The sequence below is a fragment of the Phyllostomus hastatus genome, unplaced genomic scaffold (assembly GCF_019186645.2).
Source record: "Phyllostomus hastatus isolate PE091 unplaced genomic scaffold, TTU_PhHast_1.1 phas_contig_37, whole genome shotgun sequence".
Lineage (NCBI taxonomy): Eukaryota > Metazoa > Chordata > Mammalia > Chiroptera > Phyllostomidae > Phyllostomus > Phyllostomus hastatus.
This window is the reverse complement of record NW_025333867.1, coordinates 3,963,812-4,035,900: the sequence shown is the minus strand read 5'-3', so window position 1 is coordinate 4,035,900 and position 72,089 is coordinate 3,963,812. Positions and strand designations below refer to the sequence as shown.

Here is a 72,089-nt window from a genome sequence, read left to right as displayed (position 1 = left end):
TCAACCAGCTACATAGTTTGAGGTTCCCACAACCTCTGCAGGACAAGCAATTTACTAGAATGACTCAGAGCTAACTTATAACTTTACTTCTGAGTACAATTTATTATAAAATATTCAACTAAGGAACAGCCAAATGGAGAGGAGCACAGGAAATAGAGGGAATAGAGAACTTGCATGCCTTCCCCTCATGGAATCTGGATTCTGCCACCTCACAGAGCACACTACCAAATCTCAGTATCCAGATTTTACTGGGGTTTCACTGCATCAGCATGACTGAATAAATCATTGGCAGTATGTTTGAACTCCATCTCCAGTCCCGCTCCATTCATGGAGGTCAGGCTGGCCCAAAGTTCCAACCATCTAATCACACAGCTGGTCTTTTGGGAGCCAGCACCAATCCCTTCCCCCAGCATCCTGAAGCTATCCAGGGGCCCACCTGGAGTCACTTCATTAGTGTAATGGTCACTCAGGAAATTCCAAGGATTTCTGGAGCTCTGTGCCAGGAACTGAGGATAAAAACCAGATATAGCCTTTATTATACCACATAAACAAAACCACATTATCATTTTTTTCACACTCTGTTAATTCTACAGTATTTCTAATCAGTAATAATGACTGTTTCCCTGATAGGACTATGCACCCAAGATTTATATTATCGAGAAGGGTCTTGGACATTCTCTGTTTTCAGACATTCCCTGTTTTTACAGATAAAGAAAGACTCATGGAAGTTACATTATTTGCCTAAAGCCCCAGCTAGTTAGTTAAAGAATTGGGGTAACATCCCAAGTCTGCTCTTTGACTTGTACATTTTATAGTACACTACAACATCTCTTAATACTGTATAGCTAACACTCAGTTTTGGAGAAGGTTGACTCCCCCCATTCAGAGTTTCCAGCCACCCCACCCCCAGGTCCCAAAGCTAAGCTTCTCTTGGTTACCTCCCGTACCAACTGCCTCCCCTTGCCCCTACCCCATTCACCAGACCCGTTTGGCCTGTAAACCAAAAACCTGGCACAATCTCCACCCTCAGGCATAGGATAAGGAGACGATTCAGGCTCAGCTTCCGGGATGATAGAAGGCTGACCTCACCATGGGCTCTTAGAGCCTAGGAATCATGAAGGAAGGAGGGGACCCTCCATGCTCAGACAAGGCAAGCTTTGGGTCCTGCTGCCTCTGAGAAGAGCTCTCTACTTCTTGATGCTCCTGCAGCTAAGTCAGCCCCCAACTTCCAGCCTAGTGCTTTCACAGAAATGGGCTGATGATTGAGAGAAGACAATGAGGCAGGAGACAGTCAGGAAAGAGGAAACTCTGGAGGTGCCCCAGGGCTAAGATAAAGGACATCCATACAGGACTGAGACCCTGTTCTAAGACCGTTTGTTCTCTCTTTCTGGAAAAGCACTGAATCATGGTGACTCATGAATATACCTGCACAGAAGATGCTACCTGACCCCTGCTTCATTATAATAGCATTATAAAGAAAATCACGGGAGACCACATGTGCAATAATAGCTTTAAAGCAATACGACTACTTGTACTTGAGCAATAAAAGCCCACCAAAACTATCCAGGAGGGATCCACCCTGTAAGAATAGAATCCCTCCAGCCCCTGAGGTCAATCTCTGCTCAGAGTTGGCCTGCTCCCATGTTCTGTGGAGTGTACTATTGCTTAATAAATCTGCTGTCTCTCCCTCTTTATGCTATAAACTCTGTGTATTCAGTTCAATTCTTTGTCAGCGATCACCAAGAACTTGGTTACCTGTGCCCACCTGTGACAAAACTGCAGTACCCCTTCAATTCCTAGATACTCGCAGAATGACTAAAGCAGGCTTAGAGCCAGCCTAGGCAAGGGTAGGATGATTACTGATATCAGAACCCTCCCCCTCAAAACTTACTCTACCATCATTGGCATTTTAGATTTTCAGTTATTTAAGGTAAATAACTTCTTCCCTTTTATGATGATAGATATGTTTCAAAGTTTAAAAACCCAACATTCATGCAAACTTTCACTGGAGTGTGAATGACTGCCATCCAATTATGAGATTTGGTTTCCATTTCCTCTTACAGTCAGTAAGCATTAACAACAACAAGGACACTGAATACATTAAGTGCATCTCAAAATTATGCCCTGAGCTGATCACAGCAACAATGAATTTGCTTGTGTTTCATTTCTAATCCCCTGCTCCTACTTATGATGGAGATGTTAATGAGAGTAAACCAGGCAGTGGGAGGAGAGACAGGAAATGTAAACTGACTGTAAAATGGCTAATAAGATCTTGAATTGCCTAATAAACAAGGATAACCAAGAGTCCTCATGAATCATTACTTTTTTCCTTGGAGGACCAAAGAATAAAGACATGAAAGTAAAACTCAACATTAAAATAATTTAAAAATTAAGCTATCTAAATGTGTATTTTTAAAATACACAAACATACCATCTATGGCCACACCACCCTACATGTGCCCGCTCTCATCTGACAAACACAAAAACATACCATTGTTATTCATCTAGGTCTTTTATCAAGAGAAATTTTGTTCTCTGTTCATTATACACCCCTTTTTTCTCTAAGGAATAAAGAAAATAATTCTTTTTCTAGGAAATTCTTTCCTCATCTTCCCCAAACGCTAGTCAAACAATTGTCTCAAAGATCAGAATTTTTTAAGAACCTGGAGGGAGAATGAAATATGTAAAGCTTTGATTGCTTTAAGCCAATGGATCAGGGCAGTTGTCCTGTAGAAACTGGACCAGACAGGTTTGTCCGAATTACCAGGGGTTTTGTGACAATGAGACCCCGGGGGCTTGTTCTTATAAATGTGCAATGCTCCAGTGTAGGGTGCTCAGTTTGATCTGGGGTTTCAAAAACAGTATTGAAAACCATAACTTGAAGTGTTGCAGGTTCGATTCCCAGTCAGGGTACATGCTTGGGTTGCAGGCCATGATCCCCAGCAACCGCACATTGATACCTCTCTCTCTCTCTCTCTCTCCCTCTTCCCTCTCTAAAAATAAATAAACAAAATCTTAAAAAAAACACACACAACTTGAAAGGCATTTCAAATTATACATAGTTCATTTAATTAAAACTGACTTTTTTTTAACCTCTGTATTTTTTTCTTCAAAATAGTAAATTCCTTCTGTCTGGGTGGCTAAGTCAGTTGGAGTGCCATCCCATTCGCCAGAAGGTTTTGGATTCAATTCCTTGTCAGGGCACATACCTAAGTTGCAGGTTCAACCCCCAGTCAGGGTGTGTATGGGAGGCAACCGATCAATGTTTTTCTCTCACATCTCATCTCTCTCTCTCAAATCAATGAAACCTATCCACACACCCTCAGATGAGGATTAAGAAAAAAAATAGCAAACTCATAATTCATGGCCACCCTTAAATGGAAAGACCATGGAAAGAAACATTTACTAAGTATCTGTAATTTTGCTAAACTCTGCACCAAAAGGAAAATGTGGAGGATACTGGCCAGCAGTATCCATCCCTGCTGTGGATGCTCATCAAAATACGAGAAAAACATACACAGGGACAACCAAGTCTGAACCTACAGACACAGTTTGTGGATTCCAGTCTGGCAAGGAAGATCAAACAAGTAGGTAATTTTCAAAGGTGCTGGCAGAACTCCTTCTGGGATTCTGGGCAAAGTTTGGGGTTTTATCACTACAGGACCTAAAAGGCTAGTCTTGTTTCCTGCCTGTGCCTTCAAATTCTAATTCAATAGCATCCTCCAGCAAGCAGATCTCACAAGATCTTGTATATTCTATGTCCCAGGTCTGATTACCCCGGGGGTCCACCAACTCTGGTCTGGGCTGTACCACCCCTGTTATTTTTGCAGGCCTGAGTCAACAGAGGAGACAAAGGCAGCCAGGAGACTTGAAATTCTCACAACTTAGAACAAGGACTCGGGCTTTGACAAAGCTGAGGGGGCAGGGGTTGATGTCCATCACCCCTTCATTTCCACAGCCCTGAGTCTCTTCCCTGAGGCCTCCTTATGATCATGCCTGCCTTAGGCAATTCCTCCCATGGGAAATCTTACCCGTCATTGGCTAACTGATCAAGCTTAGGAGGTCAGACACAGAACAGGCAGCATTCATGCCAGGGAAATAAGTTTTGTCTCCTTAGTGGCTCCTGGTTCGGAGGTCTCTCACTCAACCTAAGTCACGGGGGGTTCCAGCTTCCTGAGACCAGGCAGGGCAGACTCCAACAGGAAAATTCATAGCATTGACCATGTTAGCCTTTAACTCCTGAAAGAATTTCTTGTTTCATTGCCAAATAAACAGTAAAGAATGTTAATACATCAAAAAAGTGACTTTTTAAAAATGCAAATCCAGGAAGTGGAAATAAAAGAGCAAAGAGAGGGCAGTTTATCTCCTTTTTTATGTATTCACATTCTCTAATATAAACAAATAGTGTCTTAGAGTTATTTAATAAAACTATTAGGCCATGAGTCCTAAGAGCAGAGAGTCCACATAATTTGGAGGGCCCTAAGCAAAATGAAAACGTAGGGACCCTTGTTCAAATAACAGAAAAACAAAAATGATTTTTCCTTTCTTCCAAAATCTCTCTTTTGACCTGTCATGGCAATTGTTTCTAGTGTTACATCCTTTCATGCATGAGGGTGGTCAGAGGTCAAGTGTCACCCCCTACAAGAGCCCCCAGTATAGGCTCCTTTGCTCATGTTTGGGAAGTGGTGCCAAATCACACAGGCCCAGCTTTCAGGAACCAGGATCCTGAGATGATACTGGCTTTCCCATACAGTAGCACATGAGATCACAACAACATAATGACCAAAGGTCATTCATAAAGTATTTACCAACAACCCATGATAGTGTTACTGAACTAAAGGGGTCCATTTGCTGTACATATTGAAGCCCAATAACATACCAACAGGAGCTTTGAGCAAAAAAAGTAAGGGTTTGTTTTTATGAAGTGATCCATGCCAGAGATATGTATGCTAATACTCAAAGACCTGGTTTTCCAATCACTTCCAGAGGATAGGTTATACGGAGGGAGGTGGAGGGGATCATTAATCATGGTGGCTAGGGAGTTAGGGTCATGCCTCTGCTGATTGGTCTGGGTTAAGGTAGGCAGTGAGAAATTAATGCCTCTGGTCCTGATGTCAGCCATAGTGTCCTTTTGTCTGGTTTTGAAGCTTTTCTGAACCTGGAGCTGAAACACGATCGAAGCCTAGATGTCATCTCTAGTTTGAAACTGTCTCTGTGGTCAGCAGGCCAGAGGCTTTATGCCTAAGATTTTTTGATGCCAGTCAGGGCCTCATTGTCCTGAGGGCTTAATACTTAAGGGAGTGGATATGGAAGAAAGAAGCAGGTGAGTCAGGGTACTGAATGGGGCCAGTTTGAATCAAAAGGAAAGGAGAAGAGATCATATTAAAGAAATCAAGTTTCTCTGCAGTTACAATAGGATCAGAGCTATGCCAGCCAGGTCACTCCAGCCCCTTGTAGGGAATTCTGGTTTTACCTGGAGATCTAAAACATGAAGACACATAGTTAGAAAAGCTGTGGCTCTGAACCCCAATTTTCTCATCAATTAAGTGGAGATAATATACTGCTGTGCACCTCACTCTTGCATTCATCTCCTTTGAGGCGGACCTGCCCCAGTGGAGGTGATGATGCATTTTAAAGGGAAGGATTGTGACTCAGTCTTGAGGAGGCAGCTGCTGGGGGCTGAGGCAAAGGTGTATAATGAGACAGGTCACAGCAGGCAGGAGAAGATAAGCATAGCTAGGCAGTGGGGTCAAGGTCCCAGAAGGAGATGGGCAGCTCTCACAGCCTCTCTCCTAGGGCTGTGGTATTTCACCTCTACAGGGAGATCAAGGCCAGGGGCAGAACTATCTTGAAAATAAAGAGCCCTGAGCAACGGATGGGTGCTGCCACATCACACAGTCCTGGTGATAGTGTGGCAGGTATACTTAACACCTCCCCAGGGACCTTCAGCAACACCATGCAGGAAAGACTGCCATGTTCACGTACACACCTGTGTTTAGCATTGTCCTTTGGAGAGTGTCGTAGAATTCCCCCAAGTGGACCATAGAGCTGAACTTCCCAGCTGCTCTAATCTTATTCTCCACGTGGTCTCCACAACACCCTGGGCATCCATGCTCTTTCTGAGCACGTATTGCCCCAGCTCAGGCTCAGCTGTTGTGGAACATCTTTAACCATGAGAAAGTCCTTCCTTTGTTTGAGCTGCACTCTGTCTCCCTATGACTGCTGTGCACAGACTTTTCTGAAAATCAGTAGTGTGTGTGCGCCATCAACATGTAACATGTGCGTATCCCCTGACTATCCCGCAGTCTCTCTTCTAGGAATCTGTTCAAAGAAAGATGGCAGAGTATGTAAAATGGAAGCAGCCAAGGGGATTTTTAAACTCTTTTTTAAAGATTATTTATTTAGTTAGTTAGTTAGTTATATTTAGAGAGAGGGAAAGGAGGGAGAAACAAAGGGAGAGAAATATTGATATAAGAAGGAAACACTGTTCATTTGCCTCTCGCACATCCCCAACTTGGGACCTGGCCTGCAACCCAGATGTGTGCTCTGACTGGGAATTGAACCAGCAACTGTTGGGTCTGCAGGCCAGCATTCAGTCCACTGAGCTGCACTAGCCAGGACCAGCCAAAGGTTTTCATAGGGAATTGTAATCGTCCTCTTCTGCTGTTTAAGAAGGACCTGAATGCCCCTTGAGCAGATGCTGTAGAGGGACCCTTACATTAAACAGCTGTGGGGGAAGAAAAAATAGTTTTCCTCTATACTTCTAAATTCTTCTAGCTAGTCTAATAATCCAATTGACATGAGACAGATTAACAAGAGAAAATTACCAAATTTAATAGGTATAAACATATGAGACCTGAGGACAAATCGGGCACTGAAGCCTTATATGTCATATTGAGCTGAGGAGAAGGTAGAGTGGAATAGTACGTTAGGGCTTCAAAGGGCAGGAAAGCAATTTACATGGAGGTGGAAAAGCAAATGTTTGGTAAGCAAATGTGTGCTGGGCCATCTTTAACAATGGAATGCATAGAGGACCTAGCAAGACCCTCTCTGTGTTCATCACATGAATTCGTAATGAACTACAGGTATCTATGATGAAAGTTCCTTTCCTGGAGCAGAACTCTATCTAAATTCTTTCAGGCAGTAAGATGAAGGTCAAAGCATTTTTGTTTTGTTTTGTGGTCTTTTGTTTCTTGAGACTAGCTGGCTTAAAATAATCAATACCCCCCAAAAAAGGCATGTTTTGCGGTAGCAAACTCTGCTTCTCCTCAAAGACAATGCACTTAACCTCAAAGGATCTCCCTCATATGCTCTCAATATGGAGATGCTTCTGGCTTCCCTTTCTGTCTTCTCTATTTCATTTCTTTCTCCTCCTCTGGGGAGTAGCCAACAGCTCCATGGCAGGGATATGAAGGTCCCATGCTCCTAGAGATGTCTAAGACCACCCATTCTGGCTATGCTGGCAGAGAGCATGAGGGGGAAGGGACTCCATATGCCCCACTCCCATAATCCTCTCATGAAATGCCCAGCCAAGCCACCCTTAATTCATTCCTTCTGCAGTCACCAAGTTTGCAGTTGTGGCCAAAGGGGGCCACCATGTGAGTAGCAGCAGGGGTGGCAATAGTCCCTGCAGTGGGCCCTGAGAGTACAGCCACTCCCAAGCCTGAAAGGCCAGGAGGCAAAAGTGGCCAGGACAGAAGTCCCCCCCCACACACACACACAAAGAAGAGGAGGCTAGCAGAGCAGGGGAGGAGCAGCCACCAGCAGGTCCTCAGGGTCATACCATGTGGCAATTGCAGAAGCAGAGACACCAGCTGGTCTACTGTGGAAACAGCTGAAGGCCCAGAAGTGGGAGCCTTGTCTTATCCTTGCAGAGGGACAGAGACAGGAGCAAATGGGGTGCAGGCATCAGAAGGGAAGAATGGGAGAAAATGGAGCCCCTCATCACAGGGCAGGGGCGTTTCTTCTAGCTGCCCCCACCAGTGGGGACAGAAAAACAGGGCTGAGCAGCCAGGGGACAGCTCATCCAGGAGACAGCTGGCTGGGGTCTTGTCCTCACAGAACCAATGCTCTGAAACAGGCTGGCCCTTCTCCCCGCCCAGGGAGCAGGTAAGGCCTGTCTAGGCTCTGCCTTGAGGATGGTCACAGGCAGCCCAGCACAGCACCGTCACGGCCACCACTGACTGGAGGGTCAGCCTTCTCTGTCCGAGGCCCTGGGGGAACATGGGCAACCAGGACTAAGGTTCCTGCTGCTGCTGCTGCTGCTGCTGCTGCTGCTGCTGCGACATTCCTCCCAGAGGTGATAATCTTGGACCCCACTGAACAAGAGCCAGAGCATGGAGCTGCAGGGGGCTCAGGAGAGAGTTCCCAGGGCTGCTGCAGCTGTCCTTACTGTGGGTTCAGTGATGGGACTGAGATAAAAGCATCTCAAAATGACACCCATCCTCTGTTGGATTCCATGTCCCACGGCCCAGTAGCGACCTCACTGTGGATTCCGTGATGTCACCGTCTACAGTGTAATTTCCCATCCTCCAGACATGCTCCCACCTCACACCCTCGCCTGAGAGCCAGTGTGGGGTGCCACCTTCCCTCTGCTGGCCTGGCCTCTTCCCCCAGCTGCCCCCACCTCCTCCACATCTCCCTGCTCTCCCCTCCGGGCCCCTGAATGCCAACATTCAGTCCAGGCCATGGGCTAAGTGGGGCAGAATTCCTGTCCATTCTGGATATTCACAGATGAAGGGGGTGTGCTCTCATTGCTAGCAAACAGAGTCAGAACGTCTGTCCTGTGACTTGTGATTCCAGAGGTCCAGCTCTGGAGAAAGGCCCCCTTGTTTTCCAGAAGACAGTGGGGGATGTTCTAGGAAAGTAGTTTGCAGCTGCAAACACCAAGAGCACCCAAACGTCCCTGAACAGAAGAACGGAGAAGGTGTGGAGAAGCACACAGTAGGACACAGAGCCAGAGTGAAAGGAGCAGCAGAGACCCAGGGGAGCAAGGCTGCCCCCCAGTACTGTTGAGTGATCAAGCTAATGACAGAGGAAACATAGAGGACAGACAAAGACAAGGCCAAGTATGTGAGTTGGGGTGCATTTTTGGTATAAAAGTAGAGAAAGGTAGGTGTGAAAAACCCAGAAGTAGTGAGTGTGGACATCCCCACGAGGTGGGGAGGAGGGGAATGTGATCAGGTGGTTCTGATGGTTGATGTTTGACAAACCCGTTTAAGTCTGAAAGACCCCTTCCTACAAGATTAAAAATTACAAGTGACAAAATAACAAGATAATATACAATGTGCAGTATTGTTAGGAGAAGTATAAATAATATACATGCCTGGTTGGTAGAAATTGTTGCCCTATAATGATGCTAATACTATTATTATTATCATTATTGATATAATGGTTCCTTTGCTCAATGGCTTACAGTCCAGGAAAAAAAACATAAACATCAAAATATCCATTAGGTGTTTAATGAGATAATAGAGGTGGTGTTTTAAGGTTTCAGTGAAATGTGAGAGTTGCAGTAACCAAGAAAACCTTCGGAATGGCACTTAAAGAATGAGCAGTGCTTAGTTAAAAGGAAAGACAAATTTAAGTCAAGAAGAAATGAATATAATGTATTTGCAGAAGATTTAAGAGACCAGATGCTTATAGCAGAAAACTTAGAAGAAATGACATTTAAAAGATACTTTTCAAATGCAAATATAAAATTGAGTAATTGAGAAGATGAGTTTACTGTCATTTTTCCCCTCATAAATACATTTACCAGAAACACACAGGATGAGCAAACATCTGGGTGAACAAGCAACCCATGCACGTTTTCCAGACAGTAGGACAGAGTGTGCAGGGAACATGCCTGGATTTACAACCTACCTCCCCACAGACATGCTGGTGATCTTGAGCAAGTCACTTCAGTTCTTGAAGTTCTGTTTCTTCAGCTGTGAACTGGGCCTGTGATGTTTGCCTCTTGTGCTGGTTGTAAAGGTCACACACAGCAGTGCGTCTGCTGCTAATCAGACACTGACCAAAAAAACCACTCTCCCTCTCTTAAGTAAACTATTTCTCAGGGAACCTAACTCAAGACATCAATGCAAAGTGCCTCCATTAATAGAAAGCACTTAATAAAGGGAAGCTACCATATTTCAAGTCTAAGAGGCATCCTCATAGTAAGATGAATGCTGTCGACTGAACATTTGTGCTCCTCTGCCCCTCCTCCCACCCAAATTCATATGTTGAAACCTAACCCCAATGTGGTGGCATTAGGAACTGGACCTTTGGAAGGTGATTAGGTCATGAAGGTAGAGCCTCGTAACAGCATTAATGCCCTGAAAGACCCCAGAGACCTCCCCCACCCCTTCCACCATGTGAGAGCACAGCAACAAGACTGCTGTCTGTCCATGAGCCAGGAAGTAGGCTCTCACTAGACACTGAATGGGCTAGTATCTTGATATTGAACTTGCCAGCATGCAGAAGTGTGAAAAATAAATGTTTCTTGTTTAAACCACCCACTATATGGTATTCTGTTACTGCAGCCTGAATGGGCTAAGACAATGTACATTGAGGGATTGGGGTCTTACAAAATCATTGAAAGGGCTGGAGAAGTGGGACCGAGCTGGGTTTTCAGAAATAACTCCCAGAACAACACCCCAGAACTGGCCCACCAAGAGAACTGCCACCTCTGCCCTAAACAGGAGCTGGGAAATCAGGAAAATGCCCAGTGACAAAGATCCAGAGTCACACAGCTTAGCAAAGATCCAATGATAAGTAAGCCACTACCACCAGTGCTTTGGGGACGAATGCCCTAGGCTCAAAGAGGACCAGGAAATCTCTCCAAGAACCCCACCCACAAACTACATATCCTGCTTCCTGCTTGGCATACCTGCTCAAGCTGCTGCAGAAAAACTCTTTCATCCTGCTCACCAGCAGCAGCAGGGGAGGCAGAAGCAAGGTTCCCCACTTCACTTCTGCCTGCCAGAAGGCCCACCAGTTCATCTGACTGGCTGGCCGGCCATCTCATCATGAACCCTTGTGTGATGGAACCCAGAAACGTGGCTTTTGGCCTCCAACCTCTAAGTTTAGAAAAGCAAATGAGGAGGAGGGTAGGATGAGTGCCAGTCCACCACACTCCACCCAGGCAGCTGGCATAAAAAACCTAGCCCTGTGCTTGTCACCCATGAAGTGCTCGATACGTTTCCAGCTGGAAAGACAACATGAAAAATAGTATATGTTTTCCAACATAACTTAGGAGAGTATCAAAGAAAAGGGGAGGGCCAAACTGTTTCTTCTTTCCTGGGTGACTTTTGTCCCCAAACAGGAATGTTTGCCACTGTTATCTATGCAATAGTACAGATGATTTTTTTGAAGTAGTGGTTTTGTAAAGTAGCTGAGACAGTGAAATTCCTCAATGAAACAAGCATAAGAAAGTCCTCTTCAACTGAGACAACTGTCTTTTATGGATCTTGTAGCAGATTCCTTGCAAAACTATTTTTTTCCTGAAAATACATTGTTCCTCCCTAATGATTAATGAACCTAACAAAGCCCTAGTCATTTCAGGAATTTTCTGAAGTGCTTTACTTCTTTCTTTTCATGAACAATTTCAAGACTCATGATATTTGCTTCTTCCAGAGAATGATTCATCTAACCAAACCTGCCCTGCTCATCTCCATGTTAAAGGGGGATGGCAGCACACCTTCCCGTTATGTGTCCCCTGGGATCCACGTGGAGAGCACAGGGTGAAATGACACATCCATGCCTGGGCCTCAAGTCACCACTTTGCATGATCCTGAACAAACTATTCTCTCCTCAGGCCTCAGTGGATCTCCAAAATAGGGACTAAACCTATTTTTCTACCACCTTTCATGGATCATAAAACACAGGTGTAGGCTGTACACATTTTTCAGCAATAAGCTGGTTTGCCTCGACTCTGCACCCCTCACTGCAACACAGTAATCTAAATCCTTGCTATCTCTTCAGCATTTTTATTTTTATTTTTGATAAAATGCTATTTTTACTGCTTTTTTCACTCCAATGGGAAAATACTTGCTGTGGCTGGAAATTGTACATTGTCCACTTTCTTTCTTACCTAAGAACATAATATGAATACTAAGAGTCCATCACGCATGCCCCAGACGCTAGCAGCAAAGCTCTGTAATTAAGACCTGGGTCTTGCAGCCCAGAGCAAGCAGAAGGAAGGAAATAACCAAGATCAGAGCAGAATTAAATGATATAGAGACTAAAAGCACAATTCTAAGGATCAATGAATCCAAGAGCTGGTTCTTTGAAAAGATAAACAAAATCGACAAGCCTTTAAGCAGACTCATCAAGAAAAAAAAGAGAAGACCCAAATAAACACAATCAGAAATGAAAGAGGAGAGATTACAACAGATACCACAGAAATACAAAGGATTGTAAGAAATTACTACAAAGAAATGTATGCCAAAAAATTTGAAAACCTAGATGAAATGGACAAATTTCTAGAAAAATATAGTCTTCCAAAACTCAATGAAAAAGAAGCAGAAAGTCTGAACAGACCAATAACAACAAAAGAAATTGAAGCAGTAATCAAAAAACTCCCAACACACAAAAGCCCGGGACCAGATGGTTTCACAGGAGAATTCTACAAAGCATGTAAGGAAGAGCTAACCCCTATCCTTCACAGGCTATTCCAAAAAATCCAAAAAGATGGGAGTCTCCCAAACTCTTTTTATGAGGCCAACATCATCCTAATTCCAAAACCAAATAAAGACACAACAAAGAAAGAAAACTTCAGGCCAATATCACTGATGAACATTGATGCTAAAATCCTCAACAAAATACTGGCAAACTGCATCCAACAATACATTAAAAAGATTATACACCATGACCAAGTGGGATTCATTCCAGGGATGCAAGGATGGTTCAATATTCGCAAGTCAGTAAATGTAATACATCACATAAACAAAAGCAAAGACAAAAACCACATGATCATATCAATTGATGCAGAAAAAGCATTTGATAAGGTACAGCACCCATTCATGATAAAAACACTCGGCAAAGTGGGAATAGAGGGAGCATTCCTCAACATAATAAAGGCCATATATGAGAGACCTTCAGCCAACATCATTCTCAATGGGCAAAAATTAAAACCTTTTCCATTAAGATCAGGAACAAGACAAGGCTGTCCACTTTCACCACTTCTATTCAATATAGTACTGGAAGTTTTAGCCACAGCAATCAGACAAGAAAAAGAAATAAAAGGCATCCAAATCAGAAAGGAGGAAACAAAACTATCACTGTTTGCAGACGACATGATAGTATACATAGAAAATCCTATTGACTCTACCGAAAAACTGCTTGACCTAATAAATGAATTTGGCAAAACAGTGGGATACAAAGTCAATATCCAGAAATCAAAGGCAGTTCTGTACACCAACAATGAAACAGCAGAAGCAGAGATCAAGGAAAAAATCCCATTTGAAATAGCAAAAAGGAAAAATAAAATATCTAGGAATAAACCTAACCAAAGAGGTAAAAGACCTGTATTCAGAAAACTACATAACACTGAAGAAAGAAATCAAGGAAGACACAAACAAATGGAAACATATACCGTGTTCATGGATTGGAAGAATTAATATCATCAAAATGTCCACACTACCCAAAGCAATTTACACATTCAATGCAATTCCTATTAAAGTACCAATGGCATATTTCACAGACATAGAACAAACACTTCAAAAATTTATATGGAATCATAAACGACCCAGAATAGCTGCTGCAATATTGAGAAAGAAGAGTAAAGTAGGAGGGATCACAACACCCAACACTAAACTATATTACAAGGCTACTGTAATCAAAACAGCCTGGTACTGGCATAAAAACAGGCACATAGACCAATGGAACAGAAGAGAGAGCCCAGAAATAAGCCCAAGTCTCTATGGTCAATTAATATTTGACAAAGGAGGCAGCAATATAAAAATGGAATAAAAATAGCCTCTTCAACAAATGGTGTTGGGAGAACTGGACAGCCACGTGCAAAAAAAATGAAACTTGAGCACCAACTTACACCATATACAAAAATTAATTCAAGGTGGATAAAAGACTTAAATATAAAACGTGACACCATTAAAGTCCTAGAGGAGAACGTAGGTAAGAAAATCTCAGATATTCCACGAAGAGACTTTTTTTAATGACGTGTCCCCTAGAGCAAGGGACATAAAGGAAAGAATAAACAAATGGGACCTCATCAAAATTAAAAGCTTCTGCACAGCTAGAGAAAACAGTATGAAAATTAAAAGAGAACCAACTGTATGGGAAAACATATTTGCCAATGACACCTCAGACAAGGGTCTAATCTCCAAAATATATAGAGAACTTACATGACTGTACTCTAAGAAGACAAGGAATCCAATTAAAAAGTGGGCAAAGGACTTGAATAGACACTTCTCCAAGGAGGACATACAGAGGATCCAAAGACACATGAAACGATGTTCAATATCGCTAGCTATCAGAGAGATGCAAATTAAAACCACAATGAGATACCACTTCACACCAGACAGAATGGCCATCATAAACAAAGCAACAAACAACAAGTGTTGGAGAGGTTGTGGAGAAAAGGGGACCCTAGTGCACTGTTGGTGGGTCTGCAGACTGGTACAACCACTATGGAAAGCAATATGGAACTTCCTCAGAAAACTAAAAATGGATCTGCCTTTTGACCCTGCAATTCCACTACTGGGACTCTATCTTAAGAACACTAAAACACCAATTCAAAAGAACCTATGCATCCCAATGTTCATAGCAGCACAATTTACAATAGCTAGATGCTGGAAGCAACCTAGATGCCCATCAGTAAATGAATGGATCAAAAAACTATGGTACATTTACACGATGGAATTCTATGCAGCAGAAAGAAAGAAGGAGCTCCTACCCTATGCAACAGCGTGGATGGAGCTGGAAAACATTATGCTAAGCGAAACAAGCCAGGCAGTGAAAGACAAATACCATATGATCTCACCTTTAACAGGAACCTAAATAACAAAACAAAGAAACAAGCAAAATGTAACCAAAGACACTGAAATAGAGGACAGGCTGACGGTGACCGGAGGGGAGAGAAGAGGGAATTTAAGGGGACAGTGGGAAGGGTTCACAGGAACAAACTTAAAGGACACATGGTCATAGACTAAGGGGAGGGTGGTAATGGGAGGGAAGGGGGGTGGGTGGGAGGGGGAACTGGATTGGGAGTAAAAAGGAGAAAACTGTATATGAACAATGATTAATAAAAAAAAAGAAAGAAAGAAAAAAAAAAGACCTGGGTCTTGGTGTCAGCATTGGATTTGAATCCTCTGCTACTAGTTACGAGATCTCCTATGAACTGCCTGACCTCTCCAAGCCTCAATTTGCTCATTTTCACAGTGGGGGTTTGCAAGGATGGAACATCCCACAGAGCAAAGAGTGGATAATAGATTGCAATGCTTGCTGAGGTGTGCCACCAAGATCCCCCCTTCAGAATTAAGGTGCTTTTCCCTAGCAATGACTGATGATGGCTTCCATCTGAGATGATCTTCCAAATTTCCCTTTGTCACAGGGAGTCCCCACCCAAGGTTACAGCCCACTCAGTAACAGCCCATTAGATGGAGGGTGGAACCTATATCCAATGATGGTTGATGTGGGAGTATAAAGGCCTGCTCCACACTTGCCTCATCTGGGGACATCTCTGGAGGATTATCTCAGTCCCAGAATCTGCACCCACTCTCCGATCAGGTAAGACCTCTGTGACTGCATTGTAGTTAAATTCTCCTTCTGGCCAATTGTACTGCCTTTCCCATCCTACAGGTACAGGTCAAGAGCACTTCCCCATGAACTTCCTGCATCACATCTCAGCTCAGAGACTGTTCACAGGCAACCTGATTTAAGATGTGTGTGCAAAGTTCCTCATGAATAAAGGGAAGGTACCAGATGTCATCGAGTCTTAGAGGCATCAATCACAAGAGTCCATTATTTTATGTAGCACTGACAGCACTAAGAAGTCTAATGAGAGACACCTAGATAGAGCTGGGACACCAACCAAAGGACATTCTCCACACAGAATGGGACACCATTGGGGGAGCTGAGCTCCAGGATTTGCTGTACCCCTCACACCTGGGGGATTGGCAGAAGCAAGCACAAATTCTCCTTGGGAAAACCCAACTTCTATTCTTGTCAATAATGATCATAACCTATAGAGATATTAAAATGAGACAGAAAGATGTGTATGTTAGAATCAGTGCAGTAGGACATTACTCTATTCACAGAGACATGAGCACAGCCAGCTGTCACTCTGCAGTGGTGGTACCTCCCATCACCACCCGTGTAGTTCACCATAGTCAAAACCAACCACAGAAAATGACCAGGTTTCCTATGAACCCCAGAGCTGGTAGCTCCAAAGTAGAAATCACTGTGATGAAAGCATAACCCACTATGGCTAGAAATAAGATATTTTTATAAGACTGATTAACGGTAAGGAAGAGCTTGGGGTAGGAATTGGGGGAGCTGAGCTCCAGGCTGTTTCTATTCCTAATTAGCTATTTGAGTTAAGATAACCCTCTTAAATTCCTCAGACTCATTTTTCTCATCCCCTTCCATTAATGAGGGTGGGGGGAGTTTTCCTTCCTGCTCAAGTACTATATTAGATGAACTAGTACTTTAAAGAGTTAAATACACATTGTTTATTATCATCCTCTTCATCATCATCATTAAACACATTTATTCAACACATCTTACATGTTTTAGATTGTGTACTTACATTGACAAGTAGAACAAAATTCCTTCCCCTTTGGAGCTTACATTCTAGTGGGTTCTAGTGCCATTTTTGTAAATCAGCTCTTCCTGGTGTAGCAGGATTTGCTGTACCCCTCACACTTACGATGCCCAGAGAAGGTTAAGTTCCAAATGGGAAAGGCTTTGAACAACGGTCACAAAAAGTGGAGTATGATAACTGCCTATTGCCATACATACTATTTTCAAATGTGTGTGAATCAACTGCACACCTGCAAACCACTTATTTCCTTGAAGATCATGTAAGGAAGGAAGGAATTTGAAAGAGGTGGAGGCATCTAAATATACAGCTTTGAGCAGGGAACTTCTCCAATCAGCTGCACTCGGCCCACCTTCATTAACAGGGGCACCTCATCCCGAGGCCCTTCCCAGTTGCTGAGCCCCTCTCTCTGGGCCAGTCCCCTTAGATCACAACCTACTTTGACTCTGGACTAAAGCAATGCAAGAGCTCACTTTCAAATGATTGCAACAGGGAAGCAGTAAGTACAGGGATTAGAAGCAGAGGTTCCAAAGGCAGACCCTCCTGGGTGTCGGATCCCTTTCCTAAGACTTAACAGCTGTGCAGTCCTGAAAAAATTACTGGGACTCTTTAAGTCTCTGTTTCCTCATCTGTAAAATGGGAATGATAGCTCCTACCCCAAAGGGTGTGCTGTGTTTAAGTGAAATAATACATGTTAGGTTCATTGTACTCAGAACAAGTGCCCAATGTGTGTCATTATTGCTTGCTGCTATTGGTATTATTACCACCACCACCACCAGTCTGGCTGGGCCACAGGCCCCACAGGAGGGGCCTGGGAGCAGCCATTCCCTTCATCAGAGAATCCAGCTCACCAACTCCTCCCAGTTCAGAAGGCCCAGTGTTCTGAAATTTAGATTTCTTTCTCCATTTTGACTCTTAAACAGTGATTTCATTAAAAAAAAAAAAAAAACAGGTTGGAGCCAGAAAAGCATGGCAAATTATTCCATTTATATTTACATATTACCCAGAAGCCTCCTATCTCCTAAATTTTTTTAAAATCCCAAATCTCAATTTTTCCCATCAAACAAAGCCACTTTTGCCAATAATATTTTTTTAAAAATACACTTCAATTTTTAGAACAGTTTTAGGTTCACAGAAAAATTGAGCAAAGGTATGGAAAGTTTCTACATATCCTCTGCTCCCACACCCACAGCCCCCTCGCTGCCAACATCCCCCTTAATTTTTATAATTAGCACCTCCAATAAAAGGAACTATCTAAAGGGACAGAGTCTTTTTTTCACAAACATTACAGAACAACTTGCCTTGTGCATACAGTCACATTCTAACCTGGCAAAAAATTATGGGAAATGTATCTATTCTTGATAAAACCATTATTCTGCAAAGGTATAATTTTGCCTCCTAGGCTTCAAATTTAACCTTTTCTCCAAAGAAATTAAATAAACTATTTATACCTGTAACAATGTTCTTTGGGAAGTGGGGCTGTTATTGCTATTTGTTTTTGAAATGGGTTGTCCACATTCAACTCCAATAACGGGAAAGAAACTCTCATTTCCTTCCTTCTGCCTCTCCAGGGCGCAGCATCCTGCTCAGCTGCCATCCCTTCTCCTTTGCTGCCTTTAGAGTTCTTTTCTTTCTGCTTTTTGGGGATTATCATCAGAACTACTAGGTTTGTACGTCATCTCCAATAGACTCAAAACCTATGACCCTCAAGGATATGCCCACAAATGTTCTTTCTATTGAATACCTAAGTTTTCTATATTTAGTTTCTCTCTTTTCTTGTGAGTATCTCAGTGTTTCTTTTTTTTATTTTATTTTAATCATTGTTCAAATACAGTTTTCTTCTTTTTACTCCCAGTCTAACCCCCTGATTAACGGTAACCCCCTCCCCACTTCCCTCACATTACCACCCTCCCCCTAGTTTTTGACCATGTGTCCTTTAAGTTTGTTCCCGTGAACCCTTCCCAATGTCCTCTGAAATTCCCTCTACTCTCCCCTCCGGTCACCATCAGCCTGTCCTCTATTTCAGTGTCTTTGGTTATATTTTGCTTGTTTCTTCGTTTTGTTGTTTAGGTTCCTGTTAAAGGTGAGATCATATGGTATTTGTCTTTCACTGCCTTGCTTGTTTCACTTAGCATAATGTTTTCCAGCTCCATCCACGCTATTAAAAGGGTAGGAGCTCCTTCTTTCTTTCTGCTGCATAGAATTCCATTGTGTAAATGTACCAGTTTTTTGATCCATTCATTCAATGATGGGCATCTTGGTTGCTTCCAGCATCTAGCTATTGTAAATTCTGCTGCTATGAACATTGGGATGCATAGGTTCTTTTGGATTGGTGTTTTAGTGTTCTTAAGATAGAGTCCCAGCAATAGAATTGCAGGGTCAAAAGGCAGATCCATTTTTAGTATTCTGAGGAAGTTCCATATTGCTTTCCATAGTGGTTGTACCAGTCTGCAATCCCACCAACAGTGCACTAGGGACCCCTTTTCTCCACAACCTCTCCAACACTTGTTGTTTGTTGCTTTGTTTATGATGGCCATTCTGTCTGGTGTGAAGTGGTATCTCATTGTGGTTTTAATTTGCATCTCTCTGATAGCTAGCGATATTGAACATTGTTTCATGTGTCTTTGGATTTTCTGTATGTCCTCCTTGGAGAAGTGTCTGTTCAAGTCCTTTGCCCCTTTTTTAATTGGATTCCTTGTCTTCTTAGAGTGCAGTCATGCAAGTTCTTTATATATTTTGGAGATTAAACCTTTGTCTGAGATATCATTGGCAAATATGTTTTCCCATACAGTTGGTTCTCCTTTAATTTTCTCTTTTGTTTTCTCTAGCTGTGCAGAAGCTTTTAATTTTGATGAGGTCCCATTTGTTTATTCTTTCCTTTATGTCCCTTGCTCTAGGGGACACGTCAGTAAAAAAGTTTCTTCGTGAAATGTCTGAGATTTTCCTACCTACGTTCTCCTCTAGGACTTTAATGGTGTCACGTTTTATATTTAAGTATTTTATACACCTTGAATTTATTTTTGTATATGGTGTAAGTTGGTGTTCAAGTTTCATTTTTTTTGCACGTGGCTGTCCAGTTCTCCCAACACCATTTGTTGAAGAGGCTATTTTTACTCCATTTTATGTTGCTGCCTCCTTTGTCAAATATTAATTGACCATAGAGACTTGGACTTATTTCTGGGCTCTCTCTTCTGTTCCATTGGTCTATGTGCTTGTTTTTATGCCAGTACCAGGCTGTTTTGATTACAGTGGCCTTGTAGTATAGTTTAGTGTTGGGTATTGTGATCCCTCCTACTTTACTCTTCTTTCTCAATATTGCAGCAGCTATTCTGGGTCGTTTATGATTCCATATAAATTTTTGAAGTGTTTGTTCTATGTCTGTGAAATATGCCATTGGTATTTTAATAGGAATTGCATTGAATATGTAAATTGCTTTGGGTAGTATGGACATTTTGATGATATTAATTCTTCCAATCCATGAACACGGTATATGTTTCCATTTGTTTGTGTCTTCCTTAATTTCTTTCCTGAGTGTTATGTAGTTTTCTGAATACAGGTCTTTAACCTCTTTGGTTAGGTTTATTCCTAGGTACTTTATTTTTCTTTTTGCTATTTCAAATGGGATTTTTTCTTTGATCTCTGCTTCTGCTGTTTCATTGTTGGTGTACAGAACTGCCTTTGATTTCTGGATATTGACTTTGTATCCCACTGTTTTGCCAAATTCATTTATTAGGTCAAGCAGTTTTTTGGTGGAGTCTATAGGATTTTCTGTGTATACTATCATGTCATCTGCAAACAATGACAGTTTTGTTTCCTCCTTTCCAATTTGATTCCTTTTATTTCTTTTTCTTGTCTGATTGCTGTGGCTAAAACTTCCAGTACTATATTGAATAGAAGTGGTGAAAGTGGACAGCCTTGTCTTGTTCTTGATCTTAGTGGAAAAGATTTAAATTTTTGCCCATTGAGTATGATGTTGGCTGTAGGTCTCTCATATATGGCCTTTATTATGTTGAGGAATGCTTCCTCTATTCCCACTTTGCCAAGTGTTTTTATCATGAATGGGTGCTGTACCTTATCAAATGCTTTTTCTGCATCAATTGATATGATCATGTGGGTTTTGTCTTTGCTTTTGTTTATGTGATGTATTACATTTACTGACTTGCGAATATTGAACCATCCTTGCATCCCTGGAAAGAATCCCACTTGGTCATGGTGTATGATCTTTTTAATGTATTGTTGGATGCGGTTTGCCAGTATTTTGTTGAGGATTTTAGCATCAATGTTCATCAGTGATATTGGCCTGAAGTTTTCTTTCTTTGTGTGTGTCTTTATCTGGTTTTGGAATTAGGATGATGTTGGCCTCATAAAAAGAGTTTGGGAGACTCCCATCTTTTTGGATTTTTTGGAATAGTCTGTGAAGGATAGGGGTTAGCTCTTCCTTACATGCTTTGTAGAATTCTCCTGTGAAACCATCTGGTCCAGGGCTTTTGTGTGTTGGGAGTTTTTTTATTACTGCTTCAATTTCTTTTGTTGTTATTGGTCTGTTCTGGCTTTCTGCTTCTTTTTCATTGAGTTTTGGAAGATTATATTTTTCTAGAAATTTGTCCATTTCACCTAGGTTTTCAAATTTCTTGGCATACAGTTCTTTGTAGTAATTTCTTACAGTGCTTTGTACTTCTGTGGTATCTGTTGTAATCTCTCCTCTTTCATTTCTGATTGTGTTTATTTGGGTCTTCTCTCTTTTTTTCTTGATGAGTCTGCTTAAAGGCTTGTCGATTTTGTTTATCTTTTCAAAGAACCAGCTCTTGGATTCATTGATCTTTAGAATTGTGCTTTTAGTCTCTATGTTATTTAATTCTGCTCTGATCTTGGTTATTTCCTTCCTTCCGCTTGCTCTGGGCTGTCTTTGTTGTTGTTCCTCGAGTCCTTGTAAACGTAGGGTTAGGTTGTTTGTTTGGAATGTTTCTAACTTTTTTAGGTGGGCCTGTATCGCTATGAACTTCCCTCTCAGGACTGCCTTGGCTGTGTCCCATAAGTTTTGGGTTGTGAGTTCATTTTCATTTGTTTCCAGAAACCTTTTGATTTCTTCCCTAATATCATTCTTGACCCATTCGTTGTTTAATAGCATGCTATTTAATCTCCATGATTTTGAGTGTTTTGGGTTTTTTTCATTGGGGTTGGTTTCTAGCTTCAGTCCCTTGTGGTTGGAGAAAATGCTTGGTATGATTTCAATTTTCTTGAAATTCTTGAGGCTTGTTTTGTGTCCTATCATGTGGTCTGTCTTTCAAAATGTTCTGTGTACATTTGAAAATAATGTATATTTAGCTTCTTCGGGATGAGGGGCTCTGTATATATCAGTAAAGTCCATTTCATCAAGGGTATTGTTCAATGCCACAAAATCTTTGTTAATATTTTGTTTGGAAGATCTGTCCATTTTTGACAGTGGGGTGTTAAAATCTCCCACTATAATTGTGTTGCTGTCCATATCTTTCTTGAAGTCCTCTAAGATTTTCTTTATGTATTTCGGTGCTCCTATGTTGGGTGCATATATATTTACAATATTTATGTCTTCTTGGTGGATTCTTCCCTTGAGTATTATGAAGTGACCTTCTAGGTCTCTCTTTATAGACCTTTTTTGGCAGTCTATTTTGTCTGATATGAGTATTGCTACCCTGGCTTTTTTTTTCCTGTCCATTTGCTTGGAAGATTTGTTTCCAGCCCTTCACTTTCAGCCTGTGTAGGTCTTTTATCCTGAGGTGGGTCTCTTGTAGACAGCAGATATGTGGGTCATTTTTTCTTATCCATTCAGCTATTCTATGTCTTTTCATTGGAGCATTTAATCCATTTACGTTTAAGGTTATTATTGATAGGTACTTATTCATTGTCTTTTATGTACATGTGTTCCTCTCTCTCTCTCTCTCTTTTCCTTCCCTTCCTTAAAGCAGTCCCTTTAGAATCTCTTGCAGAGCTGGTTTGGTGGAGGTGTATTCTTTTAGACTTCTTTTGTCTGGGAAGCTTCTTATTTGGCCTTCTATCTTGATTAAGAGCCTTGCTGGATAAAGTAGCCTTGGTTGCAGACCTCTGGTTCTCATTACCTGGAGTATTTCTTGCCATTCTCTTCTGGCTTGAAGTGTTTCCATTGAGAAGTCAGCTGTTAGCCTTATTGGGGCTTCCTTGTATGTTACTTCCTGTTTCTCCCTTGCTGCCTTTAAGATTCTCTCTTTGTCTTGAAATTTTGCCATTTTAATTATGATGTGTCTTAAGGTGGGCCTCTTTGGGTTCCTCTTGATTGGGACTCTCTTTGTTTCCTGGATTTGTGTGACTTTTTCTCTCATCAAATTAGGGAAGTTCTCCTTCATTACTTTTTCAACTAGGTTTTTGATCCCTTGTTCTTCTTCTCCTTCTGGTACCCCTGTTATACGGATATTATTGCGTTTCATATTGTCTTGCATTTCTCTTAATCCCTCTTCATTCTTTCTGAGCCTCTTTTCCTTCTCTTGCTCTTTCTGGATGTTGTTTTCTACTTTGTCTTCTAGCTCACTAATCTGATCTTCTGCTTCATCGATCCTGTTTTTCATTCCTTCTACTGTGTTCTTCAGTTCAGAAATTGTATTCTTCATTTCCTCTTGACCTTTGTTGAGAGTTTCTATTTCCTTTTTCATGTTTATATAGTTTGCAGTGAGATTGATGTAGTTTCACTCTAATTTCTGATAGCTCATTGTGAGTTCATTGAACTTCCTGATAATCATTGTTTTGAACTCACTATCTGATAGTTGAGTTGCCTCTATTTCATTTAGCATTTTTTCCTGAGGCTTCCTCATTTCTCTTCAATTGGGGGTTGTTTCTTTGTTTTCTCATTGTTCGTGTGTTTCTTCTTGTTAGCCTCTGTTTCTTAAATTTATCTGTTCTGGTTCCCTGTAATTATGGTGTGAACTTCTGTGGTAGAATATTTGTGAGATTCAGTGGTGCAATCTCCTTCGTGTATCCTGGTGTTCACAGCTTCCCCCTACTCTTTTTTTGTGATCAGTTGGAGGAGTAAGGCAAAATGGTTTAAGACAGCAAGACAGTATACTATGATATTTACTTTAGCAGCCAGTAGAGAAGAGACGTGTTATCCTTTGGCTCCTTATAGTGTTAACCGTGATCCTTCACCCCACTATCCATGTTTTAGAAAGGATGGAAAGAGGGTAAGACTCTTATTGGGGACGAGAGGATCGATAGTTGGATCTACAAAGCTGTGAGGCTGTGGGAGGTCAGATTCTAAGGTAGGGTTGGATTAAAGATTAGTATATAGGAGTAGTGTGTAAAAGAATAGAGACAATCCCCACAATAGTATAGTTCAGGAAATTGCAAAGTGGGCTGAGATCAGGTAGGGGTATTGAGTAGTATTTACAATTGTATGGACTAGGTCTTATTAACAGTAATAGTAAAGTGACAGTCTTGTGGCAGAATCGATGAGATCTAGATAACAAGAATAAAGAGTATAGAACCTTGAGAGGTGTAATAATGGAACACAGATGAAGGATAGTAAATTATCAACACACTGTGACTGAGATACCAGGGGGAACCTATCAAATGACAGTATAACCAGCCAAGCAAAGAACATTATATAGAAAGAAAAACAATACCAAAATATTATTAAAATAAAAAATGTTGGAAAGGTGAGAAAAAGATAATACAAATTTACAGTAACTCACAAGATTAAAAAAAGGAAAGAAAAGCAGAAGATGGAGTGCAGGAGAGATAAATTTGGAGTGGAAAGAATATTATTAGGATGAATGGAAAAGAAACAAGGGATTGCGAGATATAAAAATAGTAAGAATTGAAAAATAAAATGTCACTTAAAACACAAGATAAAATCAATCAACCAACAACAGCCACAAAAACCAAACCAAATCAAACCAAACCAAACACAACAAAATAATAAAAAAAAAAAACCTCTTGTTGGTTTCTAACTGGCCAGACCAGTTTTTCTGATCTTGCTGGCTTCAGCTGGCTGAGGGACCTTTGAAATGCTTCTCTGTCTTCCCAGCCAGATCTCAGTAAGTTTCTCAGGAACCCTGGGTGCTCCCGAGCACACTCGCTCTCCGGAGCTCACTGCCACGTTCTTCGGGACTCCGGGGTCCCTGCAGGGTTCCAGCTCTAGGATCTCAGGAGGCACCCGCGATGTTTTGGGATTCACTGCGCCCTCCCTGGGAGTCGTAAAAGGGCGCGCCCCTCCACCAAACTTTTGAGATACGGGCTCTAGGAACGCCCTAAGTGCTGCGACCCTTCCAGGTTCACAGCGCACAAGTCAGGATTCCCGATGGAGCGTGCACTTCCCCAGATCAGAACTGCTGGCTCCCGAGACCTGAAAACGCCCCAGCCCTTCCTGGCTCTGGGTTTTCTACCAATCCGCTCTCCCACCAGGCTAGGGGTGCGGGCACTCTTCTAGGCTGCCCCTGGTCATGCCAGCTGGAGGCCCTCACTTCTCCCAGGTCTCTGGGTGGGTGTTCATAGTCCCTGGGTGATTTTTTCCCAGTCCAACTGGCCAATCTGTGCCTTCAAGCAACAAGTTCTCCCCTGGAGTTGCTCAACCCCCGTATTTGAGGGAGGGAGCAGCGACTCCCCTCTCCCGGGAGCCCTGAGGCAGACCCAGGAGCACCGGGCCTGGGGACTGCGCACCCCTAGTCCCCGCGCTGATCCCTGGGTCCCTTTTGTCCTGAAGCAGTCTCCTTACCATCTGGTTTTTCAGTGGTCGCAATAATTTTTGATGTCCTGCTTTCAAAAGTGATTCCGTAACCTAGTCCACTTGCTCTGTTTCTCCACTGAACCGCGAGTTTCCCTCCTTTCACAGAAGCCAAGAAACACGCTACCTAGAGTAAAGCCACCATCTTCGAACCTCCTAGTTTCTCTCTTTATTCATCCTTACTCCCAACTTTCCAGTAGAATAATATTGAACTACACCTGACTCCTACTCATACATTGCTGTACATTTTTTTCAGAAGCCTATATGGACTTGTTAGGTAGACTGGAAATCTCCTGGAGGGGAGATGCAATCATATTTTTCTTTCATTGCTGAGGTATAATTTGCACACAACAAAATTCACCAATTTAAGTGTATGATTTGGTGTTTTAATAAATGTGTTCAGTCATGTAATTGACACCCTCAAAATGGTATAGAATATGTCCATCATCCCAAAAAGTTTCCTCATGCTACTCTGAAGTCCTCTTTCCCCACCCCCAGCAACCACTGATCTTTTTGTCACTCCAGTTTTACCTTTTCTAGAATTTTATATAACATAGTAATCACATAGTATATAATCTTTTATGTGTGACTTTTCTCACTAACCATGCTTTTGAGATTTATCCACATTGTTGCATGGATCACTAACTCATTTCATTTTATGGGTAAGTAGTAGTCTGGTGCATAAATAGATAATTTGTCTGTCTTTTCACTAGTCGATAAACATTTGAGTTCTTTCCAGTTTGGAGCCACTATGAATAAAGCTGCTCAGAATATTTATGGACAAACCTTAGTGTGAACATGTTTTCTTTAATCTTTAGTAATATAGGAACAATATAGGAGTACTCTAGGAGAAAAAAATGCTGGATTGTATAAGTGTATGTTTAACTTAAAAAGAGAAAACTCGGCAAACCATTTTCTAAAGTGATTATACTATTAAGCAACCCTGTCAGCAATAAATAAGAGTCTTTTGGTAACATTAGTCTTTTAATTTCAACTGTCCTAAGGTGTGTGGTGCTATTTCATTGTGGTTTTTATTTGATGTTGTGCATCTTTTCATGTGCTAATTTACCATTCACATATCTTCTTTGGTGAAGTGTCTACTCAAATCTTTTGTCCATTCTGGGGAAGTTATTTGTTTCTAGTGTTCTTTACATATTCTGGATACAAGTCCTGTGCCTGCAATATGTTTTGTGAATACTCACTCCTATTCTCTGGATTGCCTTTTAGTTTTCTTAACAGTGTCTTTTAACAAACAAAAGTTTAATTTGATAAAATCCAGCTTAGTGATTTACTCGTTTTTTTTAATATTTTATTTATTTATTTTCAGAGAGAGGGGAAGGAAGGGAGAAAGAGAGGGAGAGAAACAGTGATGTGGGAGAGATGTATCAATTAGTTGCCTCTCACATGCCCCAAACTGAGAACCCGACCTGTAACCCAGGCATGTACCCTGACAAGGAATTGAACAGGCAAACTTTCATTTCACAGGCCGGCACTCAATCCACTGAGCCACACCAGCCAGGATTGTGATTTACTCTTTTACAGTTCATGTTTTATGTGTCCTATTTAAGAAATCTTTTTTTTTTCAAGATTTTATTTAGCTCTTTTCCTTGGCACCTGGGAGGCAGTAGGCTGCTTCAAGATGAAGCTGAACATCTCTTTCCCAGCCACTGGCTGTTGGAAACTCATTGAAGTGGACGATGAACACAAACTTTGTACTTTTTATGAGAAGCATATGGCCACAGAAGTTGCTGCTGACACTCTGGGTGAAGAGTGGAAGGGTTATGTTGTTCGAATCAGTGGTGGGAACGACAGACAAGGTTTCCCCATAAAGCAGGGTGTCCTAACCCATGGCCATGTCCGCCTGCTGCTGAGCAAGGGGCACTCCTGTTACAGACCAAGGAGGACTTCTGTTACAGACCAAGGAGGACTGGAGAGCGAAAGCGCAAATCAGTTCAGGGTTGCATTGTGGATGCCAATCTCAGTGTTCTCAACTTGGTCGTTGTAAAAAAAGGGGAGAAAGATATTCCTGATCTCACTGATACTACTGTGCCTCGTCACCTGGGGCCCAAAAGAGCTAGCAGAATCCGAAAACTTTTCAACCTCTCTAAAGAAGATGATGTCCTTCAATATGTTGTGAGAAAGCCCCTAAACAAGGAAGGTAAGAAACCTAGAACCAAAACACCTAAGATTCAGCGTCTTGTTACTCCACGTGTCCTACAACACAAATGTCAGCATATTGCTCTGAAGAAGCAATGTACTAAGAAAAATAAGGAAGAGGCTGCAGAGTATGCTAAACTTTTGGCTAAGAGGATGAAGGAGGCCAAAGAAAAACACCAGGAACAAATTGCCAAGAGACGTAGGCTGTCCTCTCTGAGAGCTTCTATCTCTGAGTCCAGCCAAAAATGAGGTCTTCTAAGAGTAACAAATAAATAAGGTTAAACATTAAAAAAAAGATTTTATTTATTTTTAGAGAGAGAAGAAAGGAGGGAGAAAGGGAGAAACATCAATCGATTGCTTCTAACCAGGAAGCTAACCAGTGACCTTTTACTTTGTGGGATGATGCCCAACAAACTGAGCCACGTCAGTCAGGGACCTTTCAGAAATCTTTGCTTAACCCAAAGTCTCAAAGAGTTTATGCTATGTTTTCTTTTAGAAAATTTACATTTTAGCTTATACATGTAAATTAATGATTTACTTCAGGCTAATGTTTGTATATTGCATGAGGTAAAATGTAAGATTCATTGTATTCCATACATGCTGTTTTTACAGCCTCTTTATTGAAAGTATTATTCTTTTCTCATTAAATTACCTTGGCAGCGTGTTAAAAAGTAATTGACCACACATCCATGCATTTCTTTCCAGATTTGCTCTTTCTTTCTATTTGTGTTTATCCTCCTGCCAGCACCCCTCTGCCTTGGTAAGTGTAACTTCATAGTAAATCTTGAAATCAGATAGGATAAGTCTTCCAACTTTGTCATTTTTTTCCTCCAGAAAATGTTCTATTTTAGGTCCACTGCATTTCCATATAAAATTTTAAATTAGGCTGTCAATTCCTATAAGAAAGAGAGAAAGAAAGAAAGCCCTGCTGTCATGCTACAGAATGGATGAGCCTTGAGGACGTTATGCTGAGGGAAATAATCCAAACACAAAAAGATAAATATTGTATCATTCCACTTATATGGGGTACCTAGAGCAGTCAAATTCATAGTGACAGAACACTTGGTGGTTGCTGGGGACTGGGGAAGTGGAAATAGAGAGTGATTGCTTAAGGATATAATTTCAGTTTAGGAAGATAAAAAAGTGCTGAAGGCAGATGGTGGAGACGGTTGTGCAACCATGTGAATGTACCTACTGTTACTGAACTGTACACTTTAAATTGTTGAAATGGAAAAGTGTATGTTATGTATACTTATCACAATAAAAATGTATTACGCTTTTTTTTAAAGCCTGTTGGGTCTTTATTGCCACTATATTGAATCTGTTTTTTAATCTAGAAAGAATGGTACCTTAAAATATTGTCTTCTGATTTCTTCATTTATTTCTTCGTTTGTTTAAGTCTTCTTTATTTTCTCTCAGCAAGATTTAGTTTTCAGTGCACACTTCTTGCACATATTTTGTTAACTTGATACCTATGTATTTGATGCTTATTTTTCCTTTTTTATTGTCGTTCAAGTACAATTGTCTTCATTTTCCTGTCACAACTTTCCCCAGCCCCACCCACCCCATCTCCCACCCTCAATCCTTCCCCTGTTTGGCTTTGTCCATGGGTCCTTTAGACATGTTCTTTCACAACCTTTCCCTTTCTCCTCCCTCCCACTATGCCCCTCTCCTGCCCCTCTGGTTACTGTCAGTTTGCTTTTTTTTAGTGTCTCTGGTTATATTTTACTTGCTAGTTTTATTAATTAGGTGCCACTTATAGGTAAGATCATATGGTATTTGTCTTTCACTGCCTAGCTTATTTCACTCAGTATAATGCTCTCCAGATCCATCTATGCTGTCACAAAGGATAGGAGCTCCTTTCTTTCTGCTGCATAGTATTCCAAACTATCATAATGTTTTTATCCACTCATTTACTGGTGGTACTTAGGTTGCTTCCAGCATTTGGTTATTATAAATTGCGCTGCTATGAACATTGGGGTCATAGGTTTTTTGAATTGGTATTTCAGAATTCTTAGGATATAATCCCAGCAGTGGAATTGCTGAGTCAAAAGGCAGTGCCATTTTTAGTTTTCTGAGGAAATTCCTTACTGTTTTTCCACAGTGGCCGCACCAGTCTGCATTCCCACCAACAGTGTACTATGGTTCCCTCTTCTCCACAACCTTGCCAGCACTTATTGCTTGTTGATTTGTTTATGATGGCAATTCTGACTGGTGTGAAGTGGTATCTCATTGTAGTTTTAATTTACATCTCCCTGATGGCTAGTGATTCTGAGCATCCTTTCATATGTCTCTGGGCCCTCTGTATGTCCTTCTTGGAGAAGTGTCTGTTCAGGTGCTTTGCCCATTTTTAAATTGGATTGTTTGTTTTCCTGGAGTAGAGTTGTGTGAGTTCTTTATATATTTTGGAGATCAAACCTTTGTCTGAGGTATCATTGGCAAATATATTTTCCCACATGGTTGGTTCCCTTTTCATTTTGCTGATGTTTTCTTTAGACGTGTAGAAGCTTTTTATTTTGATGAGATCCCATTTGTTTATTCTTTCCTTTATGTCCCTTGTTCTAGGGAACATATCACTGAAAATATTGCTGTGTGGAATATCTGAGATTTTCCTGCCTATGTTCTCCTCTATGACTTTTATGGTATCATGATTTATATTTAAGTCTTTTATCCATCTTGAATTTATTTTTGGTGTATGGTGTAAGGTAGTGGTTGAGTTTCATTTTTTTGCATATAGCTGTCCAGATCTCCCAACACCATTTGCTGAAGAGGCTTTTTTCACTCCATTTTATACTGTTGCCCCCTTGTTGAATATTAATTGACCATAGAGACTTGGGTTTATTTCTGGGCTATCTATTCTGTTCCATTGGGTCTATATGTCTCTTCTTATGCAAGTACCAGACTGTTTTGATTAAAAGGGCCTTGCAATACAGTTTGATGTCAGGTATTGTGATCCCTCCTACTTTGTTCTTCTTTCTCAGAATTGTGGCTATTCAGGGTCATTTATGATTTCATACAAATTTTTGTAATGTATGATCTATATCTTTGAAATATGTCATCGGTAGCTTAATAGGGATTGCATTGAATCTATAGATTGCTTTGGGTAGTATGGGCATTTTAATGATGTTAATTCTTCCAATCCACAAACACGGTATATGCTTCCATTTGTTTGTGTCTTCCTTAATTTCTTCCTTCAGTATTGTCTAGTTTTCTGAGAACATATCTTTTACCTCCTTGGTTAGGTTTATTCCTAGGTACTTTATTTTTCTTGTTGCTATTTCAAATGGGATTTTTTCCTGATTTCTGTTTCTGATATTTCATTGCTGGTGTACAAAAATGCCTTTGATTTCTGAATATTGACTTTGTATCCCACTGCTTTGCCAAATTCACTTATTAGGTCAAGTAGTTGTTTTGGTGGAGTCTATAGGGTTTTCTATGTACACTATCATGTCATCTACAAACAATGACAGTTTTACTTCCTCCTTTCCAATTTGGATGCCTTTTATTTCTTTCTCTTGTCTGATTGCTGTTGCTAGGGTGTACAATACTATGTTGAATAGAAGTGGTGGAAGCAACATCCTTGTCTTGTTCCTGATCTTAGTGGGAAAGCTTTTAGTTTTGGCCCATTGAGTACGATGTTGGCTGTAGGTTTTTCATATATGGTCTTCATTATGTTGAGGAATGCTCCCTCTACTCCCACTTTGCTGAATGTTTTTTGTCATAAATGGATGCTGTACTTCATCAAATGCTTTTTCTGCATCTATGGATATGATCATGTGATTGTTGTCTTTGCTTTTGTTTATGTGATGTATTAATTTATTGATTTGTGAATATTGTACAATCCTTGCATCCCTGGGATGAATCCCACTTGATTGTGGTGCATGATCTTTTTATTGTATTGCTGAATGTGGTTTGCCAATGTGTTGTTGAGGATTTTAGCATCTATGTACGTAAGTGATATTAGCCTGTAGTTTTCTTTGTTCTGTCTTTTTGTCTGGTTTTGGGGTTAGGATGATGTTGGCCTCAAAAAAAGAATTTGGGAGTCTCCCATCTTCTTGGCTTTTTTGGAATTGTCTGAGAAAGATAGTAGTTAGCTCTTCCTTAAATGCTTTGTAACATTCTCATGTGAAACCATCTGGTCCAGGGCTTTTGTGGCCTGGGGATTTTTTTATTACTATTTCAATTTCACCAGCTGTTATTGATCTGTTTAGGCTTTCTGTTTCTTGATTCAGTTTGGAAGATTATATTTTTCTAGAAATTTGTCCATTTCACACAGGTTTTCAAATTTCTTGGCATATAGTTTTTTGTAGAAAATTCTTACAATCCTTTGTGTGTCTGTGGTATCAGTTATAATTTCTTCTCTTTCATTTCTGATTTTATTTATTTAGGTCCTCTCCCTTTTTTTCTTGATGAGTCTGGTTAAAGGCTTTCCACTTTTGTTCATCTTTTCAAAGAACCAGCTCCTGGATTTATTGATCCTTAGAATTGTTTTTAGTCTCTTTGTTGTTTAATTCTGCTCAGATCTTGATTACTTACTTAATTCTACTTGCTCTGGGCTTTGTTAGTTGTTGTTCCTCCAGTTCTTGTAGATGTAGGGCTAGGTTGTTTATTTGAAATATTTCTTTTCTTTATACTTGAAACCCATATAATTTTATTAACCAATGTCACCCCAATAAATTCAATAAAATTTAAAAAATATCAACCCTAATCGCTTTCTGTTCCCGTATTCTGCTTAATGTTTTTCATAACGCTTATCACCACTAACCTTATATACTGCATATGTTATTGTCTCTTATCTACTGTTAGAATAGTGTCTTCTTGAGAATAGTGTCCTTGTCTACTTTATCCACCTCCCCCACACCCTGCCACTGATTTGTCCTCAATGCTTAGAAGAGCACCTGAAACATATTAGAAACTGATTATATTTGTGGAATGAATGGATGAATGAAGAAACTGAACTTCAGACTGGTTAAATAACTTGTGCAAGGTTACACAATATAGTGATAGAGTCCAGATTAGAACCTGTGTCCTTTAGAATACAACAGGTGGCTGAGAGGATGTGACATTTGAACTGAGCTTCAAAGGATAAGTAGAACTTAATATTTGTGGTCTTACACTATTGCTGAAATGTTGTCACTTACTAGTAGCTTTCAGATCACCATCCCTTTTTTTTTTAATTTCACTCAGGAACAAACCTGATTATTATAGGGATGATAAAGCACACAATCCCATAAAGATAGCTGGTCAAGCTGCTTGCTTCATAACCTTTTCCCTGTCTGTGCACTCAACAGACAATGTCTCCTGGCCTTTAAAGCTGTGACTCTGGTGTGAAAGTTGTCGTGAGAGGGGGACCCAGTGTGCTCTCACATGTTCACAGACATAGTTCTTAGCTATGTGTTCAGATACACTTTTATTGATTATGGTATTACAGTTGTCCCATTCCCCCCTTCATTCCTCTCCACCCTGCACACCTTCTCTGCACACCCTGTGTCATAAGTTCTTTAGCTTCTACATTTCCCATACTATTCTTGCCCTCCCCCTGTCTATTTTCTACCTACCATCTATGCTACTTATTCTCTGTACCTTTCGCCCCTCTGTCCTCCTCCCACTCCCCTGTTGCTAACCCTCCATGTGATTTCCATTTCTGTGGTTCTGTTCCTGTTCTAGTTGTTTGCTTAGTTTGTTTTTGTTTTGTTTTTAGGTTCAGTTGTTAAGAGCTGTCTGTTTGTTGTCATTTTACTGTACATAGTTTTGATCATCTTCTTTTTTCTTAGATAAGTCCCTTTAACATTTCATATAATAAGGGCTTGGTGAAGATAAATTCTTTTAACTTGACCTTATCTGGGAAGCACTTCATCTGCCCTTTCATTCTAGATGATAGCTTTGCTGGTGAGAGTAATCTTGGATGTAGGTCCTTGCCTTTCATGACTTGGAATACTTCTTTCCAGCTCCTTCTTGCCTGCAAGTTTCCTTTTGAGAAATCAGCTGAGAGTCTTATGGGAACTCTTTTGTGGGTAACCGTCTCCTTTTCTCTTGCTGCTTTTAAGATTCTCTCCTTATCTTGGGTAATGTAATGATGATGTGCCTTGGTGTGTGCTTCCTTGGGTTCAACTTCTTTGGGACTCTCTGAGCTTCCTGGACTTCCTGGAAGGCTACTTCCTTTGCCAGATTAGGGAAGTTTTCCTTCATTATTTGTTCAAATAAGTTTTCAATTTCTTGCTCTTCCTGTTCTCCTTCTGGCACCCCTGTGATTTGGATGTTGTAATGATTAAAGATGTCCTGGAGGTTCCTAGGCCTCTCCTCATTTTTTGAGTTCTTGTTTCTTTATTCTGCTCTGGTTGAATGTTTCTTTCTTCCTTCTGCTCCAAACCATTGATTTGAGTCCCGGTTTCTGTCCTGTCACTGTTGGTTCCCTGCTCATTTTCTTTTATTTCACTTTTCATAGCCTTCATTTTTTCCTCTAATTTGGGACCATATTCAACCATTTCTGATAGGTTGGCTATCTCTTCATCACTTAGTTGTATTATTTCTGGAACTTTGATCTGCTCTTCATTTGATCCAATTTTTTTTTTTTTGTCTCCACATGCCTGTTACGTAGTAAGAGGAGGAGCCTTAGGTGTTCACCAGGGTGGCACAACCACATAATTGTGTTTTGACGCTGTATGTGGGGAAGGGGCCTGAGAGGGAAAAGTGCTGCTTGCTTTACTCTCTACCAGTTTTCGGTCACTTCTCCCATTACCCACAATCAAATTGGGCACTTGTGGTGCTGATTCCGGGGCAGGTGGGTTTGTGTACATCTAGGACCCTGTGGATCTCTCCAATGAACTCTCCTGTGAAGCTGGGAGTTTCTTCCACAGCCTCAACCCCCACAGGTGTTTTCAGTCAGAGGTTTTGAGGCTTTATTTCCTCATGCTGGAACCCTAGGTTGGGTGACCTATCTTGCTCTCCAGTCATTCCTCCTGGCTTATCTACATGCAAATTTGGGACTGCCCTGTCCACCAGCTGCCACCTTGCCATGAGTCCTCTCCACCTGGCTGCCCATCTCCACCCTTCCTACCGGTCTGGATGAATGTTTCTTCTTTAACTCCTTGGTTGTTGAACTTCCATACAGTTAGATTTTCTGTCAGTTCTGGTTGTTTTTTGTTTTTAAATTTGTTGTCATCCTTCTTTTGGTTGTGTGAGGAGGCACAGTGTGTCTACCTATGCCTCCATCTTGGCTGGGAGAACCCTATTCAACTTTTTGAAGAACAAGCTTTTGTCTCATTTCTGTTTCTCTACTGCTTTGTAGTTTTCTATTTTATTGATCTCTGTTCTTTATTGTTTCCTTCCTTCTTCTTCATTTAGGCTTAATCCAATTTTCTTTTTTCTGGTATTTTAGGTGAAGGATCAGTCATTAATGTGAAACCTTTCTTCTTTTCCTTAGCATTTAATGCGATAAATTTCCTTCTAAATACAGTCATACCTCAGTACTCATCAGCTTCAGATTCATCAAACCCTGTACTTGTCACATTTTGATGAGAAAAGAATGTTTCAGCACTCTGTGCTTGAGTACTCATTAGTTTTGGCACTTGTCATGAGTTCCAGAACAAATTAATGACAAGTACTGCAGTACCACTGTGCTGCTTTAGCTGGGTCCCATAAAATTTGATATGTTGTCTTTTTAAATTTTGATTCAGTTTAAAATATTTCCTGGTTTGTCTTATGATTTACTTTTGACCCATGGGTTATTTAGAAGTATACTGCATAATTTCTAAAAGTTTAAGGATTTCTAGATACATATCTGTTATTGCTTTCTAGTTTAATTCTCTTGTGGTCAAAGTGCATACTTTGAATGATTCCAATCCTCACAAACATATTGAGAATTGTTTTAGGGCCCAGAGCATGGGCTCTCTTGGTGAATATCACATGTACATTTGAAAAATACGTATTCTGAAAAGTGTTGGGTGGAGTGTTCCATAAATGGCACTTAAGTCAAGTTGGTTGATAGTGTTCAAGTCTTTTTACTAATTTGCTGTTTATTTGTACTATGATTTATTAAGGGCCAATTGTTGAAATCTCCACCTATAAACTGTGAATTTGCCTATTTCTCCTTTCAGTCATGAAAGTCTTTGTTTCATGTATTTGAACCTCTCTTGCCAGGTGCATACAAATTTAGGATTGTTGTGTACTGTTGATGAATTGAACTCTATCTTTTGAAATTTTTCTCTTTATCCCTGCTAATATTTATTGTTCTGAAGTCTACTTTATGTGATAATAAAATAGCTTTCTTTTGATTGGTGTTAACATAATATATATTTTTGCCATTTTCTATTTTTAACCTATTTGTATCTTTAAAGTAGGTTTCTTATATACAACATATAGCTAGAGTTTTTTTTTTTCATCTGTTTTGACAATCTCTGCTTTTTAACTCAAGTTTTTAGAACATTTACACTTAATGTTTAATATGGTCAATACGATTTGTTTAAAACTGCCTTCTTGCTATTTGTTTTTTATTTGTACTATCTGTTCTTCTGTTCCCTTTTCCCTCCTTTTTTGGTTTTCTTTTAGATTGTTTTTAATGATTACACTTCCTTTCTACTATGGCTTATTAGCTATACTTCTCTTTTACTTACTTAGTGGCTTCTCTAGGGTTTATAATATGCACTCTTAATTACTATAGTCTATCTTCAAATAATACACAACCCTATGTATAGTTTGAGAACCTTGTAACAGTATACTTGTAATTCCCCTTCTGCACTTTGTGCTACTGTTGTCTACATACAGCTTTGGCTGATTCAAGTGTGTGTAACCATGTCCATGATCAATATTCCCACAACACAGCACAGAGGACCACCATTCAGGGCAAAGAGAGAAATGGAATAGTATGTCCCATGTTAATATTATTTAGGGAGAGAATGACTGCATAGTAACCAATTAATCAGAACCACCAGCAACCAGCTTTAGTCCTGGAGCAGGATACTCTAAGCAAGTCGCACCAAACATTGTCATTTTATTTGCTGGATCATGGTAGTATCGAGGAGAGGGTCTGGTATTCCCAGGGCAAAGATGGGGAGGAGAAAGGAGAGGCTCAGGACAGCAGTTATTTACTAAGCAGTTTAGAAGTATTTCAGTATTTTAACACTGATTGGCCATTCAGGATGCATACCAGCTTTGCATATTCCCAAGAGGTAGGTAATGTGAAGTACCCCCTTATAGAGAACCAATTCTCATGGCAATGGCAAATGGAGCCCAGCCCCTGATTTAGAAAACCAGCGGGAGCAAGTCGGCACACAGGAACCAGGCCCATGGATTGGTTTTCCCATGGGGAACCAGGCCTGCATTGTACCTAGACTGCTTTGAGGCTTGCTTTTTGCTAAAACTCCCTCATCCTGAGTTTAGGTAGGCAATGTTTACTGCATCTTTAAAATAACTTCCTAAAGTCTGTGCTAAACTTCCTAAGTATGGAGTGTAACCAGTTCAACCACTTTTCCCCTTGGTCTGCAACATCCTTTCCTTTGTCATCTGTAAAAGGTAATCACCTAAAGCGAACATGTGCACAGTAATTGAGGACCATCCTCAATGTAATTTGTGCAGAAAAGCAATAAAAGCCTGTCCAGGCAGGGATCCGAGCCCCCTCTCTCACTTGAGAGTGTATGTGCCATCCCTTTTCTCCACAGGACTTCTGTAGTCTGTGTGAATTTGTTCATTGAGCCACAACACATGGACCCTACTGGCCAGAGTCTGCATCACCCCCTATACAATATCTTGGAGTTTTCCATAATGCATGGCGTGTTTTCTAATACAGTGTGAAAGAATTCTCTGTCAGTGCAAAGAGAGGTTTCTAGGCTGATCCATCAGCAAAGGGAAACATAGGAAGCATAGGAAAAAGAAAGCTTGTAAGTATGTTACAAGTTATAATGGCAGGTATTTAGTACTTGCCTTCTATCAGACATTATGTGTAGCAATTCACATTCATTACCTCTAAATCTCACCTCAAACCTTTGAGAGTGCACTGTTATCTTCAATCTACAGATGAGGATTAGGAGGTATGAAGAGATCAAGAACTTGCTCATGGTCACACAGTGAAGAGGCATAACTGTATTCTATCTATGACTCATCCATTTAACTGCCCCCTTTGATCAAGACTATTCCTTCCAATGTGTGAAAAATTTATTACTTAAAAGTGTTTTGTTTGTATTAAACAGTAATACCAAATAAAGCCCAGGCTCATGCCTCATCTCTCTATAAATTCCTAAAAGCTCCATTATCTTTCTCAGTCTAGAAGAGGAATTGTGGCTTAAAGCCCCATGATTGTGGAAAATTAACTTAATAAATATATAGGCTGGTTGGTGTAGCTCAGTGGATTGAGTGTGGGCCTGCAAACCAAAGTGTTGCTGGTTTGATTCCCAGTTAGGGCACATGCCTGGGTTGTGGGCCAGGTCCCCAATAGGGGGCACATGAGAGGCAACCTCGCATTGATGTTTCACTCCCCCTCTTTCTCCCTTCTTTCCCCCCTCCCTAAAAACAAATAAAATCTTAGAAAAAAATTAAAAATAAATAAATCTATAGCACTCAATCAACCCATTTCCAAAACCCTTACTTGGTGCCACAAGGGGTGATTAAGGTTGGTCTCCCAGAGCCTGCAGCCTTTCCTAACTCAATATCGTCCATATGGTATATGTAGCAACTCTTTAAACTGGAAGTGGCTGCTGACTTGTATTATTAACCAAAAGATTAAAAATAAAATGAGGAGTTTACATTCTCTTTTCAGGCATCATCTTTTCTCTTAGGTGGCCTTGTCTTTTGAAGGGGAAAGTGACTCAGCTTGCTCAGTAAAAATGAATCCAGTTTGCAGCTTAAGTCTGACAAAATATATATTTTATTTTCTGAAAAGGGTCACTAAACATTACTGGTCTCCATTAAAGTATCCAGAAGCTGTGAGGACTTCCTATAACACCAAACTCCCAAATATGTTACCAGAGTAGGAAGTTCAATCACTAATGTAATAAAACTAATATAGTTCAAAAGAGCTTTTGTTTAATAAGTAACACACCTGCTGGCTTAAGTATAGTGACTCAAAAGCAGGATACACAAAAAGAAACTGGCCACATAAACATATTCAACTATGAATGGACTGTATTTTTCTACTTTTAGAATTTAACAAAGCTTTACACCAGACCTCTTTGACCTTTATAAATGCACTAAACATTAAAAAAAAAAAAAAAACAAAGAAAAAAGGTATCTCAGTAGACTCTAGGCACAATTTTATAATTTTAATATTTCTGTGCTATAGAATACATAGGTGATATTAATTAGCTTTAAAAACAAAGTATTTTTCAATGCTAATTTAAAATATTTTATCTCAAATTTACAATTGAAAACAACTTTCACTAAAAGGTTTGAGATTATCCAATCAGCCTTAATCCAAAGTGGAAAGTACTTAAGAGATCACTGATCTAATGTAAAACTGAACAATGAGTTCAGTTTCTTACTGAATGTAATCAGTGCCCTGGGCTCTGCACAGCAGCTGCCTTAATCTGCCAATTTAAGTACCAATGTTAGCTTAAATATCTGAGAAGCCTCCTCTCTTGAACTTCAACGAGCAGTTTTCCGAGGGTAGATTGAAACCACACCCACACCCTCTTCCTCAGGATGAGCAGGAGATGGGATGCAGTGGACAGGAAGATAAACCAGGTCTGAGCTGCTCCTCAGCTGATTCCAACTTCCTTATGTAGACTGAGATTCAACCAGGAATCTGGCATTTAACTGTCCAGGAGTCTTCATTTTAGGTGCTGTGAGATATTTTCATGTCTTCATGTGAAATCTTGATACATAAAGTTGATCAATGCAATGAACTTTATTTCGTAACTAAGTGGTATCAAGACACAGTACAAGTTTATTTATGGATCTATTTGAGTTTAATAAAATAGGAGATGATGAGATGTTCAGTATTTTTGGATTTGATAAAGGAGTTCAGAGAACTCTGATGGATATGGAGACTGCTATGAAATGACACATACTACCTTGTCAGAACACTAAAAAGGGTTCACAGTTAATAAAGTGGTGTACATAGCAGTAAGAGCAGGGACTCTTAATTCCAGTCTTTGTTGACTGTTTGTATGTTGGGGAAATAACTAAGCATCTCTTTGCCTGAATTTCCTCATCCACAAACATTTGTCATCTCCATCATTTAAGAATTATACTAAGCACTTTGGGAATTCAAAGACAATCATCATGTATTTTACACTCAAAAAATTTAAAAACCTAGCTGGAGATCAAAGTTATACATAAGCACCAGTACATAAGTATAATATAAGGGGGAGGGAAACTGAAAGTAAACCCTGGAGCCAGACTGCCTGGATTGGAATTCTAACTCCACCACTTTCTTCAAGAAGTAGAGCAAGCGACTTAACTCATGAGCCTTAGTTTTCTCATTTCTAAAATGGTGGTAATAGTATTTACACCTCAGAACGGTGTTTTATGAGAATAAAGTAAGTTTAATAAAAAGAGCTCATCAAAACCACAATGAGATACCACTTCACACCCATTAAGATGGCTATTATCAAAAAACAAAATAACACCAGAAAATAACAAGTGTTGCAAAGGATGTGGAGGAACTGGATCCCCGGTGTATTGCTAATAGAGGTGTAACATATACAAACACTGTGGAAACCAGTATGGTGATTTCTCAAAAAATTAAACTGACTTATCTTTTGACCCAGCAATTACACTTCTGGGTACTGTATTTTGCCATGTATATGTGCACCCACATTTGGGGCCCAAACTTTCAGGAAAAAAATCTTTTGGTTTAATTTTTATATTTAGAAACAAAACTGATCATTGTGTTTCAGGGTATTATTTTGCACATGGGTATCATTATTGCTTTCTAGAGTTACACTTTTAATGCATGAGCAAAAATAAAAATTAAAAACATTTATATAGATACAGAATTAGTACTACCAATGTACAATGCACCTCCTTATTTTTCCCTCAAAAATTTGAGCAAAAAAGTACACATTATACATGGAAAAATATGATATTCACTCAAAAGAACTGAAATCAGGGAGTCAAACAGATGTTTTACACCCATGTTCACAGCAGCATTACTCATGATAACCAAAGAGTGGAAGCAACAGAAGTTTCACCCATGGATGAATAGATACACAAAATGTAAGATGTAGATATATTCACACACACACAAATATAATAAAATAGTATTTAGCTTTAAAAAAGAAATTCTGACACATGCTATAACATGGATGCACCTTGGAAACATTATGCCAAGGAAAATAAGTCAGGCACAAAAAAAAATGCTCTGTAATTTCACTTGTATGCGGTACCTAGAATAGTCACATTCATAGATAGAAAGTAGCATGGTGGTTACAGGGGGCTAGGAGGAGTAAACAGAGTTGTTTAATAGCTACAGAGTTGCAGTTGGGGAAGATAAAAGCATTCTGAAGATGGACAATGGCAATGGTTGTACAACAATATGAAGGTACTTAATGCCACTGAACCTATACATTTAAAAATGGTGAAAATGTTAAATTTTATGTATATTTTACAATTTAAAAAGCTCAGAACAGAGTCTGCTACATAGTAAGTGCTTAGCAACTTCTATCCTTAGTGCTTTTAAAAAGAGTTCAAGAGGGAAAATATACAGTCAGAAGATCAGAAACGTAGGTCAGAGATATCATCTGAGCTAAGACTTAGTGGATGGGTAAGATGGATAGCAGTTATATAGAATCATTAATATTAGCACTTTATGAATAAATACTTAGATATTAGGTGACAAGGGTCTGTAAAACTCTTGTCAAAATTTAAAATAACAAATTAACTATTATATGCTAGGCATGGGGGTTATATTGATGAAGGGGTCTAAAACAAATTACTAAACATGGAAAATTAATACATTCAAGGATCAAATAAATACCTCTTATGATCTAATTCTATATTTCATTGGTTGGGTTGCATTAGTTATTATACTTAAAATTTTGGACTTAAAGAACTCTGGTTACATTTTAGATAATCTTTTTCCATACTATCCTATTTTTCCCTAATCTGACCATTCCACTCCCTCTTTTCACTGATTTCTCTTCTACTAAAAACCCAAGTTTGCCTTTTAATTTTACTCTTTTGTTTCTCCCAGTGAGTAAAATCATTAAAATCATAAAGAAAAACAAAATTGTAAATTAAGTTATACTACATGAAACTGTTGAGATCATCCAAATCATTTTGACCTACAAAAGCGGCAACTTCATATACTTGAACACTGTGGTAACCGCAAAGTCCTTGTTTTTAAGAATTTTAAAGCTGAATTTTAGATATTTGGAAATTAAGTGCAATGGCAGTTGTAGGACTTCATATTGGCAAGTGACCTGTTTCCAACTTATAAATCTGACAGCTGTTTTCTATATCTGAAGCCTAACAGCCAATCTGATCTAAATCAAGTCAACCTTTCTGTCTTTGTCAATTACATACTGAAAAAATTAAGGTTCAATTTCTATTTGAAACCTAGTTTGGGATCTTTAAGCTAGATTTCCAATATTCTAGATATTGCTATTCAGATATGAGATGCTTAACATTTAATGCCAAAATTTCACTGAATGGTCTACCACGTGACCAAACATACTATGAGCAACAAAAAGGAGCAGACTACTGACACAACAACAGGCACCAATCGCAAACATATGTGGAATATAGGAAGGCAGAGTGTATATTGTACTATTCCATTTATATGAATTCTAGAAAAGATACATCTCATCAACAGTAACACAAAGCAGATCTGGGGTTGCCTGCAGCTGGGGGTAGAGAAATAGATTGTGGGAAAGGTTTTAAGGGAACTTTTTGGGCTGATGCAAATGTTCACTATCTTCATTGAGGTGACAGTTATATAGGCAGTATAAGTTGGTCAAAGTCAATGAAATGTGCACTTAAAATAGATGCATTTTGGTTTATGTAAACAGTACCTCAATACATTTAATTTACAAAAAAACACAAAATGACAGTATTTTTAAGAAGGCATTTTAAAAAAGAAAATGACAATTTAACAAGTAAAACATGAATACCTTACTTTTTAATAATTAATGTATTATGGATAAAACTAAAGTTTCCTTGGACCACCTTCCCAATCCTCACTGCCACCCCTAATCTATCCCAATTATACCGTCCCCCCAAAAAATCACTATTGTGCATTTGGTATGGGTTCTTTTGAACCTTTAAAAATATATTTACATACATATACAGCCACTGAAAACATATAGTATTGTTTTGTACAAAGATATAACTTGTACACATTTTTCTGCAACTTGCTATTTTCACTTAACATTATATTTATGAAATCTATCCATGTTAATGTAGATAATGTTTATTTCTTTTATATCCAATATAGTAATCTGTTATATAACTATAGTGTATTTTATTTAGCCAGGCCTTTCCCTCTCCTAACAGATATTAGGTGGGTTTTCCCTATTGCAAGTCACCAGTGTAGTGGTAAATAGTAGTTACCACTGGGGTGTCCCCAGAGATTGCAGCGGGTGTTCCAAGGGGACTTTAGCCTTCTCTGTAAGGTTTAATTTTTTTTAAAGATTTTATTTATTCATTTTTAGAGAGAGGGTAAGGGAGGGAGAAAGAGAGAGAAAGAAACATCAGTTGGTAGTCTCTCATACACACCCCAACAAGGGACTGGCCCACAACCCAGGCATGTGCCCTGACTGGGAATCGAACTGGCGACCTATTGATTTTCAGGATGACACTCAGCCAACTGAGCCACGCCAGTCAGGGCTGTAAGGTTTAGTTTTTTACAATGAGAATGTAGTCATGTATTATTTATATAATTCAAGTATTGACTTTAATTAAAGAATTTTTTGCTAAATTATCAAGAAAGAAAAAAATAAAATGATAATAGGAAGCAATCATCTATTAAAATATAAGGAAAACAAGTTATAGGGCATAATAGTGTACTCATGGTTTGAGACATAAGCACATACTAAAAAATAATGATCTGAGCACTGAACAATTCATATAAACACATTCTCCTACTCAAAGCAATTATAACGAAATTATCAGCATACTGTTATCATGGCATCAGCATAATTAATACTTGCACAAATACTTCATTTATACTTTTTGCTTTCTTCTTTTATGACTATGATGTTTTTCCCCATCCCTGAAATGAAAGGGGTGAAAAAACTATCATAAATGATGGACATTTTAATCGAAGAGCTTTAAAATAATAATTCATCAGTAGTATACCCACATCAGATATAAACCAGAACAAACTAAAACATGCGTTTAGAACTAAACAGTGAGTTTTTTAAGAGTAAACATGGAAAATGCATCATTAAATCTAAGGGACAAAATTGAGATGGAGATAGACAAAATGGATTTTTTTAAAAACTGCACTTTGGCATCTGCTTTAAAATTAACCTTTAAAAAAAAAGATTTTATTCATTTATTTTTAGAGAAAGGAGAAGGGAGGGAGAAAGAGAGGAAGAGAAACATCAGTGCTGTGCAAGAGAAACACTGATCGGCTGCTTCTCGCACACCTACAACCCAGGCATGTGCCCTGACAGGAAATCAAACCAATGACCTTATGATTGGCCGAATAATGCCCAACCCACTGAGCTACACCAGTCAGGTCTAAAATTAACTCTGGATGTATGTAATTGGTTGATGACCAGAGAATTCGTTTCAAACAGAATACTAAAGTCATAGAAGAAATTCAGAAACTGTCTGATGTCCTTATCCTGGCTATCTCAATGCCCCACAATTCATTCTATCTCAGGGGGAGTATCAAAAATTAGCTTATTGAGAAATCTTTCCTGCTAATACTCAGTTTATCCTCTCTTAAAAGAAAATTATTCGTGTTCAGATTTCGAGGTTGTCTAATCTATTTAAGTCACAGGGATTGATAAGACATGTCAAAATTTATTTAATACCAGAAAGGAGTTAAAGAATATGATTTCTGATAGCTAATCAACAGTTAATTTGTAAAAATGTGTTATATCATTCATTATATAAATCAAAAGGGATTACTAAGCAAATATTTTATTCTTATAAGAGGACTGAATCATAGCTACCTTTAAACCAATGAACTAAATATAATAAGATGAATGAAATTATTAAACCAATAAGCCTTACTTATTCCTGATCACCAGTGGCCTAGGAGAGAGAAGATATCATTTGAGAGCCCATTATTAGAAGAGCACTATGCACATAACACTAAATAAGACATGGGCCTGCCCCCAAAGAATCACAGCCTCATAGGGAGAGTAGTAATTAATTTCAATAGAAAGTTGTGCCAGTTAGACAGGTAAGAAAAAGGAAAAGATCAGCTCTATTTGTACTGGAAAAAAAAAAAAAAAAGGCTTCATGGGAATAACTAAGCTAGGTCTCAAAAGATGAAGAGTTTACCAAGCAGGTTTAAAAAAGAAAATGAGGCAGCAGAACATGACATGTTCTGTCATGGGAAGGCACAGACACAGCACAGTGTGGATGAGGAAAGGCAGGTAATTCAGGCTGGTGAAAGCATAAGCTATGTGTTTCATGGGTAGTGGCAAAACAGAAGGACAGGCAGGCAGATGCCCTGATCCTGGAGGTCTTGCGAGCCATGCTAAGGAGAGTGAATTTTTCCACTGAAGAGTTTTAAGAGGTGAAAATTCACTCAAGCAGTAGGGTAGGGATAAATCCATAAGGGACAAGCTTCGAGACAGGTAGAACTATTGGGAAAACTACCATAATTTTCCAGATGGACAGCAATAATGACAGAGGAGAAGGTGTATATTAGGTACACTCAGGTAAAACTGACAGCAATTAAGACTAGATGGTAAGTAATAAAAAAGGAGTATCTGACATGACTCCTTGATTTCTGGTTTAGATGAACAAATGATCATCCACTAACCAGGATAAAAAATACTGGGGAAAAAGGAGCAGACAAAGAAAAAGTTAAGTTCAGGTATAGCCCCACTGAGCTTCAGATCTCAGGAGATGTCCAGTAAGGAGCTAAAATATAGGAGTAGACCTCAATCACTTTAAATTTATTATTTTACTATTAGTTCATATCTCTCAGCTATGAAAATTTTATCAGGAATACAAATAAGGGCAAAATTGACCGATTAAAGTTTAGATCTTCTCCCTGACACTATATACCCTTTACCTGAGGAATTAGCAAGAAAAAGGGAGGGGAGTGGAGGCAGAGAGGGAGGGAGTGAGGGAGGGAGGGAGGGAGGAAGGAGGAGAAAAAAAAGCAAACACCTTTTAACACAGGTAACTTTCTACGTAGACATTACTTTCATATGCCCTAGTTAGAAAATAAGTAAGAAAACAGGGAAACCTGTATATCCAATTGGGCATATAGACAACTATGTCACCACAGCTGTGTTTATGTAACTGAGGCAGGACTATTTACTTCCCTTACCATAATTTACTCTTATATTTTTTTCAACATGGTCTATAGCAGAAGAAACTATCTATTCTTCAAAGGTAAACAAGTCAATGTTGGATGATACAGTGATAGATTACCTCTCTTTTCTTCTTCTTGAATCCCAGTTTTTATCTTTATCTTTATTTCTTTTTCGTTTATGTGGGCTCCTACTCCGATCCCTTCTATGTCGTGAACACTCAGCATCCAAATAGCTTCCACCAGACTGCCGTGAATCTACTGAAACTGATCGCCTTTCATTCCTGAAACGTAGAAAGGAATATTAATCAGTTAGTTTTAACCACTGGTCTTCAGTATGGACCAGCCTAAAGTCCAATATTCTGTTTCACACCAATGATAACTATGTATAATCTAACATTCCATACAAAAGGGCAATCAAAGAAACAAAGCTTCTATAACATGTTTTACAACTGGGTTGTAAATAATCCTGAGCAATGACAAGAAACAATAAGCATTCTGATGACTTACAGCATGCTACTAATGGCCTTGGAAATGCTAAAATTCAGTTAAATAATTATAGGTAACAGTTTAAAAAGAGAGTAGTTTTACCAGTAAACACAATGACATACTTTTCACCATCATCCTCTGCTCTTTCCTGCTCTTCCTGCCACTGATTACTGAGTTCTTCCATGTGCACGTTTATCACATCCCGAATCACCTGAGGAGAGTTAAGCACAGAATTTCAGATAAGAAATCTGTTCAAAAAATTAAGACTATACTGCAAGAAAAAAGTCTCTGCTGACAACAAAATATTTATTAAAAGCCATGATACAATGGACTGTGGAATGTGCAGAGTTTAGAAAACATAAAAAAGGCAACAGTCAAATTGGAATGTGAATTGTAGGTGAAATTATACCAATGTTAAATTTGCTGAAGTTGATAACTGTACTATGATTATGTAAGAAAATACCCCTATTCTTAGGAAAGACATACTAAGTATTTAGGGAAAAAGGATTATGATGTATGGAACCTGTAAACCGTTAAGAAAAACATTAATGTACAGATGGAGAAAGAGAGAAAGCAAAAAATGTAATGATAAAGAGAGTACAAATGACAAGCAAATGGAGCAAGATGTTAACAATAGGTGATTTGTATAAAGGACATAGGAGTTCTTTATACTATTTTTAGTTTTGCAATTTGTTTCTACGTTTGAGATTATTTACAAATAAAACTCTTCTTAAAAAACCTAATTAAGTCAAGATGACAGACAAAACATGAAACATTATAGTCACTTCAGATACTTTCCCAATGAGTCTATAAATCAACCACTTACGAACCATTTAAAACTTTTCTTTTCCCTATTTATCCTATGGCATCATTAAGCACAGGGCTCATCATTGTTTAGGTGAAACTTAAATAGAAAATTACAGTTGTTTCCCTCATGTCTAATTAGGAAAGTTTTAAGAAGAAAGGTATGGGAAACAAGGGCAATCTCCAAGGCACGCACTGTACTTCACTATGACTCTCCACCTTTTAAGAAATTTTCAACAGCCCCTGAAATAAAATAACTCCTTAATGTCCAAACTCCTTAACAGAGTCTTTGAAGCCTTCCATGATTTCACTATACCACACAGTAGAAGCCAGCTTTATCTCCTTCTGGATACTTCTTCAAAATCCCTAAATTCTAGTCACCCTGGATTACTACTGGGTCTCTGGAAAACTCCTATACTTTTATTCATTTTTAGGAACTCTAGTCCTTCCACATGGAAAACCCTTATCCACCATTCTCTTGTGGAAAATCGAAGATAGGTCAATGTCTAATTCAGGGAGCGACATGAGTCACACATACCTGAATTCCAATTCCAGCTATAGCACTTCCCTATCTGACTCCCTGACTAGTACTTCTATGCCCAAGTGTCACTGGACATGGTTTCCACAGAGCCACCACATGGAAAGAGCCAATAAACAGGCATTCCTTTACCCCTTTTGCTGCTTCTCCCCTTCTCTCAAATACCATCTTCTCTTTGAAGCCTATACCAACATTCCCTTAAAAAAATTGATCCTTCCTCCCCCAAACTCCGATCTTACCTCATTTTAGCACTTAATCACAATCTGTATTTTGAAAGTTCTTTTTTACTTGTTAAACTGTAATAAGCTCCTCACAGGTGGCGTCTGTGTGCATTTATCTTCACATACCCCAGAGTAGTATGGTATGCATAGTAACTATATTATGTAAAAAATTTTTACTGACATTTGTCAAAGTTCAGGTTCTACTTTAGAGCAAACAAAAATTATATCACATAAATGAAACTAGGAATGGATAAAATGTTAAAAAGCCCAATCAGAGATAAATCAATAAAAAATTATAAACACTAAAGTATTTACAGATGGAAGATATTTGGGATCTGTTTCCAAAATTACCAAGCAACAGGGCAGGGGGAAAAGGTAGTAAATGGGACCATAAATGAAAGAAGGTGATCCTATGTAGATAATTGTTGAAACTAGGTGATGGTACCTAAGGGCTCATTAGACTATTCCATCCACTTTAGTATACACTTGAATATTTCCATAATATAAAGTTAAACCTTAAAATTATAAAGAACACTAGCAGGCAGCACCACAAGCTTGATCACAAAGTGTGAGACTAGAAAAGAAACAAATTATGTACAACCAAGTATTTAAGGGACTATAAAAATCGGTATGGTAGTATAACATGGTTCCAGATGTCTACTGAGAGAGATAAGTCTAAAATGGATAACTTAATTGCAAAAAGAACAGCATAAAATTAAGTGCTAAACTTTGTGGTATAGATCATAAGTGCAATAAGTTGGTGGATGGCTTAGAGTCAATTACACCTCATGGAAACAGTGGATATCAAGATTTTAAACAGTGAAAATAAAATTATTTCTAAAAAAGATGCATTACTGGATAAAAAAGATAAAAAGTTAAAAAAGTGAAAACATAAAAACTCACTTGATAAAGAAGATGCATCAAGATGGGTAGGCGAGAGACAGAGACATGGTCTCACCAAGGCATGGTGACCTACCTACAAATGGACGGAATCCAAACAAATATGGAAACGTGCCTTGAAGAGTGAAAGGATTATAGCCCACATTAGGCAGTCCAACCCTGGGATCTGGCACCAGAAAAACAAGCCCCCGAAATGTCTAGTTTTGAAAATCAATGGGGATTAAGTCCAGGAGAAACACAGAACAGTAAGGAATTGAGAACCTACTCTTAAAGGTATCCTGTGCAGACCTACTCACCCTGAGATCCAGCACAAAAGCAACAATATGAAAAGGCTTAGAACATGAGGGAGACTCACTTAGAAAACTTAAATTGGGTGCTAGAGAGGCAAGAACCTGCAAAGACTTTCCCCAGGGGCAGAAGCACTGGCTAGCACCATTTTTGCAATTTCATCCCATTATTGTTGACAGAGCTGGTATGTGCCATTTTTGGTGCCATTCCTCTGGCCTGCCAGCATGGGTAGAGTGATCCTCCCACCCCATGTTACTACCAGGCCAGGCAAGAACCCATGCCTTGCCCACCCCAAGTGGTAGACACACTATAACCAATCACGAAAGCACACCACAGCCTACCCTACCCATGCAGCAGCTGTACCACAGCCTGGCCAGAAGAATATCCTGCAACCTGCCCATCTCACACTGCAGCTGCCTCTGCCACAGGCCAAGGGTAAGCACACCCACACAAAGGATGCACCCTGGCTGAGGATGAGTGCCTGGCTTTGGGGAAAAGAGGAGATTGTGCTTCTGGAGAGGAGAGCACAATCTGGATTGTGCTTGAGGAGAGGAGATCGTCTCCGACACAAGGCCATTCCCCTTCAGGACTGGGGGAGGTTTGTCTAATATGTAGACAAATACAGGGAGTCAGGCAAAATGAGGAAACAAGTACGTTTCCAACCAAATAACAAAACAATCCAGAAAAATTTAATTAAACAGTGATAAGTAGCCTACCTGATAAAGAGTTCAAAGTAATAGTCATAAAATTGCTCACTGAACTGTGGATGAGTATAGTGAAAACTTTAAGAGATAGAAAACATAAAAGAGTACCAAACAAAGTTACAGCTGGACTGGAAATACACTAGAGGGGTTAAACATCAAATTGGATGAAATAGAAATAAAACTCAGTGAGTAGGAAGAGAAAGCAATGAAAGGCACTCAGAGCAGCAAAATGAAAAAAGAATTTTAAAAAGTGAAGATATCTTAAGTTATCTCTGGGACAATATCAAGTGGAATAACATTCACATTATAGGGGTCCCAAAAGCAGAAGAAAGAAAGGGCCATAAAAGCTATCTAAAGGGCTTGGGCTGAGTGGCTCAGTTGGTTAGGGCATCGTCCCGTGCACCAAAAGACTGCAGGTTTGATTCCCTGGCCAGGGAACATACCCATGTTTTAGGTTCAGTCCCCAGTTGGGGCACGTACAGGAGGCAACCAATCAATGTTTCTCTCTCACATAGATGTTTCCTTTTTCTCTCCCTCTCTTTCTGTTATCCCCTTCATCTCTCAAAAATTAATACATATATCCTCAGGTGAGAAATAAAAACTATAATTATAATAAAAGGTTTTTTAAAGAAAAATTAGAAAAAAATTTCCTGATCTGGGAAAGGAAACAGACTCCAGATCCAGGAATCCAAGAGAGTTCCAAATAAGATGAACACAAAGAGAACTACATCAAAACACATTATAATTCAAACAGTAAAGTAAAGGATGAAGAGAATCTTAAGAGCATCAAGAGAAAAACAACTTATTACAGATAAGGCAAACTCTATAAGGTTATGGCATATTTTTTTCACCAGAAATTTATAGGCCAAAGGGTATGGCATGACATAATTAAAGTGCTTGATGGAAAAAATTTCCAACCAAGAATTTTCTACCCAGCAAGGTAAAAAGTAACATTTGAAGGAGAGATTAAGAGCTTTCCAGATGAGCAAAAGCTTAAACAATTTATCACCATTAAACCAGCCTTACAAGAAATGTTAAAGAAACTTTTCTAAGTGAAAAAGGCACTAATAGATAAGAAAACATACATAGGTAAAAATATCACTTGAAAAGGTAATATACAGTAAAGGTAGCAGATCAATCATGTATAAAGCAAATATCAAGGTTAAAAGATAAAGTAAAATTAACTAAAAATAATTAAGGAAAACACAAAAAGATATAAAATGTGCCATTAAAAATATAAAACATGGGCAGGAAATGTAAAACTTTGGAATGTGTTCAAACTTAAGTCACTATCAACTTAAAAGAGACTACCATATACAGAGGACATTCAAAGTGATCCTCATGGTAACCACAAAGAAAAAACATAACAAAAACACACAAAAGAAAATGAGAAAGGACCCTAAACAAAACACTAAAGAAAACCAGAAAGGAATAGAGAAGAAATATAAAATCAGCCAGAAAACAATTAACAAAGTAGCAATAAATACATACTTATCAATAATTACTTTAAATGTAACAACTAAATTGAGCAATCAAAAGACACAAGAGTGGCCCTGTCTGGTGTGGCTCAGTGGATTGAGTACCCAATTGCAAACCAAAGGGTCGCCAGTTCAAGGCAGATTCCTGGGTTGCAGGCCAGGTCCCCAGTAGGGGGCAGTGTGAGAGGCAACCACACATTGATGTTTCTCTCTCTCTTTCTCCTTCCCTCCCTCTCTCTCTAAAAATAAATAAAATCTTAAAAAAAGAAACAAGAGTATGAAAGAGATTCACTTCAGAAGTGAGGACACAGACTGAATGTGAAAGTATGGAACAAAATATTTCATGCAAACAGAAACAAACATAAAGCTGGTGTTGTTATACACAGACAAAATAGACTTTAAAACAAAGACTGTAGTAAGCAAAACACTATTTAATGATAAAGAAGTCAATTCAGCAAAAGGATATAACACTGATAAATATATACGCATCTGATATAGGAGCAATGAAATATAAAAGCAAACATTAATGAACCTAAAGGGAGAAATTGAAAGCAATACAATAATAGTAGGGGACTTTCATACCCCATTTACAGCAATGGATAGATCATCTACCTAGACAAAAGATCAATAAGGAAACATTGGCCATAAATGACACATTAGACCAGATAGACATAACACATATATTCAGAATATTCCATCCAAAAGCAGAATGCACATTCTTCTCAAGTGCACATATTCTCCAATATAAATCAAATTAGGCCACAAAAAGCCTCAATAAATTCAAGACTGAAATCATATCAAGTATCATTTCTAATCACAATGGTATGAAACTTATAAATGAATTACAAGAAGATAACTTAAGAACAACCACAAAAACCTGGATATTAAATAGCATGCTAAGAAACAACCAATGTATCATCAAAAAAATCAAAGATGAAACCAAAAAACACTTAGAGACAAATGGAAACAGAAATATGACATACCAAAATCTAAGGGACAGAGCAAAAGCAGTTCTAAGACGGAAGTTCATAATATAGGCCTAACTCAAGAAACAAGAAAAATGTCAAATAAACTAACTTTACACCTAAAGAAACTAAAAAAAGAAAAAAAGGAGCCCAAAATTAGTAGAAGTAAGGAAGGAATAAGGATCAGAGAGAAAATAAATAAAATAGAGACTAAAAAAAAAAAAAAAAAACTAAAACAGAAAGAAAAATCAAAGAAACTAAGATTGGTTATCTGAAAAAATGGACAAAATGAACAAAACCTTAGCTAGACTGACCAAGAAAAAAAGGTTCAAATAAATCCGAAATGTAGGAGAAATTGTTACAATTGATACCACAGAAACACAAAGGATAATAGACCTACTATTAACTATTATATACCAACAAATTGGCAACCTAAAGAAATGGATGAATTCCTAGAAACACACAATCTTCCAAGACTGAATCATAAAGAAGAAGAAAACCTGAATCGACCAATTATTAGTAAAGAAACTGAAACAATAACCAAAACCTCCCAACAAATAAAAGCCCAGGACCACATAGTTTCACTAATGAATTCTTCCAAAGGTTCAAGATTTAATAACTATCCTCAAACTCTTCTAAAAAACAGAAAAGAAAGGAACTCTTCCAAAAACATTTTACAAGGCTAGCATTATCTACACCAAAACCAGACAAGGACACCACAAAAAAAGAAAAGTACAAGTCAACATCCTTGATGAACATGGATGCAAAATCCTCAATAAAATATTAGCCAACTGAATTCAATACTACAGATCCCATATCACAATAAAGTGGGACTTATTCATGGTATTCAAGGATGGTTCAACATCCATAAATCAATCAATATGCACATTAACAAAATGAAGAATAAAAATCAAATAATCATCTCAATAAATGCAGAAAGAGAACTTGACAAATTTCTTTTTTTTAAAGGTACTTTTCTTGTCTTTTCTAAGATTTTATTTATTTATTTTTTTTTTTAGAGAGGGAAGGGAGGGAGAAAGAGAGAGAGAGAAACATCAATGTGCGGTTGCTGGGGGTTATGGCCTGCAACCCAGGCATGTACCCTGGCTGGGAATCGAACCTGCGACACTTTGGATCGCAGCCCAGGCTCAATCCACTGAGCTATGCCAGCAAGAGCTGAACTTGACAAATTTCAACATCCACTTATGATACAAACCCTCAACAAAGTGAATACACAGGAAAAGTATCTCAATCTAATAAAGGTTATATATGAAAAACACATAGCAAATATATACAATGGTGATAAGCTGAAAACTTTTCCTCTGAGATAGGACAAGACAAAGATGCCCAGTTTCACCATTTTTATTCAACATAGTATACAGAAAGTCCTAGCCCCAGCAATTAGACAAGAAAAAGAAATAAAAGGCATACAAATCAGAAAGGAAGAACTAAAATTGTACGTGCAGATGACATAATACTATATATAAAATACCCTAAAGACTACATCAAAAAACTGTTATAACTAGTGACTGAATTTGGTAAAGTAGCAGGATACAAAATCAACATACAGAATATGTGGCATTTCTACACATTGATAACAAACTATTGGAAAGATAAATGAAGAAAACAATCCCATTTACAACTGCATCAAAAAGAATAAAATACCTAGGAATAAATTTAACCAAGGAGGTGAAAGACCTGTACAATGAAAATATAAAGACACTGATGAAAGAAACTGAAGACACAAATAAATGGATTTGAAAAATTAATATCATTAAAATGTCAATACTACCCAAAGCAATCTGTAGATTCAATGGAATCCCTATCAAAATTCCAATGGCATATCTCACAGAACCAGTACAAATAATTCTAAAATTTGTATGAAGCACAAAACACCCTGAATAGCAGAAGCAATCTTGTGAAATTAGAACAAACCTGGAGGTATCATGCTCCCTGATTTCAAACTACATTACAAAACTATAGTAATCAAAACAGTATATAGTATTGGCACATACGTACACAGACCAATGGAGAATTGAGAGCCCAGAAATAAACTCATATATATATGTATATGTGTGTGTGTGTGTGTATATACACAGACACAATATTAATTTATGACAAAAGAGCCAAGAACATAGAATAAAGAATGAACAGTCTATTTAAAAAATTGTGTTGGGAAAACTGTATAGCCATATGCAAATAATAAACCTAGACAACTGTTTTACACCATACACAAAAATTAACTCTAAATGGATTAAAGACTTGAACGTAAGACCTGAAACCATAAAATTCCTAGAAAACATAGGCAGTAATCTCCTTGACATTGGTCTTAGAAATGTTTTTGTGGCTCTCCAAACACAACGGAAAAAGCAAATATAAACAAAGAAAACTACAAAGTTTTGCACAATGAAGGAAACCAACATTAAAAAGAAAAGGCAATTTACTGAATGGTAGAAAATATTTGCAAATCATCTCTCTAATAAGAGGCTAATATACAAAATATACTAAAAACTCACACCACTCAACAATAAAAAACAAACTACCCAATTAAAAAATGGACAGAAGATGTAAACAAACATTTTCCCAAAGACATATAGTGGCCAACAGGCACAGGAAAACATGCTCAATATCACTAATTATTAGGGAGATACAAATCAGAACCATAATGAGATATCATAGCTATCAGAATGACTACTATCAAAAAGATAAGAAATAACCAGTGTCAGACAGAATATGAATTGAAAGGTTAAACCTCATCCTGCTGTTGGTAAGGCTATAAATTAGTGTAGCCACTGTGGGCAACAGCATGGGGATTCCTCAAAGAATTAAGGATAAAACTATCATATTACCCTGCTACTTCACTTCTGCATATTTGTCCTAAGAATATAAAAACACTAATTTGAAAAAATATATGCACCACTACGCTTATTGCAGCACAGCCAAGATTTGGAAACAACCAAGTGCCCACGAATGGATAAATGAAGAAAGATGTCACATACACTGAATCCTACTGAGCCATAAAAAGAAATGAGACCTTGCCATTGGCGATACTATGAATGGACCTTGAGGGTATAATGTAAGTGAAATATATCAGAAAGAGAAAGACAAATACCATATGGTTTCACTCATAAGTGAAATCTTTTAAAAAATCAACAACCTCCAGCCAAGATGGAGGTGTACATATACATACTGTGCCTCCTCACACAACCAAAATAAGGACAGCAATAATTTAGAAACAAAATAACAACCAGAACTGACAGAAAATTGAACTGTATGGAAGTCAGATAACCAAGGAATTAAAATAGACACATCCATCCAGACCAGTAGGAAGGGCAGAGTCAGGCAGACAGGTGGAGAGGGGTCGCAGCACAAAAAATGGTGGCACTGGGCGCATAAGGCATCTTGAGTGCACAAGATCGTAGCAGGTGGACCCTAGGCACACAGGCTACAGCTGAAAGACCCCCGGCTCGGGGTGGCAACAGGCAGACCCAGCAAGGTGGCAATTGTGAAGCAAGGCACTATGTGCAAGGCAGCTGGCTGACCAGGTGGTCCCACATTCCCACGCAGATAAAGCAGGCAAAATTGGGGAGCGAGACATACCGTGCAACCCAGGATCCCGGCACCAGGAAATAGAGCCTCAGGGCACTGACTGAAAACACCTGTCGGGGTTGAGGGGCAGGGAGAGACTCCCAGGCTCACAGGAGGGTTCGTTGGAGACCCATGGGGTCCTAGAACGTGCACAAGCCCACCCACATGGGAATCAGCACCAGAAGGGCCCAGTTTGCTTGGGGGAAGCAGCAGAAGGGACTGAAGCCTTACAGACAGCAGAGCAAGCACCATTGTTCCCTCTCAGACCCTGCTCCCACATACAGCGTCACAACCCAGCAACTGGGTTGCCCCACTCTGGTGAACACCTAAGGGTCCGGCCCTCATATGTAACAAGTGCGACAGGAAAAAAAAAATGGCCCAAACAGAAGAACAGATCAAAGCTCCACATCAATACAACTAAGTGACTAAGAGATAGACAACCTATCAGAAGCACAGTTCAAAGCACTGGTATCAGGATGCTCACAGAATTGGTTGAATTTGGTCACAAATCAGATGAAAAAATGAAGGCTACACTAAGTGAAATGAAGAAAAATGCACAGGGAACCAATAGTGATGGGAAGAAAACTGGGACTGAAATCAATGGAGTGGGCCAGAAGGAAGAAACAACCAAACAGAAAAGAAGGAAGGAATAAAAATTCAAAAAAATGAGGAGAGGCTTAGGAACCTCCAGGACATCTTTAAACGTTCCAACATCCAAATTATAGGGGTATCAGAAGGGGAAGAAGAAGAGCAACAAGTGGAAAAGTTATCTGAACAAATAATAAAGGAGGACTTCCCCAATCTGGCAAAGGAAATAGCCTTCCAGGAAGTCCAGGAAGCTCAGAGGGTCCCAAAGAAGTTGGACCCAAGAAGGAACACACCAAGGCACATCATAATTACATTAGTCAAGATAAAAATGAAGGAGAGAATCCTAGAAGCAGCAAGAGATAGGAGACAGTAACCTACAAAGGAGTTCCCAGCAGACTGTCAGCTGATTTCTCAAAAGAGACCTTGCAGGCAAGAAGGGGCTGGAAAGAAGTATTCCAAGTCTTAAAAGGCAAGGACCTGCACCCAAGATTGCTCTATCCAGCAAAGCTCTCATTTAGAATGGAAGGGCAGATAAAGTGCTTCCCAGATAAGGCCAAGTTAAAAGAGTTCATCATCACCAGGCCCTAATTTTATGAAATGTTAAAGGGATTTATCTAAGAAAAAGAAGATAAAAAACATGTATAATAAAATGACAGCAAACTCACAATAATTAACAACTACACCTACAACAAAAGCAAAAACAAAAAGTAAGCAAACAACTAGAACAGGAACAGAACCACAGAAATGGAGATCACATGGAGAGTTAGCAACAGGAGAGTGGGAGGAGGAGAGAGGGGAAAAGGTACAGAGAATAAATAGCATAGATGGTAGGTAGAAAATAGACAGGGGGAGGGCAAGAATAGTATGGGAAATGTAGAAGCTAAAGAACTTATGACACATGGACATGAACTAAAGGGGGGAATGTGGATGGGAGAGGGTGGAGGGGAATGAAGGGGGGAATGAGACAAGTGTAATAGCATAATCAATAAAATATATTTTTTAAAAAACCAAAAACAAATAAACAAGAACAAACTCATTGTTACAGAGAACCAATTGGTGGTTGCTGAGGGAAAGGAGGTTGGGAGGTAAATGAAAAGTGGAAAGGGGTCAACTGTATGGTGATGATACTAACTAGACTTTTGGCAGTGGCCACTTGTAGTGTCTACAGATGTCAAAATATAAAGTGTGCACCTGGAACTTACAAAATAGAAAAAAAGATTTAAATAGCAAAACAAAGAACATTTCAAATGAGAAAAGAACATGTATTAAGACATGTAATTGAGAATAAAGCTATGTACTCAGATACAGTCTAAGAGACATGCTTGACTAAAGCAAAAGAAAATGCTTGGTAGCATGAGGCCAGACTGTGGAAAATCTTTTAAATCCTAGAGAGAATGAGAAATAAGGTAGGAACAATAATGTAGGAATAATTCAATGAGAAAATTATTTAGAGTCTGGGCAAGGTAATTCATGTACCAAAAAATTCAACTCTATCCACTAAATAACATCTGAATATAAATCTAGATATACATCAAGAGATTAATGTAATTAATTATACAATTTTATAATATACATTATATAATTAGATAAATTAAAAACAAGACATTCACTTGTTAAGCCTATTTAGTAGAGTACATAAAAGCACAGTAAAATTTCGGCCCCCCCCCCCCCGCCGCAAAAATAGCTTTTTATTGGACTTCCAGCCAAGATGGAGGCATAGGTAGATAGACTTTGCCTCCTCACACAACCAAAAGAAGGACAACAAATATTTTAAAAGCAAAAAGAACTGCCACAAAATCAAACTGTATGAAAGTCTGACAACCAAGGAGTTAAAGAAGACACATTCATCCAGACTGGTAGGAGGGTAAGCATTGAGCAGCCGGGGCAAAGAGGACATGCAATAAGGTGGCAGCTGGAGGACCGAGGAGGCGAGGTGGTGGCTGGCGGACCCAGCAGTCCCACATGCTGTGTGCAGATAAACCAGGAAGCAAGAAAGACTGCACAGACCAGGGTTCCAGCGCCAGAAAAAAAGGCCTTAAAACCTCTACCTGGAAAAACCTATAGGGGTTGCAGTGGCAGGAGAAACTCCCAGCCTTACAGGAGAGTTCTTTGGAGAGACCCACAGGCTCCTAGAATGTACACAAACCCTCTCACTTGGGAATCAGCACCAGGAGGGCCCAACTTGCTTCTGGTTAGCAGAGGAAGTGACTGAAAGCCTGTGGAGAGCCAAGCAAGTGGCATTGTTCTCTCTCTGACCCCTCCCCCCATACAGCACCACAACACAGCAATTGGAGTTGCCCTGCCCTGGCAATGCCCTGCCCTGCCCTGCCCAGGGCAATCGGCGTTGCCCTACCCTGGTGAATACCCCTTACAATGTAATAGGCCCTATCAAGACAAAAAAATATGGCCCAAATGAAAGAACAGATCAAGGTTCCAAAAACAGAACTAAGTGATGAAGAGATAGTCAAAATATCAGATGCACAGTTCAAAACACTGGTAATCAGGGTGCTCACAGAAATGGTTGAGTACGGTCCCAAAACAGAGGAAGAAGTGAAGGATATGAAAAATGAAATAAAGAATAATATACAGGAAACCAACAGTGAAGGGAAGGAAACTGGGACTGAAATCAATGATTTGGACCAGAAGGAAGAAAGAAACATTCAACTATAATAGAATGAAGAAAGATTTCAAAAAATTGAGGAGAGGCTTAGAAACCTCCAGGACATCTTTAAACATTACAACATCCGAATCATAGGGGTGCCAGAAGGAGAATAGGAAGAGCAAGAAATTGAAAACTTATTTGAAAAAATAATGAAGGAGAACTTCCCTAATCTGGCAAAGGAAATAGACTTCCAGGAAATCCAGGAAGCTCAGAGGATCCCAAAGTAGTTGGACCCAAGGAAGCACACACCAAGGCACATCATAATTACATTAGCCAAGATTAAAGATGAGGAGAGAATCTTAAATGCAGCAAGAGAAAAGGAGACAGTAACCTACAAAGGAGTTCCCATCAGACTGTGAGCTGATTTCTCAAAAGAGACCTTACAGGCAAGAAGGGGCTGGAAGGAAGTATTTGAAGTCATGAAAGGCAAGGACCTACATCCAAGATTGCACTATCCAGCAAAGCTCTCATTTAGAATGGAAGGCCAGATAAAGTGCTTCTCAGATAAGGTCAAGTTAAAGGAGTTCATCATCACCAAGCCCTTATTATATGAAGTGTTAAAAGGACATACCTAAGAAAAAGAAGATCAAAACTATGAACAGTAAAATGATGACAAACTCACAACTATCAACAACTGAACCTAAAAAAACAAAAACAGAAACAAACTAAGCAAACAACTAGAATGGGAACAAAATCACAGAAATGGAGATCACATGTAGGGTTATCATCAGTGAGGGGGAGGAGAGAGATTGGGGGGAAAGGTACAAGGAATAAGAAGCATAAATGGTAGGTACAAAATAGACAGAGGGAGGTTAAGAATAATGTAGGAAATGTAGAGGCCAAATAACTTATATGTACGCTACAACCCAAGGATATGAACTGAGGTGGGGGAAATGCTGGTGGGAGGGGGATGTACAAAATGAAAGGGAATAAAGGGGAAAAAAATGGGACAATTGTACTAGTATAATCAATAAAATATATTTTAAAAAGGAAAAAATAGCTATTTATTGTGCGATTTTTATCCACATGTATAATTTCAATCAATTATTGTGAGGAAAAAACAATTCTTTTTTTACTTTCTAGTCCTCACCTGAGGACATGTTATTGGTTTTAGAGAGAGGGGAAAGGAGGGAGAAAGAGTGGGAGAGAAATATGGATGTGGGAGAGAAACATCAATCAGCTGCATCTTGTACGCGCCCTGACTAGGGACTGGACCCATGATCCAGGCATGCTCTGACCATGAATCGAACCTGCAACATTTTGGTTCACGGGACAATGCTCCAACCAAGTAAGCCACACTACTTAGGCCTAAAAAATAATTTTTAAAATGCTCAAATAGCTTGCCCAAGTCAAACAACCAATGACAAACAGCAGAATCAAAACTTAAGCCCAGGTCTGTTGAAAGTCAAAATCCTCCTACCACTTTCTCAAAAGTAGGTATTTATGTAAGATTTTTATACCCTAAAAAAGCCTTTGATAGAGGGTGGGTCTGAAAGTGATGGAACAAATGCAAAGCAGGTGTGGCCAGCTTGAAGACACTTTTTTTTTTTCCAGAAAACGTCTAAGGAACTGTGGAAATCCTTAGAACAGGCTCAGAAACTACCTAAGGGAAATGTCTGCTCTCAACAAAGCTCTACAAGGCTGTGTAAAGCTTACCTCAGTATACGACTTCTTGGTTATGTGAACATTCTTGGCTCTATAGGACTGGCGCCTTCTTTTATAATCCCTCACTTCTGCCAGAATTTCAAGGTAAGATTTTGGACTTTTTCGACTATTATCTAATAAAAGAATAAAATAAAGTAATTATATCCTTAGAAACTTTTAAATTGTTATAAATTATCAGGAAGAAACACCACAATCACATTTCAACATGTTTCAATGTAGGTCACCAAAGTATTCTAAAAATTGCACATGATGTAAGTGAGCTAAGTTTTACACCATTCCTTTTCTGAAGCCATTAAACACAAGAATGTTTATGTACATAGATTAAAGAAAGCAACAGCACAGTGGTATGTAAGCTTCTTACAGGAGGAAGCTATGCTTAATGTAAAAATCAGAGCAAAATTTCATGTACTGAATAAACATTTTTTCATGTAAACATCAAACAATACAAAACCATCCTATTCATACTCAAAGTAGCCTGAAAAAATCATCTTAATAATACTGAAAGAATGGAGTGACAGTTAAGAAATATAAAACCATGATATTCATCTCAAACCTTGATTGACTTTTGCAGCCAAGTCTACAAAGAGATCACTGTCATTTTCGATAATTTGAGAATCAGAGCGCTGCTTCTTTGTCTCCTCAATTACAAAATCATAGAGGGCAAGACGATCAGCTTGGGTCAGATCACAAACAAATCGTTTGTGATTCAGAGGAACTTCAACAGGTAGTGAAGAATAAATCCCTAAAGTAAAAATAAAACCACAAGAATAAACAATACATGAAGCAATGTAGACTTAAAATCTACTACTAATCTTTAAACATGCACTATAATAATGCAGTGTTAACACGATTTTTTTTCACAGTAATCCCTAAATTACAAAATATCAATCTGTGTGATAAATGAAAAACAATGACTCTATTCTGAATGCTATATCCACATAAAGGATATTGTGGATGAGTGCTATTCTCCCCAACAAAGTTAAGACAGATCTCATGAAGGCAGGCAGTAAAACAATGTGCTCACAAGGAAACTTTTTGGGTAACAATTTTTAAAAGGCTGGCCATATTATAAAAGTACATATTAACTTCATTTCTACTTATATGTTTTTTTTTCCCATAAAAGCTGGGGGAAAAATATTAATAGGTAACAAACTTTATAGCTCCTTTGAAACTAAATTATGGAAATATGAAAAATATATTTAAAAACATTTTTACATGAGACATCAAGCTGGCTGTTCCATATTCAAAATATATCCCACTTGGGCAATGACTCAGAGCTAGGGACCAAAAAACCAGTTAGGCAGCAGAAATCCCACACCTCCTCAGACCAGAGAAAGACAGATTAAATTGAGAGTAAACTTGTTTTGATTTTCCGAAGAAGAAGCATATTGGCTTAACTAATAAGTTAACTGAAAAAAATTAACAGCAGTACCCCACAAAGTTACAGAACTTTCTAAAATCTGCTCATTAATGAAAAAAAGTATATACAATACCTTGATATGATGTATTAAACATTGAAGAAAATTTTTGAGATTCAAATTTTCTCAAAGAAATAAAAAAATTATTGTAACTGTAAATAAAGCAATTTAAAATGATAGTCCCAGAACTTGGTATTCACTAATGCAAAGAACATGAGCTACCAAATAAATCCTTTTAATATTTGCTAGGTTACCCTACAGTAATAACTGGCTCATAGAACAATGTAATATCAGTAGCTCTTCCCAGATACTTATATTTGGTAAAGTTTAACCTAGTTGGCTTCCTAAGATACAAGAAAAAAATCAAATAAAAGCATACTATGAACTAAGCATTACGACACACAAAGATTACATTTGTCTACAAATTAAGAGGATAGCTTCACTGAATCTGAGTCTGTGGTTTAACAGCTATAAAGATAACAACACAAGGACATTTGTACTTGTCAAAGAATTTTTAATTTGGGGAAGAAGGATTCCCTTCCAAGTCAATTAATTTCATTCTACGTCTACTAGGAAAAGCCCTTTTGTGCATCCATATATTAAAACATTTCATTTCATTATATAAAAATAAGTTAGCTTTAATAAACCTAACCCTTTGAATACAAGTTATAAGTTTGGGAGAAAAATGAGAAAAGATTAGAAAACATTGATGTACAGTCATGCGCCACTTAATGATGGGGACAGGTTCTGAGAAATGCCTCATTAGGCAATTTCATCATTGTAAGACTATCATAAGAATGTACTTACACAAACCTAGAAGGTATAGCCTACTAGGCTATGTGATATATCCTATTGCTCCTAGGCTATAGGTCTGTACAGCATGTTATTATTGTGCTGAATACTGCAGGCAATTATAACTCAATGGTATTTGTGTATCTAAACATAGCTGAGCCTAAAAAAAGGTAGAGTGAAAATACTGTATAAAAGATAAAGTGTATGTGTGGCTTGGGGAGGCAGGGGGTGGGCTGTGGAGGGAGGCACCATGGGAGAGAAAGTAGACACCAGGAGGAGGGAGGAAAAGGGAGAAATAGAAGAAAGAGAAGGGGAGAGAAAGGGATAGCAGTAGAGATTTAAAGAGACACAGATAAATCTTGAGATGAGAATAAAAGGGGGATGAGAGAGGAGGGAAGAGAGAGAGAGAGAGAGACAGGGGCGGGAGGGGGGTTGAAATGGGACTAGAAAGAAAGACAGATAAAAGAGAAAGGGAACAAAGGGAGCTGAGTTTATGTGCTGGAGTGTGTTGCAGGAATGGGTATGAGGGGGACCAGGGAGCTCCTGGGCTCCCCTCACTCCTTCAATAACTGCAGACCCCAGACAGGGGCAGGGTGCAGGTCAGGTAGACAACATACTGAACTTCCCTGTCTATTTAAACCATCCAGAGCTAGCAGTAAATTCAACATCCTGGTCGGGTCCAGCCTTTTCTTTCAACATCGCAAACAAACCTTAACTTAAAATCGATTATAATCTTATAGACCACCGTCGTATATGCAGTTAGTTGTACACCAAAATGTCATTATGCAGTGCATGACTGTATTATAAACAAGCTCCACTATTATTTTCAAACAAAGAAATATAATTTCCTCCTTGAAATATACTGGAGTTGTCACTATTCATCTTAAATTTCTGTATGGTGAAGATTGATACTTAAATTCCTTAAAATTCAACTAAAATTCCAAATCAAGACTGTAATATTTTGACAGTGAATTAAAGTTTAGAAATTTGAATGAAACTTTTAAAAGGATATCATTTGCAAAAAGGATACTGCATATCTTTAAATAAGGAGTACATTCAGGTTCCTAATTCCTCTTTATACTCACCCCAATTACTGAAAAAGAAAAAGTACAGGAAAAGTTAAACAACAAACTGCATTTGAATCGTTCAGAGCACAGATATTTCTGACCAAAAAAATGGGTAAACACACTTAAATAAGCTTACATTTCCATAAAGTGCCAATTTTCAAACACAAGTTTCTATGATTTAGGGGTACATCTCAATGTGCTATAATCATACAAATTCTGTGACCTTCTACCTAATTTTTTTGGACAGCAGTTTTAAAAAAAATTGTGGTAAAATACACATAACAGAAAATGTACCATTTTAACCATTTTCACGTGTACAGGTCATTGGCACTGGTACCTGCACACTGTTGTGCAACCATCACCTCTATCCATCTCTAGAACGTTTTGTCACCCCAAACTGAAACTTTTTAATAACTCTACTTCTTAATTCTTGCTTGTTAGTCACTTTTGCCATCATAGGGCATCTTAAACATATGAAATACAATATTAAATATTAACAAGAGGTATTGTTTTCAATATAGATTTAGAATTTCAGGAAGAATTCATATGGAGTCAATTTCTTAACATTAGAGATAAAAGAAAGTATAGCCCACAGAAGCAAAATGACTTGTCAAAATCTCACAAGTGGTAGGAACAGATTAGCTCTAGAACCACTATAATCCTGTCTTTTTAGGGTTATGTAGCCATAGTACCTGATCTTTAAGTCATGGCCATGACTCAAGTACAGGTGACCCTTGAACAAATCAGTAGTCAGGGGCACCAACCCTGCTTTTCCCCATGTAGTCGAAAATCCTTGTATAACTTGACTCCCCAAAAATTTAACTACATTCGGCCCTCAGTATCCGAGGAGGTTTGATGCCAGGAAACTCCATGTATACCAAAATCTGTGGACACTCAAGAGCCCTATATAAATTGGTGTAGAACAATGCAGACAGCCCACCCTTCACATCCCTGGATTGCCAACTGTGGATCAAAATTACTGATCCGTTTCACATCCGTGGATGTGAAACCCACGGATTCAGAGGGCCAACTATATTTATTGAAAACAATCCATGTATTTATTAGTGGGCCTGTGCAGTTCAAACTCATTTTGTTCGAGGGTCAATTGTATAGGTCATGAAACTGAGGTACGGCAATTTGAATCTTTAATACTGAAGGAACATGATAAACCACTAAATATAAAATAATTGCTTATAATTAAAATTAATTTTTAGTTATAAAATCAACCAAAGTAACTATATTCAAAAATATGTAGATCTAATGGTTATTTAAGCTTTCACAAAGATTAACAAACTGAGACTTAATAAAATCAATGAAATGAAAACAAATATACAAAAAACTTACAACTTAGTGAATAACAAACAAAATATTAATTACATGGGAAAATGTAAAATTGTTCATGTTAGTCGTCCTCCTTCAAAGTAAATATATCACTTTTATATTATGGTAAAATGTCTAAGACATAAGTAAGCCACAAAAAAAAAATCTCTGTTGAGAAACTGCAGAACTGTACATAAGATGAAAAAAGGTTTTAAAAAGAGGGTTATAGATCATATAAAAATAGTTATTCTTAACAATTAAATCTTAATTTAAGCTACTGCCAAAAACTCAAAATCAAATCAAAGTTCCTCTTAATTATATATTGAAGGTATGGATTCAAAGTAATTCTTTGCTTTTGTAAAGAACTAAACACAATGTCCAAATCTGCCTTATTACTCAGTTATATAAATAAAAAACTCAGATTAGAAAATGTTCTAGAGAAGTACTCATATATATATAAATTCTCACCTATTTCACTACCTTAATATTGCTTTCAATACATTAAATTGCTTAGAAATTAAACTACTTAGACAAAAACAGTTACCAATGATTAGTCAAGGCTAGTTTAGCATTCGTTATCTGTATTGTTCTAAATAACACCAGAGACAGTTTTATATTACAGATAAGGAAGCAAAACCTTAGAAAAGTTGTCCTTTGTACAAGACCAAGCAGCTACTTTATTTCTTTAAAACAGGCTTACCCAAAGGAGAATAAACAATGAGCAGTACTAATAGAAATATTATGTACAGATTTGAAGTTTGTGATATTCTTCTACTTAATCATGACATAATAAATAATGAATACATTTGAGTAAATCTAGACTCCACAAATATCACTGAATGTAGAGTCTCCAACAAAATGCAGCATAACTCAATACAAGGTTTGTGCCAAAATTTAGAACTTGGCTCTTGATCCAGCTTTCCTATTATCTAGCACGAGTGTTCATTCACTTAGGTGTCGTCCCTCTACTGCTTCACCTACTATGGAGGGGAAAATACTCCTCCAACCTATCACAAGTTTGTTGTGAAGTAATAAAACATGCAACAGAGCTTTGAAAAAAAACTCTTTTAAAATATAAAGTACTGAGGACCTTTAGAACAAATACACCAGAACCTGAACTTCTCTATGGGGTTTATTTACATATCTCTAAAAGCAAACACTGGATTAGATGATCTCTGAGCTCTTTTTAAGCTCTCATATAAACTCAGTCTAGCTGAGTTTAAAATCTAACTAGGTAAGGCCAAAAAAAGTCCTATGACAATGAATCCATTCAAAAACACACACAAAAAAAATCCTCTATATTTTAATTGGTTCATTAACTAAGCAGGAGCAATGAGTAGAACCATAAATAGAGGCCCAAAAAAGGCTTGACTGATTACAGCTTCTTCTCTTTTCAAATAAAACAAAAGTCAAATGTTACCCTCAAAGAGAAAAATGTGGAATTTAGCACAAAAGTGCATAAAAACGGGAGCTTCAAAACAGGAAATATGCATCTGGCTATTGTGAGAAACCAAGGTAAGGTAGACTAAGGGTATGGGATTTCCTCTTTCCAAAGCCACAGTGCAATTTAGGGAGAAATCAAGCCCAGATACTGGCTTAGAAAAATGGGTTAAGACCCTGACTTTCAACAAGGGAGAAAACAAATTGTAACAATGGGCTGGTGAATATAACTCAGCTAGAAAGAAGAGTGAGGGGGAAAAAAAGGTAAGATGTCCAGGGAAAGCTACCTTCAGAAGGTTCCAAAGAATACTCAAATCCTTATAAAAGGAGCCAGTCGTATTTAGGTTGGATTTTATATCCAGGTTAAAAAATCTATTAGCTCTATTTACTCGTTTACCTCTATGTTTTCAATGGTTTCAGTTTTCTTTCAATTTCCTAAAAGCTCACACTTAAAAATTCTAACCTAGTCTCTGCTAAGTAAGTCCCAGGCAGAAACTCTTAACCCAACTCCAAGGCTGGGCATGAAGGGATCCACAAACCCTCTGAAACTGTATGTAACGCTTTATATTTGTGCTTTATTCTTAGGGGCAGCTGTGGAGACTAATATCTTTTAGCCTAAGTCTTCCTTTTATACTGCATTTCAATATTCTTACATTTAACAATGGGCTAATTCTCAAAAGAGAGAGGAAATTCCAGGGTGAACCAGTCTCACTAACTGGGATTTATTTACTAAATAATTGTAAGTTTAAAAATTATCTACAAGGCAATCTCGCCTATCAGGTAATTCCAAAGCATGAAGCTCTAGCTAAAGATGGTGTTCTAGTGAAATTCATGCATTTCAGCAGAAAATATCTAACAAATGAAGGTGACACCAAGCATAATAGTCTAATGTTAAATGTAAAACTTAACCTTTTCCATGTAATTGTTTTCACAAGATTTTTCTTAAAAATTATTAATGTGCTTGTGGGAGAAAACTAGTTTGACTCATTAATTAGCTTAAACTATGATGCCACTTACTTTGATTATAAGAATCACCATCTTTTCCAACTGCAGTTCTAGCTTGTTTAATTATCTGGAATTGTGAGTCCTTATCTGTCAAAAAATCCATAAACACAATATGAATCATCAGTGTCCACAAAATTACCAATTGGTTTCCAACCCAATTTAGACACATAAAGAAACCTTTGAGAATCTTAAGAGAGAAAATACTCAAATCACTGCATGCAGAATTCTTTCAGATCTGTCTAGATCCCAGTAAGTAACCAGAGTTCAGGTGGTTCAGAAAACATTATAATCAGGCACAAAGCAGTAGCAGCTACAAATTTTCAAAACCAATAATACCTAACATTTCTTGAATCCCAGGTAGGTGTTATTCTAAGACTATTACATATATCATATTTAATACTCACAAAAGTGCTATTACATCACCCCCTCTCTAAATTTTATAAAGAAATTTAGGCAACAAACAGGTTAATAACCTTGCTGAAAGCCTCACATCTGTTAGTGACAAAACCAGGAGTTGAATCAGGCCCTTTTGATTTTAGAGCTCAAGATTTCAACCTATTGGAACACATTTCCATCTTCAGTCCTATCTTCAAACTGTTGTATGGCCAGATTTTTGTTATAACGGAGAAGAAATGTGTCTGTCCCACTGCACAAAGCTTTGCCAGGTTTTCACTAACTATTAATATAAGCCTGGTCTCTAAATTTCAGATTACAAAAACTAGTTTCACCACACATTGATTAATCCTACATTCTCTTGAGGTACAAAGTGTACTTAATCATAAAGTCTAATCTTTTGATAATTCAAAATGAATTATCAATACAGATAAATAGTAAGGTATTTTAAAATTATAATCTATTAATACTTACTCAAAGTGATTGACGGTATCTTTACATTCTCATAGAAAAATTCAGAATTATACATTTCATCCTAAACAGTAAAAAGTAAAACAAAACTTAGTGTTCTCAAGGATCAGATGATTAACTTATTTTAAGATTTGACATAAATCAGCAGTAAATTAGTATCAATTAAATATCTCTTGCAATAATTTGCAAAATTAGGCTAGTACCATTCTACCCCACAAATGACTATTATTTTTAACATATAGTGTGAGAAATATAGTGTGAGAAAACTTCACACTATAGCTTCTATATATTGTGAATTTATGAATGCATGGATTACATGACATATACATAATAAATGTACAGTACCTCTTCTTCTCTCGTGTAGCCCAGTTTCCTCAACCTACACGATACCATGTGTTTTGCTAAAGAAGATTTAGGCATGTGATGATTGGTATCATAAGGGCATATCACAACTTCATCCTATAAAAACCAAATAGAATCAAAGAAAAAAGATACATGATATTTAAAGATTTAAATAATTATACTATTAAATGTTTACTACTTAATTAAGTGGTACTATCCAGTTATGTCCTCTTCTGCAAACTTCTCCCAATACCCGGTTTGAGCATATGTGCATATTAAAAATTTTTTAAACCTTCCCCTTATAGACCCTGCCCTCTCTCTCTACCCCGTCAAAGCCCAACTTTGAAAGATTTGTTCACATTCACTGCCTCAACAACCTCATCTACCAGTCAGCAGGTCACTAACAACCTTCTTACTATTATACTCAAAGCACATGTCATAGTCCTTACATGTGAATGCTCACAAGATCACAATCCAATTGTCTATTTCTGTCATCCTGATACTCTCTGGTTCCTTCTACCTGGTCACCTTTAAAAAAGTTTTCCTTGTTCTACCTATTCCTCTTTACTATTTTTTTCCAGAGGGACCATATACACCTGGGTGACACATATATTTTCTTTTTTTTTTAATTTATGGCAACCATCAGCTTATTCTCTGAGTCTGTTTCTGTTTTGTTTTATTAATTTGTTTTGATTTTTTTTTAAGATTCCACATAAGTGAAATCGTATGGTATTTGTCTCTCTCTGACTCAGTTCACTTAGCATAATTTCCTCAAGGTCCATCCATGTTGTCGCAAATGACAGGATTTCCTTCTCTTTTATTGCTGAATAATATTCCATTGTGTATATATACCACTTTCTGACCCCCTTTAAATGTTGGTGTTTCATGTAGACCTAACCAGTAGCCTTCTGCCACTTGATATATACTTAATGGAAGAACTTACAGCTTCAATTTTCACTATACAGTGATAACTGCCAAAAATCTATTGGGTTGGCCAAAAAGTTTGTTACATTTTTTCTGCACAATGGCTCTAATAGTGCTTAGTTGTCTTTAACTTCATTTGAAACAATTTTGTTAGATTGATTGTGACAGCTGTCATGTCAGGGTGCAATTTTTTAAAAAGCTTATCAAATTGGTGAATTTTTGTGTAGCCATTTTAATATTGAAGATGGAAGAAAATATACATTTTCAGTATTGTGCTTTATTATTTCAAGAAAGGTAAAAACGCAACTGAAATGCAAAAAAAGAAAAAAAAAGATTTGTGCAGTGTGTGGAGAAGGTGCTATGACTGATAGAACGTGTCAAAAGTGATTTGCCAAGTTTCCTCGCTTCTTGCTGAACAATGCTCGACGGTCAGGTAGACCAGCTTAAGTTGACAGTGATAAAATCGAGACATTAACTGAGAATGATCAACGTTATACCATGCAGGAGATAGCTGACATACTCAAAATACCCAAATCAATAAAGTTATTGAAAATGTGTCTTTTATTTTACAGAAACTAAACAGACTTTCTGGCCAACCCAATATGAATCAAATATACTTAACAATGCCTCTTGGCAATCAGTTATGTAATTTAAATCTGAAAGAAATTATTCCAGCATGGTAAACTCAGAACTTAGAGATCATGAATTACCCCACATTGGAACACTTTCCTTCCTCCCACACCTTAAAAAAAATCAGAATTTGTCACTCTAATACACTTCCCTACATTTTTTCAAAACAATTAATAATGTTCAGAAGACTTCCTAGTCACCATCATTAGTAATATTCTTTAATAATTCTAGAATCATTGGTGTCCCAGTCAGAAGCGCACAATTTTAATGCAGAGAAAGGCGAACTGAACTCCCAAGCTCTCCCGACGAGGAATCTGGTGCAACTGCGGAATCCACGTGACAGATGACAAAGCAAACCGCCAACACCTCTGCTACAAGCATTTTGAGGCCCATTCAGGTATTTTCTACATAAATACCAGACCTGCTATTCCCTCCTTACCCAGAGCATTTTCACATTTTCTTTAAACCCGAAGTTCCCCGGTAGGTACGCCGCACAGGAGGTGGGTGAGGAACGCTCCGGGGGCCCTCATGCGCCCAGCCCCTGGCCGGGGAGTCAGAGGCGTTCCCAGCCCGTCCCGGGAGCCCAACGCGGCTCTGCACACGGGCGGTGGCTCCCACGCCCTTCCCTTCGCGGCCCCAGCGTGGATTCCTCCACCACTAGAGAAGACCGCAGGCCCAGGGCTCCCAAAGGGACACCGCACTGCTTACCTCTGCCGCGACCTCCTTCCCGGGATCCATCCGATCCAGACTCCAGCCCAGGGACGCGGTCACCTCCTCCAGCCTCCGACAGCAGCTTTCCACGAACTCGGACAGCTCCTCCTGCAGCCGCCGCCGTTCCTCCACCGGTGGAGGATCACCCTCCATGGCCGCACCCCACCCGCCAGGAAGAAGCTGCCGAACTGTCGGCAGCCCGCGCGGGCTTCTGGGAGCTATGGGCGGGGTCACTCCTCCACAGGACTGGAGACGCCTACAGGGACCCGCCCTGAGCTGTCATTTTGAGAGGTGTTTTCCTATCTCTTTCAAATATCGCTGCTTTAGTCCCACTGCTCCTGGATTCATTTGCTCCTGGCCTTCCCTGACCCGCATTACCACCCCCCACATACTATTTAAAAGAGCAGTTTATAAGTTAAAAGAAGAGTACAATGAGCATTCACTTGGCTGTCCGACTGCTCATTAACGTTAACATCTGGCCACGTTTGTTTGCTTTCTCCCTCTCTATCCACCTATACAGCCCCACACACGATTTTTGCTGAATTAATTTAAAGTATTGAATAGGTTGCAGATACTTCACCCCAAATGTCCGTATGAATCTTTTAAGAATGAGGACATTTACCTACGTGACCACAATAATCGATCAAACCTAAGAAAATTAAT

General features: G+C 38.7%; 2 protein-coding genes across 2 annotated transcripts; one reads left to right on the top strand and one right to left on the bottom strand.

The window, feature by feature from the left end:
• The first annotated feature begins 27,129 nt into the window (after positions 1 to 27,129).
• LOC123820789 (40S ribosomal protein S6-like) lies at positions 27,130 to 27,896 on the top strand. The gene is given in 2 exon segments (XM_045841728.1): positions 27,130 to 27,396; positions 27,399 to 27,896. Coding segments are annotated over 2 exon segments (765 nt in total).
• Positions 27,897 to 40,578: 12,682 nt separating this feature from the next.
• Positions 40,579 to 71,606, bottom strand: SNRNP48 (small nuclear ribonucleoprotein U11/U12 subunit 48). The gene is made up of 9 exons (XM_045841729.1): positions 71,424 to 71,606; positions 69,165 to 69,278; positions 68,823 to 68,883; positions 67,968 to 68,042; positions 61,467 to 61,655; positions 60,905 to 61,026; positions 46,635 to 46,723; positions 46,146 to 46,307; positions 40,579 to 43,791 (listed from the first exon to the last, which is right to left on the bottom strand). Exons 1-9 carry the CDS (start codon positions 71,577 to 71,579, stop codon positions 43,743 to 43,745), a joined length of 1,017 nt encoding a protein of 338 aa, XP_045697685.1. The 5' UTR covers positions 71,580 to 71,606; the 3' UTR covers positions 40,579 to 43,742.
• Positions 71,607 to 72,089: the final 483 nt, after the last annotated feature.

Excerpts from the sequence above, each read along its gene's own strand:
- SNRNP48 (XM_045841729.1), bottom strand. The coding sequence starts at position 71,579 with ATGGAGGGTGATCCTCCACCGGTGGAGGAACGGCGGCGGCTGCAGGAG. Across the intron at positions 61,656-67,967 it reads TGGTGATTCTTATAATCAAA|GGATTTATTCTTCACTACCT; the intron begins GTAAGTGGCATC and ends TTTTTACTTTAG. Across the intron at positions 61,027-61,466 it reads GGCTGCAAAAGTCAATCAAG|ATAATAGTCGAAAAAGTCCA; the intron begins GTTTGAGATGAA and ends TTCTTTTATTAG.